The 72,089-nt window shown below is 38.3% G+C and overlaps 1 long non-coding RNA gene across 2 annotated transcripts; it reads left to right on the top strand.

The window, feature by feature from the left end:
- Window positions 1-23,898: 23,898 nt before the first annotated feature.
- Window positions 23,899-44,693, top strand: LOC145819622 (uncharacterized). 2 transcript variants are annotated; one of them, XR_014360382.1, is made up of 2 exons: window positions 23,899-25,086; window positions 41,684-44,693. It is a non-coding gene; the product is annotated as an uncharacterized LOC145819622 (long non-coding RNA). The 2 variants fall into 2 exon arrangements; XR_014360383.1 differs by lacking the exon at window positions 23,899-25,086 and adding an exon at window positions 25,537-25,584.
- The last annotated feature ends 27,396 nt before the right edge of the window (window positions 44,694-72,089 follow it).

Genomic DNA, 72,089 nt, shown 5'->3' with positions numbered 1-72,089 from the left:
TTTAAAAAATACGTCTAAAAAGTAAACTTAATTACATGTCATTTTTCTTAAAATTACAGGTGTCATTTCACTTTTATCCAATTTTTTACCTGGTGTACTCTCCAATTCTTCTATTATTATTAGATTTTCTTTTCTTTTTTTCCCCACAATTATCATATCTTATTTTTGACTTTTTACAATTTTTAAAAATCATAGGTAGGATCATTTCACTATTATCCAATTTCTAAATTAATACTCTCTGTAGTTATTCAGTTATTAGAGTTATATTAAATTTTATTTTATTTTTCAAGTTTAATCTTAGGAAAAATTAGGGATACATCACCTTACATATTTGTGTAAAAATTTTAGGACACTGAAAATTAGCTTACTAGTTAGGTGGGTTGGGCTTCTCTCATGTTGTGAGAGGCTACCACAAATCTTATTTCGACAATTTAAATTGTTCATTTTGTAAGACGTTCAATGTATATTATTCATGAACAAAATTAATTCAATCTAATAGTCATAACTTTTTCATTTTATTGCATTTGTCTTCGAAAAAAATGGATGCCAAATATATTTTTGAAATATACCATCCATTTTTTAGAGACAAATGCAAAAAAATAAAAAAGTTACGATTATCGGATTAATCTATATTTTTTCATAGATGACATACACTGAGATTCCTACAAAATGAATAATTCGAATCATTGAAACGAGACCCATAGTAGAACATACGGGTCCTTCAAATTCTTGTATGTTGAAATCTCAATATTAGAGAAATCCAACTCTAATTAAATTTCCTAAGATTTTAAATTTTAATAAAATAAAGAGGAAGTTTAACAAAATGGTCGAAACTACTCCAAACCTTAGAATTTGAAATCTTATTCAGTAATTTTGGTCTAGTTACTCCGAGAGCATAGTTACGTGATATTTTATAGTATTATAGTTGGTGAAAAAAGTAGAGTATCATGATTTTGTATTGGATGATTGAAAAATATGAGGGGATATGTTAAATGATAATTGGTGAAGAAGTATGGATACATTGTATTCCATGAGTACCTAATAATTTTCCTGGTTGGATAGGTAAAGAGCTTACTTATTGCCATAATTTAGCAATGAATATTGTTAAAATGTTTGACTTCAGCAATCTTGCTCTAATAGTATAATATATTTTTTTTTTCAAGTTTTCTCACTAAATATTAAATCAAAATACCATATGTGAATCCCTAGAGGAGAGATAGATGCAGAGTTTTTAGCTATAGGTAAACCTTATGCTATATTTGACACAAAGGGTTCGTTTGGGAAGTGGATTGTCTTTTTAGCTTTTTAGCTCTAAAAAGCCTCGCTTAGAATGAGATTTTTAGTTTTTTGGATTTTTGTAAGAGAAAAAATATAATGATTATGGATTGAATTTTCTTATTGAGTTAAAAAATCTATTTTATTTTTTTGTAATTATTTTAACCAAAAAACCTGAAGCTTTTTCTTCTCAAACGAGCTATGGATAATATATAGCAAGCCAAATGCTTTACCATTGGAGTATAAATTTAAAAACTTTAAGATAAAATATAGCACTAGCATGTAATATAACACACCATTAAAGATGTTCTAAGTTTTCCTGTTAAAGTTTTTGATTATATTGGTTCTATATTTGCTCTTCCTTACTTTTCGTAATTATTAAATTCTCCTGAGTAGTATTTATTCCCCCCCCCCATTTTCATGCAGTATTGTGTTGATTCTTGTGCTGCACATCGTCAATTTTTTAGTTTTTGATATTATCGAAGGTATAAATTTTTCTCTCACACAATTTTTCTTTATCCCATCTCTTTGATTACTCATAATTTTTTTTTTTTCACAAAGCTATTTAGCTTGTTTGATTTGGATTTTCAAGTTTCACTTTCAAAAAATTGAATCTTTTTATTTTTCATATTTTTTTATTTTCACTGAATTTTTTAAATATTCTAAATAATTTTTTATTTTTATTTTTAGATACACCTAACATAAAATACACTTAAAAGTATAATATTTGTGAAAAAAATATTTAGAAAATTCACTAAATATCAAAAGTAAAAAAAAAAAAAAAGAATTCAGTATATTTTTCGTATTTTTGTGTATTTATTAATTTTTTAGAATATTTTTTTTACAAATATTTTATTTTTAGATATATTTAAGTAAGGTGCATCTAAAAAAAAAGTTACTTAAAATTTTAAAAATATTCACTAAAAATAAATTAAAAAAATAAGAAAAACAAAAACTTTAACTTTCAAAAAATTAAATTCAAAAAATTAAAATTAAACACATTGATTATTTTCTTTGATCCGTTAGTTATTTGGTCTTTGGTGAGGGTTGGGTATTCTACTTATGTTTGATGTCTACGTTTTTGGAAGCATTTGATTGTTTATGTGAACATAGAAACACTAATAATAATGTGGAGAAATAAACTCAACTTTAGAAAATTTCAAGGAGTCAATTAATATTTCACAAAGAATAACTTTGACAATATCAAAATTTAGAAAACTTCACGGGGTTAAGGTTTCATTGAGAACTTCTTGATTTACATGGGCAAAGTTTGGATTTAAAACTTTGGTGATATTAAGGCCTCTTTTGAAAAGTAACTTATAAGTCACTTATTGATTTTTTGACTTATTTAAATTATATTATCTTTTTATTTTTTTGTACATCTTTTTTGTAATAAGTAAAAAAGTTAACTTATTTTGCAATTCCCAAAACAACCTTAAGTCTTAGGGAAAGACTATAGTACATACTCTTCAAAAGATGTGTACCATATGCGTTTTATAACTAAAGAAAAAAATGATATAATTTCATATTTTCTAACCACGTTTATTTGGCAGATTAAGTTGGATGAGATTGTTAGTAGGGGTGTAAATCTGGTTCTGCCCGGCTCGGCCCACGTCGAGTCTCGCGGGCTCCTGCTAAAATTCAGGTCATGAGCCAAAAAATTAGGCCTAGGCCCTAGCCTAGGCCCAGGGGTATTTGAGCCTTGGACGGGTTGGCCCGGTGGGCCTAGGCCTGGCCTCAGGCTTAGGTGGGCCTGACCATTTAAAAAAAAAAAAAATTTCTATCAAAATTTTATTATTTTTCACTAAAAAAGATACTGGGCCTCAGGCAGGCCGAGCCTTAATTGGGCCTTAATCAACCTAATGGGCAAGGCCGAACTTTAAAATGATAGCCCAGGCCCAAGGGCTCAGGCTTGTTATAGCGATCCCGGTCGTCCCTTTTACTGTTCTGTTGTATTCCGGACTCGGTTCCGTGAAGTTGGTAGTGGTATCTATCTTGTTGTCGTCCTTTAATTCCACTTGATTAAGTTTTAGGATGTTTTGAACAGGGTTGTTACAGGTTGGTTAGGCCTTGGTTTCAATTCCTTGTTGTTCAGTTTTTAGGCGATCCACTCGAGCGGGTCTTCTTGCGCTCGAGCGGATATTGCACACCTCCAGTATTTCGGGTTCCTGCAAAACTTCTACAGATGTGATTTTTGCGCTCGAGCGGGTTTGTTTACGCTCGAGCGGTGGCGCTCGAGCGGGTTTGTTGGCGCTCGAGCAGGTAGTACTTCCTGGGTATAAGTTCTGGGAAGGGGAAATCTACGCTCGAGCGGACTGGTTTTCGCGCTCGAGCGGATGTGCTTTACTCTTGTGTCTTGGCGCTCGAGCGGGCCTTATTGCGCTCGAGCGTGTCCAGATTTTTGTTCTTGACGCTCGAGCGTTGTGTTTTCCGCTCGAGCGGGAATGTCATATAACAGAGGGCAGCTAGGCATTTTTGAATCACTTTCTACACTTCCTCTCTCTCTCCTACTTTCTAAAAAGATATTTTGAGAGCCTCTCTCTCTAGAAATTCCCTTCTCTCTAGGGTTTGATCTAGTTAGAGTGCCTTCCTTCCCTTTGCCCTTTGTAAAAGTTGTGTTGATCGTCGAGGGCTTCGTTTTGATCCGTGAATCTTGGAGTTTGGAGTATTTTAGTTTTCTACATCTTCTCCTCTTGGGCTCCAAAATTGAGGTAGGGATTCCTACTCACATTTATGGTCTTTAACATAGATTTTTGGTGATTTTGATTAAGTGTTGAAGTTGGGAAATTTTGGGACGTAGGGTTTCAAAATGTCAAAGAGGGTTTTATTATTTTGATTCTAAAATGAGTATTTTGAGTTTCAAAATGGCGGTATTGATGTTGATTGTTGATATATGGACCATTGGGTCAATATTGGAAAATGGGGGAGAAAGCCCTAATTCGTTGTGCAAATTAATTGGTATAATTAAATTGGGAAAAATGTTGATATTTGGAATTGAGTTGGAAATAATGAAGTTGACTCATTATATGGTAGAATAGTGGAGTTGGATTTGTTAATCGCCCACTTTTGAAAACATTGATATTTTATCTGTTGGAGCTTTTATTATCTGTTTAGAAATAACTGCTTGGGCTACCGGTGGAGGGTAGTTTTGATTGTTGTAGACAATGCATGATGATTAGGCAAACTAAAACTAATCAATTGGATATGTCATAGAGTATGACGGTTGATAGAATACATTAATGTTATGTATTGATTGATTGTGTATATGACCTTTGTGTATATATGCATTGTGTGTGTGGGAGGAGATAGGGGATGTACTCCACGGTTTAGGGGAAGATAGGGGATGGACCTCTAAACCGGATGTTGTGTGGGAGGAGATAGGGGATGGACTCCACTGATACAGCTCATATGCTTGTCAGATAATGTGTTGATACAGCTCATATGCTTGTCATTGGAAGTGTTGATACAGCTCATATGCTTGTCATGGGAAGTGTTGATATAGCTAATATGCATATATGTTGAAATGTGGATATAGCTTGTATGCTTATCTGATGAGAAATTGATATAACCTGTGTGTTTATCTATTGTAAAAATGGAAAACGTTTAATATGAGTCTTGGTCTCATATAAGTGGTTGGCCAGGTTCTGAGCCATTGATAGAAATTGTGAAATTGATAAGAAATGGAAATGGATTACAAATTGGTTTATGGAAATTGAACACTTATCAATTGCTAATGTCTTAGTCATTATTCATACTGTGTTTAGCATATCTCTACTGGGCTGTGGCTCACCCTATATAGGAATATCATTTTCAGGTACAGGTAGCATGCCACCTCCAAGGACATAGCTTGGGAGGCTAGAGGCGGACACACTTTTGTTGTCTTATTTCTTTTTGATGTATTACATGTAAATTCAAGCCAAGGGCTTATTGTGTAAATGAGTTAGTACTCTTTTATTGTAACCAAGTGTTAACTTGGAAAGCTGTAAGCCTTTAGGGCATTTGCTTTTGTCGTTAACATGTAATACTTTTTGTAATGGAATTCTGATGAATAGAAGAATGTGGAATTTTTATATATCAATGCATGTCTATGTTGATGGGTTTAATGTTATTATTTTGAGGGCGTTACAGCTTGGTATCAGAGCGTACCGGGTTCGAATACTTTGGATACGTGGGAAGTGATTAGGATCACAATGGGTTTGTCTCGCTTGATAGAGACTTAGATGTAGTGTCATATGCTATGTGCTTAATTGATAACATGCTTATGTGACCATGTGGGTATGGAATGTAGTTTCTAGGGTGTTGATTGGATTCTTGGGTTTCTGGGAGTCTTGTTGGAAAAGCACTTGATCAATGCTGTTTCTAACCGGAACTCTAGTAATGCCTCGGGACTATCATTATCCGGAAATAAAATTCGTAAATGCTTATGTGTTTATGTGCTTACGTGGAGTGAATTACAGTTGTCCATGCATTAGGACGCGAGTGTTATAGCTTCGGCACATTTGTGAATGTGCTAATAGTCTTGGTTACCTTTATTATGATGTCAGGACGAGGGCGTGGTAGGCGTGGCAGGCATGGTAGGCAGGAGGTACCTGTACCGGATGACGTTCCGGCAATGCAGGAGGGTGTTGGTCAGGCCAACGTGGCCGAGCCAGAGGGTCAGCAGGCTATGGGCGCCTTGGCCCGAGAGATAGCGGGAGCTTTAGGTATTCTTAGAGCTGAGAATCAGGTTGCTGATGCAGGGCCTTCTTTCTTGAAGAGGGAATTCTTTCGGTCTAACCCGGACGAGTTTGTTGGGGATCCAAAGGAGCCACTTAAGGCTGACGAGTGGTTGGAACAAATGGAGAAGACGTTCGAGATGCTTCGCATCGAGGACGGGGCTTTGAAGGTGACCTTGGCATCCTTCCAGCTGAAGGGAGATACGGGTCAATGGTGGAAGTATGAGAAGGGCAGTGTTGGGGGTGCATGGGAGGCGTTTGTGAATGCTTTCCAGGAGAAGTTCTTGTCTTCAGCTGCTAGAGAAAAGCTGAGGGAGCAGTTTTGCCAGCTTAGACAGCAAGGCTTGTCTGTGGCCGAGTTTGAGGCTACCTTTACTAGTCTGTCCAGGTTTGCACCTGAATTGGTGGCGTCTGAGGAACGCCATTGCTTTGAGTTTGAGCGGAAGTTAAGGCGGGGCCTCAAGTTGAGGGTTGGTGGATCTTTTATCCGGGAGTATAGACGTTTGGTGGATACGGCAGCTCATATGGAGCTCATGATGCAGGAGGAGGATGAGGGGCAGAGAGGCTCCAAGAGGAGCCAAGATGGTCAGGGTGATGGCAGGAGACAGAGGGGTTCCAACCCTTAGCAGTCTCTGGGTGGTGTGGCTAGATCGACCTTTCCAGTACCGAGTGCGGGCTCAGGGAGAGGTAGTCAGGGAGGCTTGACTTGTTTTGCGTGTGGCTGTAACAAGCCCGCGGGGGCCTCGCTACAGCTCGGACTCGATTTGTAGTCACGGTTCTAAGTCTGAACCAAAGAGTCCAAATCCGGCAAATTGTTTTGAGAAACAGATTTTTTGAAAAAGTAGTGCCAAACATGGACTGCTTTGCCAGATACAGAGTCGCCACCTAAATATTTTATTTTGGGAAATTTAGGAAACCCTGACTCGGTGCCGAAAGGCCACGTGTCCGTCATCACCAAAGTTGCCTCGGCTCGGGAACTTGGGTACGATTGGGGAAGGTCACTTCGTGAGCACCCCCGCTCGCCCGGTCATAGACCGGCCTCTACTAACCATGATATCAATTTTTGAAAACATTGTGAGTTCTTATTCCGGTTATTGGCCTAGGTTACTATGTGGTGCTCACAGCATACAAATATAGACCGGGTCGCCTGATTTGGAACGAAACATTTCATGTTTGTTTTTGAAAATGGTTTGCTACCCGCAGGTAGGTTTGAAACATTTTGATGTTTTATTCCAATTCAGATAACCCAACCTCCACCCACAGGCATTTAGGCAGTTATATCATATAAGCACATAGCCTCATGGTAAGCATGCTATTCATGGCAAAACTCACACGCATGCAAGGATGCTAAAGCATAAAAACTTACCGGGTACTCCAAGCCAAAACAAAAGCTGTATTAGAAATCATGCATGATCCTAAGTATACAGAAATGCCTAATGCAACACATGCAAAATGCGACTATAGCAGGCTCGGCTATTCTAAGATGGTATATGAAATGTTACAACTATCATGTATTCAACTTTGAATTTGAAAGTACAATGCAGTTAGTATGATGCGCCGAGCCCGGTGCATGCAATACAGATGAATGAATGCAAACATGCTGTCATGCTGTATGCTAATTTTAAATATGCCCTAATCTAACCATCAAAAGCGGATAAATAAAAGGGAGAAAGACGTGGGGTTGGAAGACATACATCACACACACGCACACTTATTACGGTTGTGCCCTCGCAGAGAGGGTCCGAATAAATATACAGTCCAAATATTACAGTCCCGAATAAAAGAATATTACAGTCCAAAATATTACAAAATCCTAATTAATTAACAAATTAACTAAGAAAACAAGTAAATTGGCATGTAAGCCAGGGACTGCCTTGCTTCTGGTGGATGATGCATGTCCGGATCGTCTTGCGCGGAAATCCACCGGAATGCCCCAATTAGCCTCTGTTTACACCTGTTCTTGAAATGCGTGCCAAGCCCCAAAAGGTTGCTGATTCTTCATTTTGCTGCAACAGAGAGCAGGAAAGGGGCATAGCAATGTATTTGCACAAATATATGCATGTCTCGATCCTCGTGCCACCAATCACTCATACCGAGGCATGATGGCCGAGGAGTCGAAATGCACAACTCAATATAGGATGAATGCACATGAAACTATAGCTAAAACCTAACTCCATCATGGATAATCCGGAGTGTCAGTGACTGGAGGAATTGAGACACATTCCGTCACTCGGAGTACGAAATGTACCTCGTTTCCCATGCCCGGGCTAACTCCTATTCCGGACAGGATGCAATATGCATGATATGCATGAAATGCAACTAAGATGCAATCCTAACATACACAATGCTATGGAATGACCTGCCTCGAAATGCGTGCACACGGGCACGCAAACCGAGAAAATGACAGAATGCTATGAAAATGAGGTACCTCGAAATACGTGCACACGGGCACGCAAACCGAGACGGTGATATGTGTCTCGAAGTACGTGCACGCGGGCACGCAAACCGAGGCAATGATATGTGTCTCGAAATGCATGCACACGGGCACGCAAACCGAGGCAATGATATGTGTCTCGAAATACGTGCACACGGGCACGCAAACCGAGGCAATAATAAATGCAATGAAAATGAGATGCCTCGAAATGCGTACACACGGGCACGTAAACCGAGGCGATGGTAAATGCAATGAAAATGAGATGATGATATGTGTCTCGAAGTACGTGCACGCGGGCACGCAAACCGAGGCAATGATAAATGTAATGAAAATGAGATGCCTTGAAATGCGTGCACACGGGCACGCAAACCGAGGCGATGCTAAATGTAATGAAAATGAGATGATGATATGTGTCTCGAAGTACGTGCACGCGGGCACGCAAACCGAGGCAATGATAAATGCAATGAAAATGAGATGCCTCGAAATGCGTGCATACGGGCACGCAAACCGAGGTGATGCTAAATGCAATGAAAATGAGATGCCTCGAAATGCGTGCACACGGGCACGCAAATCGAGGCGATGGTAAATGCAATGAAAATGACTAAAACAGCATGGAAAACATAACATGGACTTATACTAACATGAGGGAACCTCAGCTACACTCACATAAGGAGCCGGTTGATGAAAATGAAGTGCTTCGAAATGCGTGCACACGGGCACGCAAACCGAGGCGATGCATACGCAATGCAAATGACATGGAAATGGCATATAGAATGCAATATGGACTTATACTAACATGAGAGAGCCTCAGCCGCACTCACATAAGATGCCGATGGATGAAAATGAGGTGCCTCGAAATGCGTGCACACGGGCACGCAAACCGAGGCGATGCATACGCAATGCAAATGACATGGAAATGACAAATGGGCTTACACCAACATGAGTGAGCCTCAGCCACACTCATATAGGATGCCGATAGATGAAAATGAGGTGCCTCGAAATGCGTGCACACGGGCACGCAAACCGAGGCGATGCATACGCAATGCAAATGACATGGAAATGACAAATGGGCTTACACCAACATGAGTGAGCTTCAGCCACACTCATATAGGATGCCGATGGATGAAAATGAGGTGCCTCGAAATGTGTGCACACGGGCACGCAAACCGAGGCGATGCCAAAATGCAATGAAATATGGCAAAAATGATATGCAAGCATGCTAATGGAATTTCAGCATTAAAATATGGGGGAAAACAGTCCCGAAATGAAGCGAAATGACATGAAATGCAAGGAAATGTCCCGAAATGCAACATTAGGCACCCGAAATGGCCTATAGCTATGCCAAACATGCACAATATGGACATGAAATGCAAAGACAGAAGCTAGACAGTCCCAAAAGATGTACTTTCACAGTTATAAACATGGCCAAACAGCAAGTATAAGTAGGGGAAAAATAGCATGCAAGGATAGGGGCCAAAAGAGGGGTAATGAAGCAAGTGGTATAAGAAAAACTCAAACTGAAAAATTTCCTTCTACAACACTGAAGATGGACCAAAAATATGAACATTTACAGTATATGGCAGACCTCAAATCAGTATAAAAATATGCCAAAAATGTGATGCAAGACAAGGCTCAAAAGGTGCTAAAACATGAAGTATATAAAATAATCACCAAACAGAAAAAAAGTGTGAATGAAACATGAAGTATAGGCCAAAATAAGGCCACGTTTAGTTCGGACCAAGGGCCAAAAACAGAAGCAAAGAGGGCTATCAATTTATGCAAAAATGGGGCCAAATAGGGGATATAACTACAAGTGACACATGGAGACACCAAACAATGTTGAGCCCTTCCTCAATGTTGAAGAGGGGCTCAAAATAAGCCTTATATCAGTTTACTACATGCTCGAAAATAAATTGCTCATGGGTCAAAAACAGCATGCAAAACTATGACATACAAGATGATCAATGAAGCAAGTGTATTATGGAGGGCTCAAACAGGGTTGAGCCCTTAATGAGAAGTGAATATGAGCTCAAAAGATGGCCCTTTTCAGTTAGGGCCGGAGCTTGAAACCAAAAAGAAGTGGGGTTTAGAAATAGGTCAAGAAAAAGGTTCAAAAGGGTAAAAGTGTTACTTACCCTTGAAGATTCAAACTTTTGTTGCTTTTTGGATGGATTTGCAGCTTCTCTAGCCTTCAAGAATCCTTCCTTGTTGCTGGAAATGAGATGGTGGTGGTAGAGCTTGGTGGTGTAGAAGGAATGATGATTAGGGAGTTTGGGTTTTTTGAAGAATTGAGAAGGAAGAAGATGGAGTTGGCTATGGAAGCTTGAAGAGTAAATTTTCTAACCCCAACAAAGAACAAGGTTTGCTTGCTAAATAGGCCAAAGAAGGGGTGTAAAGGTGGGGGAAAAGGAGAGTAAAACTCCCCCACAAAATATCCCCCGGATACAGAAAATATCTGGGGGATATTGCCCCACAGCTGTAAAGTGCACAGTGCGAGGAACACGGCCGGCCTCTCACTTTTGCTGGAGGTGGCCGGCCGGCCACACCCCCTAGCCGGTCGGCTAGGGGTCAAAAGGGTCAATGTGATTTTCTGGCCGGCAAGCTACTGGGGAGGTAGTCCTATGTGTGTACAACACAACCATGTGGTTAAAATTCCAAGAAAGTGGGTCTAAGGGGTTCAACATTGGCTCGGAAAGAGGGGGTCAAAAGGGTCAGGTTGAATTACTGGCCGGCCATGAACTTTTAGGGGCCTCACAGATGTGTAGATCACAGATATGTGGTTGAAAGTTCGAGAAAAAGGTCCAAGGGGTTCAACATTAGCCCGGAAGGAAGGGGTCAAAAGGGTCAGGTGACCTTAATGGCCGGCCACCAACTTTTAGGGGCCTCTCAGATGTGTAGATGACAGATATGTGGTTGAAAGTTGGCAACACTAGCTCCAAGGTATTCAACATTAGCCCGGAAGTGCGAAAAACGGGCGCCGGGAGGCTCTGGAAGAGAGATAACTGGTTGTTGCAACAATTGCTGGCCTCTCACCCTTCAGTGACCTTCCTAGTGATAAAACAGAGGTACCTGCCAAAAATGAACGAAAACCGTTGCAAAACGAATGTTCCGGGGCCAAAACACGCAGTTCGGGGTCCCGAAAATGGGCTGTTAAGCACCGAAAATGGTATTCGACCTCGAAGTGGGTTTCTTAGCCCCCAGTGTCCCTCAAAAGGGATGAAATAAGATGTATGCCAAAAATCAGAGCAATAGGAGATGGTTAAGCGGTCCCGAACCGAGGCACACGGCCTGACGGCTCCGAAAACCGGGAACCGGACTCCGAAATGGGCAAAATGGCCTACGGCCACCAAATGTAGCCTACGGACATTTGAGAGACGGTCTACGGGACCTCTCCCTTCCCTCGGAAAAAGAAACAGAGAAAACCGAGTCTGGTTCGCAAACCGAGACAAGGCACAGAAGAGGGTTCGGAAGTCCGGAGGCAGGGCTCACGGCCGCGACTTTGAAACTTCTGAACAAGCACATTATGCAACATCACCAAGCGCTCAATCGGTGACGTCTGAGTCTTAAAGTCGGTCAAAAATGGGGTGTCTACAGTGGCCAGCTGGGTCACAAGTCTTCAGTTTGCCCACAAAAAGGAGGGGGTCAGCGAGCTGCTTCTTCTTCAGCTAGACCTCAGGGCCAGAGTCAGGGCAGGGGCCGGCCTTTGTCTTGCTATCAGTGTGGTCAGCCTGGGCACCTGAAGAGGTATTGCCCACAGTTGAGTGCTACTTCGGGAGCGTCTGGTTCTAGGCAGACGCAGAGTTATCAGCCAGCTCAGTCTGTGTAGGCCTCGAGGGCCAATCCGAGAGCTTCGTCATCCCAGTCTGTGCAGCAGTCATTTGCTCCTAGAGGTGAGCAGGTAGATCAGGGGCCTACAGGGCGCGTGTATGCTGTTACCGCGCAGGACCTAGTACCGGCTCCATCAGTAGTGAGAGGTACTTTTCTATTTTGCAACTCGGTTGCTAGTGTGTTGATTGACACGGGAGCATCTCATTCTTTTGTATCTGCTGCATTTGCATCTGTTTTGGAATTGAAGTTAGCACAGTTAGCATCTCCTATTTGTGTAGTATCGCCTATTGGTGGTGAGTTGATCTTGAAACAAGGTGTTAGAGGTTGTGATATAGAGGTCGCCGACCATAGACTTCCTTTTCCATTTGCTGTCATGCCCATGAAGGGTTTTGATGTTATTTTGGGTATGGATTGGCTATCGTCATACCGGGCTGTTATCGACTGCTACCGCCAGAGGGTCACGTTATGTACCTTGAGCGGGGAGTGGTTCCATTTCTTGGGAGACCGGGTTGGTAGTGTTTTGCCACCGGGGTATGATTCGCGAGGGCGGAGTGAGCTTAGTGGTCTACTTGCTAGCTTTGAGAGCGGTGAGTGTGATGAGACCCATGTTGTCTTGCCGAGGGTGGTTTGTGAGTATTCGGATGTCTTTCCCGAGGACCTTGTTAGTTTGCCACCTCATCGAGAGATAGATTTCTCTATTGATTTAGTGCCCGGCACCGTGCTGATTTCTATGGCACCCTATCATTTTGCCCCAGCCGAGTTGAGTGAGTTGAAGATTCAGCTCCAAGAATTACTAGATAAGGGTTTTGTTCGCCCTAGTGTTTCACCGTGGGGAGCACCGGCCCTCTTTGCTAAAAAGAAAGATGGTGCCTTGAGATTGTGTATAGACTACCGGAAGTTGAATCGGGCTACGGTCAAGAATAAGTACCCTATGCCCCGTATAGATGATCTGTTTGACCAGTTGAAGGGTTCCCGTTGTTTCTCTAAGATAGACTTGAGACCGGGTTACCACCAGTTGAGGGTCAGGGAGGAAGATATTCCTAAAACGGCATTCCGTACGCGGTATGGCCATTATGAATTTCTGGTGATGCCGTTTGGGCTCACCAATGCACCGACAGTCTTTATGGACTTGATGAACCGGATCTTCCAGGAATTCTTGGATCGTTTTGTAGTCGTTTTCGTGGACGACATCCTGATTTATTCGCCTTCAGAAGAGGAGCACGAGGCACACTTGAGAGTGGTGCTTGAGTTACTTAGAGCCCATAGGTTGTATGCCAAGTTTGGAAAGTGTGAGTTCTGGCTAGGAGAGGTGAAATTCTTAGGCCATGTAGTATCCGGAGAAGAGGTGTCTGTTGACACATCCAAGGTTGAGGCAGTGCAAGACTGGGCACAGCCTAAGAGTGTGTTTGAGATCCGCAGTTTTCTGGGATTAGCTGGGTATTACCGTCGGTTTGTGAAAGATTTCTCCAGGCTAGCTTCGCCGTTAACTAGATTGACATGGAAAGGGGTTAAGTTTGTGTGGAGTGAGACTTGCGAAAAGTCGTTCAAAGAGTTGAAGGTTAGATTGACCACCGCTCCGGTTTTGATTATTAAGGAGAGAGGGTTGGGTTATGCGGTTTATTGTGATGCCTCATGAGAGGGTTTGGGTTGTGTGTTAATGCAAGAGGGGAAAGTGGTAGCTTATGGCTCGCGTTAGTTGAAAATTCACGAGAAGAATTACCCTACACACGACCTAGAGTTAGCAGCCGCGATCTTTGCCTTGAAAATTTGGAGGCACTACCTGTATGGTGAGAGGTTTGAGGTGTTCTCGGACCACAAGAGTTTGAAGTACCTGTTTACCCAGAGGGACTTGAATTTGAGGCAGAGGAGATGGATGGAGTTCATTGAGGACTACGATTTTGAGTTGCACTATCATCCGGGAAAGGCCAATGTTGTGGCCGATGCCCTTAGTAGAAAATCCATTAGTGATGTAGCTTGTATAGCCATCCGGGAATGGGAGATGTTGGGTACACTTGGCGAGTTTGATTTGCATCTGGGCGAATCTGTTGAGGTTGCGGCCTTGTTTTCTGTTGTTGCACAGCCTACACTTGTGACTAGAGTGTTAGAGGCACAGAGAGGTGACCTTGAGGTAGAATCCCTCCGAGAGAAGATCTCAAGTGGGAAGGTGGAGAAGGGTTTGACGGTGTATCCCGACCAGAGTGTGAGATACCGAGACCGTTTGTTTGCGACTGAGTCTTGCCGGGAGGAAGTACTCCGAGAGTTCCATCATTCGCGCCTTGCGATGCATCCGGGAGGCACTAAGATGTATCGTGATTTGGGTCGCCAATTTTGGTGGCGGCGTATGAAGAGAGATGTGGTGGTTTTCCTATCGAAGTGCCTTACTTGCCAGCAAGTGAAGGCCGAGCATCAGAGGCCAGCGGGTTTGTTGCAACCCTTGCCTATTGCCGAGTGGAAGTGGGAGCATGTCACTATGGACTTCGTTGTAGGTCTTCCGAGGACTCAGCGGGGTAGTGATGCCATTTGGGTGGTTGTAGACCGGTTGACTAAGTCGGCGCACTTCATTCCTATGCGCGTGAGAGATTCAGTAGATCATCTTGCCGACTTGTATATTCGGGACATAGTGAGATTGCACGGGGTCCCAGTGACGATCGTCTTAGATAGAGATCCTCGTTTTACTGTTAGGTTGTGGCAGAGTTTGCAGAGTGCCTTGGGCACTAAGTTGACCTTTAGTTCGGCTTATCATCCTCAGACTGACGGGCAGTCCGAGCGTACTATTCAGATCCTTGAGGATATGCTTCGGGGTTGTGTCCTTGACTTTAGTGGGACGTGGGAGAGGCACTTGCCATTGGTGGAGTTTGCCTACAACAACAGTTTCCAGTCTAGCATCGGTATTGCACCGTTTGAGGCCTTGTATGGCCGACCGTATAGGTCTCCAGTTTGTTGGGCCGAGGTGGGTGATGCACCTTTGTTGGCTCCAGAGTTGGTTAGGGAGACGACGGAGAAAGTTGAGCTTATCCGTAGGAGGCTTGTTACAGCCCAGAGTCACCAAAAGAGTTATGCCGACCGTAGGAGGAGGCCTTTGGCGTTTGAGGTAGGTGATCATGTTTTCTTGAAAATATCACCTAGGCGAGGTTTGATGAGGTTCGGGAAGAGCGGGAAGTTATCCCCTCGGTTTATTGGCCCTTTTGAGATCCTTGAGAGGATTGGCGAGGTTGCTTATCGTTTAGCGTTACTGCCATAATTGTCCGGAGTTCATGACGTGTTTCATGTGAGTATGCTTCGGAAGTATGAGCCGGATCCATCGCATGTGTTAGATTGGACCGACTTAGAGGTAGATGAGGATGCCTCGTATGAGGAGAGATCGGTTCGGGTCTTGGATAGGCGGGATCAAGTCCTACGTGGCAAGACCATCCCTTTGGTAAAGGTTTTGTGGAAACATCACGGAGTGGAGGAAGCCACTTGGGAACGTGAGTTGGAGATCCGCAAGAAATATCCGGACTTGTTTGTTGATGAGTAATCTGATATTTAGATTATGTAATGTTGTTGGACTTAAAAGCTTTATATATGTCTTAAGTTGTAAAACATTGGTAATGTTTTGGTTTAATGAAAGTATATTGTAGAACTTACCTTGATATGGGAGTTGATTATGATATTGCATATGTTGGCTATTATTGTAGAATTGGAGTTGTATCATGTATATTGATTATGGTATGAACTGTGAACCATGCATGTTGGAAATGGTTGGAAATGGAAGAAAACTGCATGTTGATAATGCACTTGTAATAGTTGTTGTGAAATGCCTCTTGAAAAGAGATGGAATTGACCGGTAATGGGTCGGGTTGTTTAATATTTTGTTGAAATATTATTGAGAATGGAGAGAACCTGTTTTGGAAAAACTTGTGTTTAATTTCAGGGACGAAATTCTTTAAGGGGGGGAGGTTATAGCGATCCCGCTCGTCCTTTTTACTGTTCTGTTGTATTCCGGACTCGGTTCCGTGAAGTTGGTAGTGGTATCTATCTTGTTGTCGTCCTTTAATTCCACTTGATTGAGTTTTAGGATGTTTTGAACAGGGTTGTTACAGGTTGGTTAAGCCTTGGTTTTAATTCCTTGTTGTTCAGTTTTTAGGCGATCCGCTCGAGCGGGTCTTCTTGCGCTCGAGCGGGTATTGCACACCTCCAGTATTTCGGGTTCCTGCAAAACTTCTGCAAATGTGATTTTTGCGCTCGAGCGGGTTTGTTTACGCTCAAGCGGTGGCGCTCGAGCGGGTTTGTTGGCGCTCGAGCGGGTAGTACTTCCTGGGTATAAGTTCTGGGAAGGGGAAATCTACGCTCGAGCGGACTGGTTTTCGCGCTCGAGCGGATGTGCTTTACTCTTGTGTCTTGGCGCTCGAGTGGGCCTTATTGCGCTCGAGCGTGTCCAGATTTTTGTTCTTGACGCTCGAGCGTTGTGTTTTCTGCTCGAGCGGGAATGTCGTATAACAGAGGGCAGCTAGGCATTTTTGAATCACTTTCTACACTTCCTCTCTCTCTCCTACTTTCTAAAAAGATATTTTGAGAGCCTCTCTCTCTAGAAATTCCCTTCTCTCTAGGGTTTGATCTAGTTAGAGTGCCTTCCTTCCCTTTGCTTTTTGTAAAAGTTGTGTTGATCGTCGAGGGCTTCGTTTTGATTCGTGAATCTTGGAGTTTGGAGTATTTTAGTTTTCTACATCTTCTCCTCTTGGGCTCCAAAATTGAGGTAGGGATTCCTACTCACATTTATGGTCTTTAACATAGATTTTTGGTGATTTTGATTAAGTGTTGAAGTTGGGAAATTTTGGGACTTAGGGTTTCAAAATGTCAAAGAGGGTTTTATTATTTTGATTCTAAAATGAGTATTTTGAGTTTCAAAATGGCGGTATTGATGTTGATTGTTGATATATGGACCATTGGGTCAATATTGGAAAATGGGGGAGAAAGCCCTAATTCGTTGTGTAAAATAATCGGTATAATTAAATTGGGAAAAATGTTGATATTTGGAATTGAGTTGGAAATAATGAAGTTGACTCATTATATGGTAGAATAGTGGAGTTGGATTTGCTAATCGCCCACTTTTGAAAACATTGATATTTTATCTGTTGGAGCTTTTATTATCTGTTTAGAAATAACTGCTTGGGCTACCGGTGGAGGGTAGTTTTGATTGTTGTAGACAATGCATGATGATTAGGCAAACTAAAACTAATCAATTGGATATGTCATAGAGTATGACGGTTGATAGAATACATTAATGTTATGTATTGATTGATTGTGTATATGGCCTTTGTGTATATATGCATTGTGTGTGTGAGAGGAGATAGGGGATGTACTCCACGGTTTAGGGGAAGATAGTGGATGGACCTCTAAACCGGATGTTGTGTGGGAGGAGATAGGGGATGGACCCCACTGATACAGCTCATATGCTTGTCAGATAATGTGTTGATACAGCTCATATGCTTGTCATTGGAAGTGTTGATACAACTCATATGCTTGTCATGGGAAGTGTTGATATAGCTAATATGCATATCTGTTGAAATGTGGATATAACTTGTATGCTTATCTGTTGAGATATTGATATAACCTGTGTGTTTATCTATTGTAAAAATGGAAAACGTTTAATATGAGTCTTGGTCTCATATATGTGGTTGGCCAGGTTCTGAGCCATTGATGGAAATTGTGAAATTGATAAGAAATGGAAATGGATTACGAATTGGTTTATGGAAATTGAACACTTATCAATTGCTAATGTCTTAGTCATTGCTCATACTGTGTTTAGCATATCTCTACTGGGCTGTGGCTCACCCTATATGAGAATATCATTTTTAGGTACAGGTAGCATGCCACCTCCAAGGACATAGCTTGGGAGGCTAGAGGCGGACACACTTTTGTTGTCTTATTTCTTTTTGATGTATTACATGTAAATTCAAGCCAAGGGCTTATTGTGTAAATGAGTTAGTACTCTTTTATTGTAACCAAGTGTTAACTTGGAAAGCTGTAAGCCTTTAGGGCATTTGCTTTTGTCGTTAACATGTAATACTTTTTGTAATGGAATTCTGATGAATAGAAGAATGTGGAGTTTTTATATATCAATGCATGTCTATGTTGATGGGTTTAATGCTATTATTTTGAGGGCGTTACAGCTCAGGCTTGGCTCAGGCCCAAACGGGCCGGGCCCATCTCGGACCGCAGGCGGGCTTTGGGCCGTCCACTGGCCGCGAGCCATTTTTACACTCCTAATTATTAGTCAGAGGATGGTTAGTGAAGAGATTGTTAATGTAAGGGTTGTTAATAATGACGTTAAGTAAAAATGTGTTTGTTTTGATGATAATATGGGATATAGATAGTGATAGAATTGTTAAATTATTTTTATATAAAATAAGTTAATTAATTATTTTTATATTAAAAAAACTAAAAAAAAATATTAAAACAAACAAGTGCACCTGGTAAAAAAAAAAAATAAAAAAAATAGAATTTTTATATAAAATAGATTCAATCATTTCATTATTTTTTTAATTTCATCCAAAATCCAGCCAAACTAATTCCCTTACTGAAGAGGATTACTAAGCCCCTTGAACTATTAATCCGGCCTCCCATTCCACTACCAAACATGCTGTAGGTGAGACCAACAACCATGGTAATCAAATCCGATAACTCAAGGTGTGAAACGAACATGACCTCTAAGTCATAACTAAAATAAATAAATAAATAAATAAATTATAACCAAGCACGGCATGAGGCATAATCAAACATCTCATGAGTGATAACTAAAATAATAATATAACTAAAGAAAAAAATGACATAATTAAAAATACATAATCTTTTACATTTCTTATAATTTTTCCCACAGTGCTCTTCTAAAATATTTATTATTCCTTCAAATATAATAATAGACTAAACTTTGATCAATTATATTAACTTAATATTATCATCCTTCAAATAAAAAAATATATGTTATTATTATAGTTTTTTAATGAAAAAAATAGAACTAATTATTTTATATAGATTATCTATTATTTATAATTTAATTATTTTATAAAGTAAAACTTTGTTGAGTGTTTAATGTTAAAACTTTCAGTAATTTTTTTTCTCATAATTTTAACATTAAAATCTTATCAATTATTTCCCATATTTTTGTCTACTAACTAGGCTTTTGGGATTAACTTTTTTAGTAATTTTTTCCCTACTTTTTTTCATCTTTAGTGAACTATTTTTTTTATAAAAATTTCAAAATTTTTTAAATGTTTAGGCTATACTTGACTAGGCAAACCAAAAAATGAAAAAAAAAAAATCGGTTGAAGACGAAAAAATAAAAAAAAAGAAGTAAAAATCATTTGACTTTTTTTAACTTTATTTTTAGTGAACTTTTTTTAAATTTTTTATTTTTACGTTTTAATTCTTATACACTACACTAACCGGAAAAATATAAAAATTATTAAAAAGATTATATTAAAGACAAAAGAGCTAAAAAGAAAATGATACTTTTTTTAATTGGATACCAAACAAAGATTAAGGCCTATTTGGAAAAGTTGATATTTTAGCCAAAAAAAGGCAAAAATTTATTAAAAAAAAAGCCTTTTTCTCACTACTTATTTACACATTTTTTTCATAAAAAGTCAAAAAATTACTTAAAAGATCAATTCTCAAAAGTTTATTTTAAGTTTTCGTTAAAAATTGGCGTCTTAAAATATTATTTTAAAACATAAAATTATGTGAATTAGACAATCGTTCTTCAGTGGTAAAATAAATTTTATGAAAAGTTGCATTTTTTAATAATTAAGAATAGAATTTGATCACTAATTAATAGATATGACCCAAAAAAAAACTAACTTAACTGATCACCGATTTTATTGGGATTTGATTGGAATAAGGTTTAGATGTTCATACCTACCATGCTATTGTCTCTAATCACAAAATTCTTAATCACATTTTTTTTTAATTATCTAAATGAGTAGATATACACAAATACTTTAGTACAATTTTCTTTATATTACAATTAAAAAATTCTAAAATAAACATAAATCAATTTTTCTAAACCACATTTTAAATTTTTATTTTTTATTTTTTATTTTTTATTTTAAGTTTCATTGTATGCACAAGTTCAATGTGAGGGTTTTATATTATTAACAACAAAAATCAGAATGCTTGGATTGTAGCAATTCCTACTCAAGCTCTGACTAAATTTAATTCGAGCAAGAAAATTTTTCTCTTAGTCCTCGCCAAATTTAAAATAATCTTAAGGCCATAAAATTTTATGAACTTAAATTACTTAAAGCTCAAAAATTTTACAAATTTAAATTACTTAAATTGGGCCAACCCAAGTTGCACCTCGGCTAGATCATAGGGTAAAATAGGGGGTTTTTTTTTTAAGGTCCTTGATCTTATGATTTTATAGCATAAAGGACATCAAATATTTCTATGATGTCTAAAGTCCATCAACAATATTTTCATAATGTCTAAGGTCCCTCAACCTTGATCCAGAGAAATTTCAGTCCAGAGAAAATTGGTCCAGAGAAATTTCAGTCCAGAGAAAATTGGTCCAGAGAAATTTCAGTCCAGAGAAAATTAGTGTAGAGAAAATTGGTCCAGAGAAATTTCAGTCCAAATTTCTCTGGAAAATCTAATTATTCTCAGAATTTTATGCAGAGGGAGCCACACATACACCATGCATATTTTTGGTGAATGTTTGTGCACTGATAATCAAGAAATGTCTTTTTTATCTTGAAGAAGTTTACGAATGATTTTTTTTTTCCCCTTCCCTTTTATCACTTGATGCAAGTTCTTCCCAATTCCTAAGAAAAAACAATGTATTGGTTGTAAATTCAAAATTCTTTCTACCATTGTGTTTCGTATACAATTCGTGGCCTTTATATTTCCGCTTCAGTCTTCCATTAATGAGAGAGTTCTGCAACTTCTTCAGCGCCGAATCATGACCATTGTCATCATCTCACGTCACAGAGAAAATTGGTCCAGAGAAATTCTGGAAAGAATTTCTCTGGACCAACCCTGATAAAATTTAGTTAAAAAATCAGAGAATTTCTCTGGTTGCAACCTAGAGAAAATTCAATTCAAAAACCAGAGAATTTCTCTGGTTTCAACTTCAAATGAAAAAAAAAAAAATTCAATTCACAATTTGGAACCTGGAATGCTTAATTTGAAACCCAGAGAATTTCTCTGGACTAGCATTGCTATTGCTTGTGGTGAACCCAACACAACTGCAATTGTTCCAGCACTTTTCCATACAATCGCTAATGCTTAAGCCCGAATTATCGTCACGGTCACTGGATTCGGCCGAGTTGGAAGTGAAGGCTCGGAGCAATAATGAGATGAAAAGGACTTTTACTTGACTACTTTGCCTCTTGTAGAACACAGAGATGCTGAGGTTTTGAACTCTAGGTTTATCTTCTTGTTCGACATCTTCATCAACCTCTATATCAGTAACTAAACAGCACAAATGCTGCACAAACTTTATTACCAAGAAACAACAACAATACCAAAAGCACACATGTACAAGAACACATCATTTGTGTAGTTGACAGATATAATACAAGCTATAGAAGGGGAAATTGAATCACTTAGACTCAACTAGTCAGAGAAAATTCGATCTAGAGACTCTAGACGAATTTTCTCTGGACTTCACAGAGAAATTCTAGTTTACAGAGATTTTCTCTGGTCCAATTTTCTCTGAACTTCACATTTCACAGAGAATTTCTCTGGTCCAATTTTCTCTGAACTTCACATTTCACAGAGAATTTCTCTGGTCGAATTTTCTCTGGACTTCACAGAGAAATTCCTCTTCCATTTCTTGTTCTTTTGCATCTTGCTTCCCAGATTGATCATCACACTTGTTCATTGTAAGGTGCAAATCTAAAGCATTAGGGACAGAAGAGTAGGGAAAGTGTATGAAATAGACTGTAAAAGCTTGACGGAATAGTAGGGAAAACAGGGGATGATGAATTAAAATGAAATTGAAGGGGTTCAAGAACTTGAAACCCTAGAATGAGAAAGTGTATGAAAGAGGAGGAGGAAGAGGAACCTCGTTGATTATCGCCCTACATGTCCACAATTCCACTTCTTGGAGACCAATTAAGCATTCGACGAACGATGAGAGTGATGATTCATCGCCGATTGCATAGCAGCTTCGCAATTGGAGTTTCTTGAGCTGTTTACAACTCCTCCAGAGCCAACTGAGGCCGTAATCGCAGTGTTGAATCCCGGACAAACCTAGGGTTTCTAATTGAAGTTTGGTTTCGGAGTTTCCGATCATTGAATCGGTCAAATTGAGTTTGCGTAAATCGAATTGTCCAGTGTTGAAGACGATCGAGAGGTCTTTCAGTGAGTGGAAAGAGATGAGCCAGTGAAACTTTCATCTGATATATGTTTAGGGACCTTAGACATCAAAAAATAATTTTGTGGATCTCTTCCATTACGAAAAGTGGAAGAGGGGCCCTAGACCGATTTTCCCGTAAAATAGATGGGGCTCTAAATTTTAAGATTTAAAAATTCATGCAGTGTTAATAAATATTTTTATCATATATCTCAAAATTCAAAAATAAAAATAAATTTATAATCTAAAAATTCATAAAATATGAATATATATAATTATCATATATTTAGCCATGCATAGGGCGGGTCGAATACTAATATATACATATAGATATACATGTACTTTTGTATGAATATACAATTACATTAATTTTTCATTATGTCAAAAATGCTGCGACATGTTTACTATTAGGTCATTTATACTTTTATGCAATAATTGAAAGCACATTTTATGAAATGGAATTCGTGACACTACTGGCAAAATACTAACAGTTAAAGAGTCATTATCGACTCTTTTAGAATGTTTCAGGCCATTAACTACATATGTTGAATAATTTAGAAAACTTTGGAAAGATTTAAAAAACTCTGTAAAGACCTAGAGAAGATTTAAAGATTCTAGAATATCGTACAAGGTTTCGGAACATTAGAGAAATTTGTAGAAATTTAGAGAAATCTAAAAAGTTTTGAAAGGTTCTAAAATATTTTAAAGAAGTATAGAAAGTCCTACTATATACTAGAATAGTTTAGAGAGTTTTAGAGTATAATGAAAGTATGAGTGTATGATAGAATATTCTATAGGCTTAATAATAGCCCTTAGATCAAAATGATCCTACCCATTCATTTGAGGAGTTGGATGGCTATATAAAGGGAAGTGATCTCATTTGGAAAGAATAACAATAAGATGGAGTCAAGGCCACGTTTGTTTGGCTCCATAAGATGGAGGAGGTTGAGTACGGTGAGATTGAGTAAGGAGATCATTAATATTATGGAATTAGGTTGGAAAAGTGTTTGTTTGTATGCCATTGGATTAGTAATATTATAAATAATATTTAAAAAATTAATATATTTTTATTTTTAGTATTTTTTTAATATTATAATTTTTTTGTACTTTTTAAATCCACTAAATTTAGAGACACTTAAAAAAATATAAATTTTGAGTAAAAATCATTTAAAAATTTCTCTAAATATAAAAAAAAATCGTATTTTTTCAGTATTTATTAAATTTTTTAAATATTTTTTTTCACAAATAAATTATTTGAAAAAAATAATATTAAAAATATTTTAATTCATCTTATTTAATAAACTAAACAATGCAACTTTTGAAAAAAAAACAAAAATAAAATAAAACTTTATGAAATATCAATAATACCATTCTTATACATTCTTATTTGATGTAGGACAAGGAATATATTTAGGGATGACCATTTTAGTCCGATTCGCGGGGGCTTGCCCATATCCACCCGAATGGGGCAGATTTTACCCGTCCCAATACTTATGTGGGCCGAGAGTAGATTATGTTTTGGTCACCCACAACGGGGGCGGGGAATGGCAAACCAATTCCAAACCCGCCCTGTGGCCATCCCTAGGTATATTGGTCTTTTAACCATTAATCATCTCATTCAATTTCTAATCCCAACCCTCTGATGGTTGTTAGTCCTATCAATGGGACCAGAGCGATAATTAATCCCCTCATTCATGTTCCTAACCAAACACTCTTTTATGTGGTTCTCACGGACTATTAGTACGATTCCCTCCCCAAAAAGGCAAACAAATATGGCACTTGGGAAGTAAATTTATTGATGGGTCAACTGTATTGGACTCTAGGGATAACTTTGATTCTTTTCCAGCTCCTTCAAATCCTGAAAATCCTTATGAGAAGGTAATGAAGTAACTTTTGTACTAAAGGAGTAGAAGGATTGTTCATAAAAAATTTTAACTAACTTTTTTAAATGTAGGCAAATAACAAAAAAATGAAAGCACAAATTGCTGTTGTGAACTATCAGAAGTATGAAATGCAAGTAGAGATTTATTGGGTAAGATGTTCAAATTTTATGTTGGTGGTTAAGTTATTACTATTTTGACAGTCTTTCAATTTTAATATTCACTTGTAGAAAGATTTGAGACATGTAGGAGGAAAAAGAGACAAGACTTAAGAAGTTAAAAAAAAAAAGAAGCAAAAGATGGACAAGATGAAATCGAGTTATTAGGGATGGCAATAGGAAACCTACCCTATGGGTACCCATGGAGACTTGACCCAAATACATGAAATTTTTCATTTTTTTTTTCTTACCTGTTGGGTCGATTAAGTGGTGTTCTTTAAATATCCATCGGGATGGGTACCCGCTTATTTTCTCCATATGTTTTCACTACCCTGTTTAGAACTAGGGTTCTCATTCTCACTCTCTCTCATCCTCTTACTCCAGCATCAGCGATTTAGGATGGCGATGATCTAGCGGTAGCAATCTCCGTTGTCGCTTATCACGGTGGTTCTTCGGTGTGGTGAGTTTCTGTCTCTCGTGCTCTCTTTCTCTCTTGTTCTCTTTCTTTCTTTTGCTTCCTGAAATTAAAGACTGATTTCATTGATTTGTTGCTGAATTGTACTGTCTCAATCACAAAAGACTGATAAATTGTCATGATTATACATGAAATCCCTCAACAATTCAACAATTTTTACATATTTCATACCCTTACCTTAACAACATGTATACGTCTTATGTATTTATATATATATATATATATATGTATATGTGGTGCACTGAAATCACCTCAATAATATGTTCATGTTTTCTCATTGAAGATCTCAGCTGTTTGACAAAAAACTCAAATGGGTGTTTTTTTTTTTTAATTGAAAACTTTGAAATGCTGTTTTGTTTCATTGAAGATCTTAACTGTTTGACTAAATGCCTAAATGGGTTTTTTTCTCTTCTTCTTATGTTTCTTTTTGTAGGTTTGAACTCAAATACTTTGATCCTTTCCTTGTGTTGGATGAATTCTCTAGTAGGCCTCTCTGTTTTCCTCTCTCTCTCTCTCTCTCTCTCTCTCTCTCTCTCTCTCTCTTGATAATGAGGACTCTGAGTTTGTTCCAACTAGTTTTCAAAAAATCTTGTAACCCATTCCACGCATATCGGGTAATTATTGGGCATAATCATAAGTGGCTAGGAGTGAATTATGTGTTTTATGGGATTTGAACTCTAAATATGTTCCAACAAGTTTTCGGTAAATCCAGCATCTTATTCTACACAAATCAAGTAATTATTGGATACAGAGTGGCTTGGAGAGAATAATTTTTTTTTATGAGATTGGACATATGCTTCTCATTACAACTTACAACTAAGCTTTCCACTCCACTAAACTCTTTGGTTCTTTTTATGATGTTTATCTTATATTTGTTTCATGTTTAATAAATCTTTGAATGTTTGTTTGGTGATATTGCAATTTCTGCACCTACTGGGTTTCCTGATCATCCACATAGAGGTTTTATTATTGCCCTTTTTTCAAAAAAAAAAAAAAAAAAAAAATCTCCAAAAATGTTAGATACCCTGCAAAAATATCACAAATAGTACCAAGAAAATGAAATGTTTGATTCTGATTTTAGTTCACCATACATTTTATTTTCTGGTAAGCAGTAATTAGAGGTTGACAAGTTCTTAGGTTCCCCAATAAAATGTAAGATGGCTCTGGTCAGGTTGAGAGTATTGGGGATAATTACTAAGATAACTATTGGCGACTATAGATAAATGATTTAATTTTTGAAGGATTTGATCTTCACTGAGACCATCAATATTCCATTCGTATAATCTTTTAGCAGAAACAGAAAATTGATTACTAATATTAGTGTCTTCAAATTGGAGGTCGACAGGAGTAGGTTTAGAATACCAGTTTTTGGTAGTTTGAGGATTAACTTTGGGATAATGAATTTTATTAAGAGTAGAAGGTGGAAACTGTTGAGCTAATTGATTTATATCATTATCAGTAGTGTCAGTTTCAGATTGATCAGACACAGTAGTAGTATTAGGTTGTTGGTTCAAAACAGTAAGACCTTTATCTTTAGATGGAGAAGTATCATTAGGGGTTAATTTAGTAAATAATTGTTCAATAGCTTTGACAGTAGATTGATCATTAGTAACGAGGCTAGTTCGTTTAGAACGATGACTAGGTAGATTAAGTAATGGTTGATCTAAAGATTTAGTTGATTTGGCAGGTTGGTCATCTAAAGTAGTTTCTAATTTATCTAATTGTTTACCAATTGTTTTTAAACATTGATTAGTGTAATTATTTTGTTCAATAACTTTTTTGATTTCAGCATCATTACCAGGTAATTTAAAAGGAGAGGCTGGAACTTCAGAACCTTGGTGATCAATAATTATATTTTCTAATGGAGGATGATTAGAACTGACAGAAGTATTTGGAGAAGTTTTCCATTTATGTTTTGTGATTGTATTAATCTTTTTGTAATATTGATCCATATAATCAAAGAAAGATAATTCAAAACCATATTGAACCATAAAATTATACCATTCTCTAGTTATTTTGGATTGCTGAGCAGAATTAAATTTAGCACGATAATCATGTCTTTTAGACCTATTTGCTTTGGATCGAAATTCAATAAGTAGTTTATCTAAATCAGGAGTAAAATCTTTTTTGATTGTCATTAGTTGGGGATTCACAGGTTGTATAAATTCTTCGAAATCAGTTTGAGTTGGGGAATTATTTGAAGCAATGTCTTCTTCGGGTAACTGTGTATTAGTAGTGTAAACAGGTTTACTAATTTGGGAAGTGGTAGAATTATCAATTCCTTTTAATTTATTTTTGGAAGTTGGATTAGTTGGACCAAGATGGATTTGACTATTTTTTCTAAATAAAGGAGTGTTAAATATTTCATCTTCAGTTGATATTTCTGAAGGGACACTAGATGTACTATGTCGAGAAGATTGACTTCGATTAAATTTAATGTTAACTGATCCATCATTGTTTTGCTGGATATGTTGAATGTCTTGGATTGAAGATTGTTGTTGATTATGTTTGTAATTTTCATTGACAGTAACCCATTGATCAGGTAAATTAATATCTTTCCATTCAATCATGTGAGGAATATTAATGTTTGATTCATTAGTACTACTGCTTTGGATTAATAAAGTTTTATCTTTGGGGCTTTTATGTAAAGCATGAACATTTAAATTAGTTTGCATACATTTATAATGAACACGGTAAATCAAAGCAATATTATGAGAAGAATCTAACATTTCAGTATATTCACCATGTAATTGAATGTTTAATGTTAATGCCTTAAGAATATGTGGATCTCTTAAACTTAATGTAAAATCAGGAAAACAGTTAAAATGTACTGGACCTTTATTAAGACCAGTTTCCATCATTCCCATTAAACTAGCATTATAATTAAGAAAACGAGCATCTCTTAAACAAAGTAAAACAGAAGTATTTTGTCCTATCATGGTTAATGGATTGACACCAATTTGAATTAAACCAATATGCATGAAATTGTAGCCACGATCTAAATGTCGTTTGATTAATTTTTTTATCAAATAACTGACAGGTTTCTCTTGGTTTTTCTAAAGCATAAACTTGTTCAATAGTTTTAACATGGAGAGTAACTTTAAAAACATCTTGTATAAAAGAAGTTTTATAAATTTCTTTAATAGGTAGTTTTGGAATATTCCATCCAGAATTAATTTGATCATTTTGTATTTCAACATCTTCTTCATTAATTATGATGCCTGGATTAGGTATAGAAGGCACGGTAGTTGACCTAGAACTTACTGATGAGTTACTTCTAAATAATCGATTCATTGTTTTGTGTTAATTAACCAGTTTTACAGATATCTTAATACATACCCTATTCTTGTCAATTTTATCACAGACCTAGTGTACATACATACCCTATCTTTAAACCCCAAAGTCTGACTCTGCCTAAAACGAAGGACTTACAGAAGACTGGGAAGAAGTGGGTGACTTAAACTAGGTGGATAGAACAGACTGATCTTGTGGGTGATTAAGATGAACTGAAAACAGGATTAATTAAGCAAACAACAAAGACGATTGAACAGAAGTAGCTAAACAGTTAGAAACAGGATACAACATCACTTGGCTCTGATACCAAAAGGCGGAAGCAGCACATATATGAAGGAGATGGATTATGAAATCAAAACATATAATTTAAACATAAAATTTAAACCATAATTTAAAACATTTTTATTACAGAAAATAACTTACAATTACAATTGTAGCAACTGCAAGGATCTTTAATTGGGTACAACGGGAAGGCTTGTAAGGCTCTCAAAACACTCTGTTTTTCTTTCAACAATGATGGAGAAGAAAATTGAAGAATGCCTGGATGCTTACAATTGATTACAATATAAAGAAATAAAAATAAAACAGTAAACATGTGACTTCTGATAGCAGCTGGCCGAGCATGTGAAAAGTAGATGCTGTCGGTTGCTTTCGGTTGATTGATTGAATAGTTGAGCAGCTTTAAACAAAAGTTGATTGGGCGAATAGTGATAGTGAACAGTAAAAGTGTGAACAGTAAAAGTGAACAGTAACGTTTACTATTCATCACTTTCGGTGGACCATGTGAATAATGGAATCAATAAATACAAATTGGCAGCTTTTCTCAAAAGAGTATTGATTGAAGCTAATTTGTATCTATATGGAATCCAAGGTTGATTTAAACAAATGGGTCCTGAGCATCTTGAAACTCGGGTCCTGAATACTGATTGGTTGATTCTTCAGAGGAATGGATCTGGACTAAATCGTCTGAATCATCTGAATCGGTAGATTGGGCTTTAGCTTGATTCAACAGTTGATGGGCTAACTGGATCATGTCTGCTTTGGATGATTGGGCTTTTCCTTTGGACTTGCTTGTGGGCTGAACAGGAGGTGGAATGAGCTTTGCCTTGACTTTGGATTTTGACTTGGGCTTTGATTGGGCTGGCTGAGCAACAATGGCTTTGGTCTTTGATTTGGATGATTTGGGCTTGGAGCCACTAGATGAGGGGCTTCCAAGATTGACTGGAGGAAGACTGGGCTGACTTCCTTGAGTAAATGCAGCAGTTGGGTTCTGCTGGGCTTGAGCAAGAGCAGGAGTTGGAGCACATTGATCAGGTGGAAATTCTTCTTGAACAATTTCAAGAATTCTGGGAACATTGAACTTAACCCACCATTTAACTCTGTGTTGGCGGATGATGATATTATCATCAATCCCATAATGCCATTTGAATATCCATGGAATCTTGTATTTGGCAATGAATATGAGTAATAAGGGAAATTGCTTCTGGTGAGCAGAAAATGGGTAAACAGAGTTGAAATAATGAATTATATTTTTGAGATCATCAGGAAGGATAGCTGAAATGGCGCCATAGTGAGACCACCATCTCAGAAACCAAGTTGGTAACTCAGATTTGAATTTTTGATCAAATGAGATGAACCAGGAATGACTAAAAGTTTCATTTTGGTACAAGAAAATCTTGAACCAAGCATCAACGTAATCATGATAATTATAAGGAATAGAATGGCCAGGTAGATCACGAAGTTGATTAGGATTACCCCATTCAGCCATGGAAACAATGTGGTGAATATAAAGTGAATGGTAGAGGACCTTATAGGCATAGGTGCGATCCTGAATTGGCTTGATTAAGATGGAATGATGGTTGATTAAAATATCCTTGTAATAGGCTAGGGTTTTCTCTGGATGGGAAAGGGTGAAATGGCATCCAGAGCCAAAATGGAATTTAGCAATGTCATTGATGGTTTGATTTCTTGGGTGACTGGGTTCTTTATAGAACAGGTTGGTAACATGTGAATTGGTATATTCAGACCGAGATGATTTAATAGGGTTAACTGGGAATGGAGTAACTGAAACTGATTGGCTAGATACAAAAGGATCGGAGACCAATGCAGATGAATAATCAGGGCGTTGAATAGTACCAAGGGTCTGGTAACGGTTAATGAGGTCAAGTGAATAAGAGGGGGAAACTGACTCCAAAGGAGGAGGGACAATGAGTTGATTTGGTTTAGTGGAAGAGGAGGCCAAAGCCTTGGAAGGAGGCCTTGGACGAGACATCTGTGAAATAATAAACAGTAATTAGCAACCAGAAAGGAGATCAAGATAATCTTGATGACGATGTAAACAATTGTAGTTGTGAGCAAGTAAATTGCGGCGAGCTAGAATTTGGTGGTAATTGATGTATTGGGCTCTTTTGGTAGTGGGTTTAGCTGATTTGAGGCGGTGAATGCGATGGGTAAGCTGTTTAATAAGGGTTTTGAAATAGGTAATGCAGGATTTATGGTAAGCAGTAAATGGTGTAGTCATCTCTTACCCCCCTGTAAAAATTCCCAGGTAAGAAAATCAGGTAGGGAATTTTGACAACCAGGTATATAGGTAATATCAAAATCAAAAATACTTAAAATAGCTTGCCAACGGGCAAAAATTTGCTTACTAGCAAGATTTTGAACATCTTTTTCTAAAATAAATTTGGCAGATTTGCAATCAACACGAAGTAAGAATTTTTGATTTAAAACATCATCTTGAAATTTTTGAATGCATAAAACAGTAGATAAAATTTCTTTTTTAATAGTACTATAATTAAATTGTGCTTTATTCCAGACACCAGAATGATAACGAACAATTTGTTCAGATGATTGAGGAGTAAGTTGCTGAAGGAGAATGCCACCATAACCAATATCGGAGGCATCAGTTTGAATAATTTTGAATGAATTTTCAGTGGGAATACCAAGACAAGGAAGAGACTTAACATATTGTTTGACCTGTTTAACAATAGAAGTATGAACAGAAGACCAAGGAGGAGGATTATCTTTTAACCTATCAAATAGAGGTTGACAAGTTTTCCTAAGGTCTTTATAAAACTCAGCAATGTAATTGAGGGAACCTAAGAACCTTTGTAATTGAGTTTTATCAATGATTTCATCAGGGAATTTGGAAGCAAATTCAATGGATCGACTAATGGGTAGGATAGTGTTATGATGAATATCATATCCTAAAAACCTGACTTTGGTTTGAAATAATTTAATTTTAGGAGCAGAAATGACGAGACCATGACTTTTGATGGTGTAATAGAAGGCATTTAAATGCTTCCAATGTTCACTAAGTGATTTTGAAAAAATTAAGATGTCATCAATGTAAACAATGGAAAATTGACTAAATGGGTTAAATATGTCATTCATGATATGTTGAAATTCACTAGGAGCATTTTTTAAACCAAATGGCATAACATTCCATTCATATTGACCAAAGGGTGTATTAAATGCAGTTTTATATCTATCTTTGGGATGAATTTGAATTTGCCAAAAACCACTTTTTAAGTCGAATTTACTGAAGATAACGGCTTGACTAAGTCGTTTAATTAAATCTTTTTTATTAGGAATAGGATACCGAATCCATTCTAAAACAGAATTTAATGGTTTGTAATTAATAACAAGTCGAGGGACACCACGTTCTAACTCAGCATTTTTATTAACATAGAAAGCAGGACAGGACCAAGGTGATTTACTTGGGCTAATGATGCGATTTCTTAATAATTCTTTAATTTCTTTTTTACACATTTCAAGTAATTCATAGTTCATTTGAATAGGTCGAGATTTAGTAGGAATTTGGGATTCATTAAAATTCTTAATATAGGGTAAGGTAACTACATGTTTTTTCCTATGCCAAAATGCAGTAGGTAAAGTGGAGCAAACAGTTGATTCAAGTTTTAATTTGAAATCATTAATTTGGGAAACAATAACGGGATTAGTTAATTGTTGATCAATGCGTTTGTGGTTGATTTCGTCTTTGAGAAATTTTAAATGCCGAGTGAGGCGGTTAATTTGATGAGAAATAGAACAATCTTTTAATTGATTTAAGTGTAATAATTCAGGAGGAGATAAAAATTTGAATGTAACAGGTTGTCCTAAAACATGTGTAGTGATGCCTGTACTAGATGTAGTAAAGGGATATAATAAATAAATAAATGGGGAACCTAAAATGATTTTATCAGTCATGTTAGTGACTAAAACAAAAGAGGTTTTGAAACATACATTATCTTGGCAAACATGTACTTTAGGTAATTTATATTTGATATGCATTTTAGTACCATTAGCAGAAGTTAACTTTTCTTGACATTTTTCATAATATGTAGTGGGAAGTAATCCTTCTTGGATACAATTTAAATCAGCACCAGTATCAATTAAGGCAATTAATTCTAATTCAAAATCATTAACAATTATTTTGATTTTAGAGTACCATTTTTGTATGTAAAGTTTATTGATTAGACTTAATCGTTTTTCTTCAGGATTATTGGATTGAGATTGGTGTGATCGGTTATCAAATATTAAATTAGCCGGATCAGATTCATGTTCAGATTCATGTGGGGATTCATGTTCATTGGTTTGGAAATTGTCTAAACTTTTATCAAGTTTTAAAGTACTAATTTCATCTTCTAATTTTTTATCTTTATGTTGTAATTCTTTGATTGTTTGTTTAATCTGATTAATTTCTTGTTGTAAATCTTGTAATGTGACTTCTTTTTGTTTATTTTTAAATCGTTCTAAAGTTTTGGATAGACTAATTATAGGTTTATCAAATTTAGGTTTGGAATCTGAATGGATTAATAGAGATTTTAATTTATCAGTATATTTTTGTTTTAACTTGGGATCATCTAATTTACTAATTAGGTCAATCAAAGCAGATTCTTCTTGAGTAGTTTTGGTGAGGACAGTAATTTGTTTAACTGGTTTACAACAAACGTCATTACAACCTATTGTAATATCATTATCAGAATTATCACTAGGTGAATGGTAGTCGGATGAAGTATTAGAATGATCAGAAGAAGAAGTACTGCTGATAGTTTGATTTAATTGAAAGATTTCATATAATTGATTTTTGGAGGTATCATCAATTTGAAGTTGATTAACCTTGTCTTTTAATTTTTGTTTTTCTTTACATTTATTAGAATAATGACCTTTTTGACCACAGTTATAACAAGTAACATCTTTGGTAGATTTAGATTTTGGATGTGATTTAGATTTATAATAGTTCTTTTTAGGTTTGGTATAAAATTTATCATTGGATTTGGAAGGTGAATAATTCTTCTTATATTTATATTTATTGGAATGTTTGTATGATGATTTATGTTTGGAGTATTTATGTGATTTCCTACGAGAGGGTGCAACAGGAGGTAGACCATATTGTTCACAGAAATTGCCTAATTCATATTTAGCTTTATGTTTATCTTTATTAGCTTTTTGTGTAAGTTTGAGGTCAATACACATTTTTAAACCTTCTTTTTGAATAGTACTAATTATATCACCATATGTGAGATTATCGTATTCAATAACACCAGTGGGTTTACTAAGAACTTCTCTAATTTTATGTTTAAATTATATGTTTTGATTTCATAATCCATCTCCTTCATATATGTGCTGCTTCCGCCTGTTCTATAAAGAACCCAGTCACCCAAGAAATCAAACCATCAATGACATTGCTAAATTCCATTTTGGCTCTGGATGCCATTTCACCCTTTCCCATCCAGAGAAAACCCTAGCCTATTACAAGGATATTTTAATCAACCATCATTCCATCTTAATCAAGCCAATTCAGGATCGCACCTATGCCTATAAGGTCCTCTACCATTCACTTTATATTCACCACATTGTTTCCATGGCTGAATGGGGTAATCCTAATCAACTTCGTGATCTACCTGGCCATTCTATTCCTTATAATTATCATGATTACGTTGATGCTTGGTTCAAGATTTTCTTGTACCAAAATGAAACTTTTAGTCATTCCTGGTTCATCTCATTTGATCAAAAATTCAAATCTGAGTTACCAACTTGGTTTCTGAGATGGTGGTCTCACTATGGCGCCATTTCAGCTATCCTTCCTGATGATCTCAAAAATATAATTCATTATTTCAACTCTGTTTACCCATTTTCTGCTCACCAGAAGCAATTTCCCTTATTACTCATATTCATTGCCAAATACAAGATTCCATGGATATTCAAATGGCATTATGGGATTGATGATAATATCATCATCCGCCAACACAGAGTTAAATGGTGGGTTAAGTTCAATGTTCCCAGAATTCTTGAAATTGTTCAAGAAGAATTTCCACCTGATCAATGTGCTCCAACTCCTGCTCTTGCTCAAGCCCAGCAGAACCCAACTGCTGCATTTACTCAAGGAAGTCAGCCCAGTCTTCCTCCAGTCAATCTTGGAAGCCCCTCATCTAGTGGCTCCAAGCCCAAATCATCCAAATCAAAGACCAAAGCCATTGTTGCTCAGCCAGCCCAATCAAAGCCCAAGTCAAAATCCAAAGTCAAGGCAAAGCTCATTCCACCTCCTGTTCAACCCACAAGCAAGTCCAAAGGAAAAGCCCAATCATCCAAAGCAGACATGATCCAGTTAGCCCATCAACTGTTGAATCAAGCTAAAGTCCAATCTACCGATTTAGATGATTCAGACGATTTAGTCCAGATCCATTCCTCTGAAGAATCAACCAATCAGTATTCAGGACCCGAGTTTCAAGATGCTCAGGACCCATTTGTTTAAATCAACCTTGGATTCCATATAGATACAAATTAGCTTCAATCAATACTCTTTTGAGAAAAGCTGCCAATTTGTATTTATTGATTCCATTATTCACATGGTCCACCGAAAGTGATGAATAGTAAACGTTACTGTTCACTTTTACAGTTCACACTTTTACTGTTCACTATCACTATTCGCCCAATCAACTTTTGTTTAAAGCTGCTCAACTATTCAATCAATCAACCGAAAGCAACCGACAGCATCTACTTTTCACATGCTCGGCCAGCTGCTATCAGAAGTCACATGTTTACTGTTTTACTTTTATTTCTTTATATTGTAATCAATTGTAAGCGTCCAGGCATTCTTCAATTTTCTTCTCCATCATTGTTGAAAGAAAAACAGAGTGTTTTGAGAGCCTTACAAGCCTTCCCGTTGTACCCAATTAAAGATCCTTGCAGTTGCTACAATTGTAATTGTAAGTTATTTTCTGTAATAAAAATGTTTTAAATTATGGTTTAAATTTTATGTTTAAATTATATGTTTTGATTTCATAATCCATCTCCTTCATATATGTGCTGCTTCCGCCCTTTTGGTATCAGAGCCAAGTGATGTTGTATCCTGTTTCTAACTGTTTAGCTACTTCTGTTCAATCGTCTTTGTTGTTTGCTTAATTAATCCTGTTTTCAGTTCATCTTAATCACCCACAAGATCAGTCTGTTCTATCCACCTAGTTTAAGTCACCCACTTCTTCCCAGTCTTCTGTAAGTCCTTCGTTTTAGGCAGAGTCAGACTTTGGGGTTTAAAGATAGGGTATGTATGTACACTAGGTCTGTGATAAAATTGACAAGAATAGGGTATGTATTAAGATATCTGTAAAACTGGTTAATTAACACAAAACAATGAATCGATTATTTAGAAGTAACTCATCAGTAAGTTCTAGGTCAACTACCTTGCCTTCTATACCTAATCCAGGCATCATAATTAATGAAGAAGATGTTGAAATACAAAATGATCAAATTAATTCTGGATGGAATATTCCAAAACTACCTACTAAAGAAATTTATAAAACTTCTTTTATACAAGATGTTTTTAAAGTTACTCTCCATGTTAAAACTATTGAACAAGTTTATGCTTTAGAAAAACCAAGAGAAACCTGTCAGTTATTTGATAAAAAATTAATCAAACGACATTTAGATCGTGGCTACAATTTCATGCATATTGGTTTAATTCAAATTGGTGTCAATCGATTAACCATGATAGGACAAAATACTTCTGTTTTACTTTGTTTAAGAGATGCCCGTTTTCTTAATTATAATGCTAGTTTAATGGGAATGATGGAAACTGGTCTTAATAAAGGTCCAGTACATTTTAACTGTTTTCCTGATTTTACATTAAGTTTAAGAGATCCACATATTCTTAAGGCATTAACATTAAACATTCAAATTAATGATTTCAAATTAAAACTTGAATCAACTGTTTGCTCCACTTTACCTACTGCATTTTGGCATAGGAAAAAACATGTAGTTACCTTACCCTATATTAAGAATTTTAATGAATCCCAAAACTTTAGATGACCAACCTGCCAAATCAACTAAATCTTTAGATCAACCATTACTTAATCTACCTAGTCATCGTTCTAAACGAACTAGCCTCGTTACTAATGATCAATCTACTGTCAAAGCTATTGAACAATTATTTACTAAATTAACCCCTAATGATACTTCTCCATCTAAAGATAAAGGTCTTACTGTTTTGAACCAACAACCTAATACTACTACTGTGTCTGATCAATCTAAAACTGACACTACTGATAATGATATAAATCAATTAGCTCAACAGTTTCCACATTCTACTCTTAATAAAATTCATTATCCCAAAGTTAATCCTCAAACTACCAAAAACTGGTATTCTAAACCTACTCCTGTCGACCTCCAATTTGAAGACACTAATATTAGTAATCAATTTTCTGTTTCTGCTAAAAGATTATACGAATGGAATATTGATGGTCTCAGTGAAGATCAAATCCTTCAAAAATTAAATCATTTATCTATGGTCGCCAATAGTTATCTTAGTAATTATCCCCAATACTCTCAACCTGAAATTGTTTCTTTACTTACTTCTGGTTTTACTGGTATGCTCAAATCTTGGTGGGAAAAATACCTCACTGAAGAACAACGTGACACAATCATATATGCTAATCAAACTGATGAAAATGGTCTCCCTATTTTTGATGAAACTATAGGATGTTGTCACCCTGATGGTATTAACCAACTTATATATACCATAGTCCGACATTTTATTGGTACTCCTACCCATATCTATTCTCGCATACATGATCAACTTAGTAATCTTAACTGTCCAACCTTAAGTGATTTTCGATGGTATAAAGATGTATTTACCTCTCGAGTCATGTTAAGAGAAGACTGTACTAAATCATTTTGGAAAGAAAAATTTATTAATGGATTACCTAGCTTATTTGCGCATAAAATTAGAGAAGTTCTTAGTAAATCCACTGGTGTTATTGAATACGATAATCTCACATATGGTGATATAATTAGTACTATTCAAAAAGAAGGTTTAAAAATGTGTATTGACCTCAAACTTACACAAAAAGCTAATAAAGATAAACATAAAGCTAAATATGAATTAGGCAATTTCTGTGAACAATATGGTCTACCTCCTGTTGCACCCTCTCGTAGGAAATCACATAAATACTCCAAACATAAATCATCATACAAACATTCCAATAAATATAAATATAAGAAGAATTATTCACCTTCCAAATCCAATGATAAATTTTATACCAAACCTAAAAAGAACTATTATAAATCTAAATCACATCCAAAATCTAAATCTACCAAAGATGTTACTTGTTATAACTGTGGTCAAAAAGGTCATTATTCTAATAAATGTAAAGAAAAACAAAAATTAAAAGACAAGGTTAATCAACTTCAAATTGATGATACCTCCAAAAATCAATTATATGAAATCTTTCAATTAAATCAAACTATCAGCAGTACTTCTTCTTCTGATCATTCTAATACTTCATCCGACTACCATTCACCTAGTGATAATTCTGATAATAATATTACAATAGGTTGTAATGACGTTTGTTGTAAACCAGTTAAACAAATTACTGTCCTCACCAAAACTACTCAAGAAGAATCTGCTTTGATTGACCTAATTAGTAAATTAGATGATCCCAAGTTAAAACAAAAATATACTGATAAATTAAAATCTCTATTAATCCATTCAGATTCCAAACCTAAATTTGATAAACCTATAATTAGTCTATCCAAAACTTTAGAACGATTTAAAAATAAACAAAAAGAAGTCACATTACAAGATTTACAACAAGAAATTAATCAGATTAAACAAACAATCAAAGAATTACAACATAAAGATAAAAAATTAGAAGATGAAATTATTACTTTAAAACTTGATAAAAGTTTAGACAATTTCCAAACCAATGAACATGAATCCCCACATGAATCTGAACATGAATATGATCCGGCTAATTTAATATTTGATAACCGATCACACCAATCTCAATCCAATAATCCTGAAGAAAAACGATTAAGTCTAATCAATAAACTTTACATACAAAAATGGTACTCTAAAATCAAAATAATTATTAATGATTTTGAATTAGAATTAATTGCCTTAATTGATACTGGTGCTGATTTAAATTGTATCCAAGAAGGATTACTTCCCACTACATATTATGAAAAATGTCAAGAAAAGTTAACTTCTGCTAATGGTACTAAAATGCATATCAAATATAAATTACCTAAAGTACATGTTTGCCAAGATAATGTATGTTTCAAAACCTCTTTTGTTTTAGTCACTAACATGACTGATAAAATCATTTTAGGTTCCCCATTTATTTATTTATTATATCCCTTTACTACCTCTAGTACAGGCATCACTACACATGTTTTAGGACAACCTGTTACATTCAAATTTTTATCTCCTCCTGAATTATTACACTTAAATCAATTAAAAGATTGTTCTATTTCTCATCAAATTAACCGCCTCACTCGGCGTTTAAAATTTCTCAAAGACGAAATCAACCACAAACGCATTGATCAACAATTAACTAATCCCGTTATTGTTTCCCAAATTAATGATTTCAAATTAAAACTTGAATCAACTGTTTGCTCCACTTTACCTACTGCATTTTGGCATAGGAAAAAACATGTAGTTACCTTACCCTATATTAAGAATTTTAATGAATCCCAAATTCCTACTAAATCTCGACCTATTCAAATGAACTATGAATTACTTGAAATGTGTAAAAAAGAAATTAAAGAATTATTAAGAAATCGCATCATTAGCCCAAGTAAATCACCTTGGTCCTGTCCTGCTTTCTATGTTAATAAAAATGCTGAGTTAGAACGTGGTGTCCCTCGACTTGTTATTAATTACAAACCATTAAATTCTGTTTTAGAATGGATTCGGTATCCTATTCCTAATAAAAAAGATTTAATTAAACGACTTAGTCAAGCCGTTATCTTCAGTAAATTCGACTTAAAAAGTGGTTTTTGGCAAATTCAAATTCATCCCAAAGATAGATATAAAACTGCATTTAATACACCCTTTGGTCAATATGAATGGAATGTTATGCCATTTGGTTTAAAAAATGCTCCTAGTGAATTTCAACATATCATGAATGACATATTTAACCCATTTAGTCAATTTTCCATTGTTTACATTGATGACATCTTAATTTTTTCAAAATCACTTAGTGAACATTGGAAGCATTCAAATGCCTTCTATTACACCATCAAAAGTCATGGTCTCGTCATTTCTGCTCCTAAAATTAAATTATTTCAAACCAAAGTCAGGTTTTTAGGATATGATATTCATCATAACACTATCCTACCCATTAGTCGATCCATTGAATTTGCTTCCAAATTCCCTGATGAAATCATTGATAAAACTCAATTACAAAGGTTCTTAGGTTCCCTCAATTACATTGCTGAGTTTTATAAAGACCTTAGGAAAACTTGTCAACCTCTATTTGATAGGTTAAAAGATAATCCTCCTCCTTGGTCTTCTGTTCATACTTCTATTGTTAAACAGGTCAAACAATATGTTAAGTCTCTTCCTTGTCTTGGTATTCCCACTGAAAATTCATTCAAAATTATTCAAACTGATGCCTCCGATATTGGTTATGGTGGCATTCTCCTTCAGCAACTTACTCCTCAATCATCTGAACAAATTGTTCGTTATCATTCTGGTGTCTGGAATAAAGCACAATTTAATTATAGTACTATTAAAAAAGAAATTTTATCTACTGTTTTATGCATTCAAAAATTTCAAGATGATGTTTTAAATCAAAAATTCTTACTACGTGTTGATTGCAAATCTGCCAAATTTATTTTAGAAAAAGATGTTCAAAATCTTGCTAGTAAGCAAATTTTTGCCCGTTGGCAAGCTATTTTAAGTATTTTTGATTTTGATATTACCTATATACCTGGTTGTCAAAATTCCCTACCTGATTTTCTTACCCGGGAATTTTTACAGGGGGGTAAGAGATGACTACACCATTTACTGCTTACCATAAATCCTGCATTACCTATTTCAAAACCCTTATTAAACAGCTTACCCATCGCATTCACCGCCTCAAATCAGCTAAACCCACTACCAAAAGAGCCCAATACATCAATTACCACCAAATTCTAGCTCGCCGCAATTTACTTGCTCACAACTACAATTGTTTACATCGTCATCAAGATTATCTTGATCTCCTTTCTGGTTGCTAATTACTGTTTATTATTTCACAGATGTCTCGTCCAAGGCCTCATTCCAAGGCTTTGGCCTCCTCTTCCACTAAACCAAATCAACTCATTGTCCCTCCTCCTTTGGAGTCAGTTTCCCCCTCTTATTCACTTGACCTCATTAACCGTTACCAGACCCTTGGTACTATTCAACGCCCTGATTATTCATCTGCATTGGCCTCCGATCCTTTTGTATCTAGCCAATCAGTTTCAGTTACTCCATTCCCAGTTAACCCTATTAAATCATCTCGGTCTGAATATACCAATTCACATGTTACCAACCTGTTCTATAAAGAACCCAGTCACCCAAGAAATCAAACCATCAATGACATTGCTAAATTCCATTTTGGCTCTGGATGCCATTTCACCCTTTCCCATCCAGAGAAAACCCTAGCCTATTACAAGGATATTTTAATCAACCATCATTCCATCTTAATCAAAGAACCCAGTCACCCAAGGGCGGAAGGTTGATTGTCACCCTGGATGCCATTCCTAGTCATCTTAATCAAATGAAATGTTTGATTCTGATTTTAGTTCACCATACATTTTATTTTCTGAGCACATTTTGGGAAACTACGAAAATTATTAAAAAGGTGGAGCCAAAATTGAAAATGATTATTCGTTTTAAATTTTCGTAGGCATCTGAATCAAGCTTGACTCATTGCAACTTGCGATTGCTTAGAAGAAAGATTCTTGTAATAGTTCAATATTACGGAGTATTTGTATATAACTAATTTATGTTTCTTTTAATTGGCTTTATGTTCTCCAGGATTTTTAAGAATTGAAAATGTCTGAAGGTGGAGCAAACTCTCAAGCAAACCCTCAATCTAACTCCCAATTACTTGTTGATGGTTTATAACCATCAATATCGGTTGAGAGTGAGACCTCTCTACCATCACAGCCTCCCCTCCCAAATCAAAATGTCCTTGATGTAGATGATTCTGATTCTAGTTTAGCTATTAGAAAAAAAAACCCAAGTTTTGTATGGTAACACTTTAACTAGCAACTTTAACAAGGAGAACCCGAAAGTTTCTTATACTTTTGAAGAAGACATTGCTAGGAGAGATCTTTCAAATGCCATAATCTTGCATGAATACCCTTTGTCTATTGTGGATCATATTGGGGTTAAAAGATATTCGATAGCACTTTAACCATTGTTTAAAGTACCTTATCAAAACACAATAACATGTGATATTTTAAAGATTTATGACAATGAGAATGAGAAGATAATGAGATTGGTATAGAACAATCAAAAGTGGCAATCACAACTGATATGTGGACTTCTAGTAATCAAAATAAAGGGTTCATGGCAGTCACGACACACTTTATTGACGATTGGTCATTGCAAAGCCGTATTTTGAGGTATATTTTTGCATATAAATTAATCTATGCTTTATTATAGATTGTTGTTGAATCATTTATCATATGCATTCTACCGAAAACATTTCTTGATATGCTTTTGGTGTTGAACAGTTACAATGGAAGCTATTCATAATATTTTGTTGATCGAAATTTTGTTTTAATTAGTCTTTTTTTTTTTTTTTTTTTTTTTTTTTTTGGTGGTTAAATTGTCTGATATGTATCTTTTGAAATTGTTGGAAATGGTGTTTGGTCTAGGATTATAGTGCAAATTATGGATGGGATCTAGTGAGTAATAATTTTGATTATTATTCCTATAATATGTTTCTTATGGAGATTATGGATCTGTTGTTATGCCTAGTCCATGGGCTTGGTTGTTTGTTATATGTAGGATATCATTGGTGTGGTGTCTAAGTCCTTCATGATTTTAATCTGATAACTTTATTTATTTATATTATGGTTTATTATTTTAGGTTCATTTATGTTACAGGTCTACACACAAAAGAAGTTCTTTGTGATACTTTTCTCAATTGTTTGATGGATTGGGATCTTGATAGAAAAGTATTTGCTATCATTGTTGATAATTGTTCCACCAATGATGTGATGACTAACATTTTGTTGGATAAATTGGATAGTAGTTCTCTTCTGTTGGGTGGGACTTTGTTTCATATGCATTGTTGCATACATATTCTCAATTTGATTGTCAAAGATGGATTGAATGTGATAAGAATAGGTGTAGAGAAAATTTGGGATAGTGTAGCTTATTGGACAACAACTCCTAAAAGAGTAGAAAAATTTGAAGAAACAACTTGTCAAGTAAAAAATTTGAATACTAAAAAGATATGACTTGATTGTGCAACTAGGTGGAATTCAACATACTTGATGCTTCAAACTGCCTTGTTGTATAAAGATGCATTTTATCGCGTGAAATATAAAGAGACCCAATATACAACATTGCCAAGTGAGGTGGAGGGGCAATTTGCTACAGAAATTTGTGGGAGGTTCAAGATATTTTATAAAGCAATTGAATTGTTTTTTGGAACTAAATATCTCACGACCAATGTTGCTTTTCCAAATTTATGTGAGATTAGGATAACAATCTCTTAATGACTCTATTATTCAATTGAGGTGGTTTGATCAATGGCATAAAAAATGTTGGAAAAGTTTGATAAATATTGGATTGTTACACATGGTCTTATAGGAGTTGCTGTTGTATTTGATCCTAGGTGCAAACTTAGTGTGTTGGAGTTTTATTTTGATAAACTTTATAGAGATACAACTGAAGAAGTTGTGAAGATTTGCCAACTTTGTAATGATTTGTTGCAAGAGTATCAAAGAAAACTTAGTTTGGGGATTGGTGCTAATGTTGAATCTTTTATGAGTTCAAAATTTGGGGATTCAGAGGTAGTTTTAGATTATGATTTATTTATTAGTAGAAAGAGAAGAAAAAACGTTAACAATGTAATATCAGAGTTGGGCCATTATTTAGAAGAGGATGTTGTGACAAGAACCCCCAATTTTGATGTGTTGACTTGGTAAAAATCAAATGCATCAAAGTATCCAACCTTACAAGAAATAGCTAGAGATTTTTTTAGCTATTCCGGTATCCACTCTTGCTTCTGAGTTTGCATTTAGCACTAATGATAGGTTGGTGAGCCCGTATTGGAGTAGACGTTATCCAGATACTTTGAAAGCATTGATGTCTGCACAAAGTTGGTTGTGGACTGTAGAGATGCGAGGTACTTAAATAAATTAACATATAATTATTTTAAAAATAAATATATTTTATTGAATAGTCTTGATGTATGCCGAAAGGTACCACATTGAGGCCACTTAGGTTACATTTTTTGTCTTTTAATTTTATTTATTTGGTGGAGATGATGTGTTTCGTGCACTTGTACAGATTTGACAGGAAATATGAAAATTCAATCAAAAGGGGGCGCGAAATCAGATTCTCCGAGCGAGACGTGAAAAATCCGAGTCCACCAGCCCACCGCACGTGCGGCCAAGTTTCACCGCACGTGCGGCCCACCACCGCACGAGCTGCCCAAACCACCACACGAGCGACCCACCTAGGGACGCGTGCACGGACTTTTTGGTCTATTTTGCTCCGAATAAAAGACAGAAAATCAGTCACAGTTAGGGTTCGAAAATTGAATACAAAAAAGAGGGAGGCTAGGGTTCCAAAGGGGGAGACACTACCAAAGCTTGGAAAACACTTCCATGGGGGCTTCTTCTTCATCTTCTTTCTCTTTCCACTCCTCCATGAGTGGCTAGTCGTCTTTTCTAGGGTTTTGATGAAACCCTAGCCATGTAATGGAATTTTTCACGAGCTTTCATTGTAACTTGGTTTGAATGAATGTATGGTTGTTTTAGAAGTTTATAAATAATTGTTTCGTTCTTCACTTCAAGCATTTTTACTCTCTGTGATTGTTTAATGTTTTCCATACATTAGTATTCTTTGTGTTTGTATTCAAAGTACGAGACGCGTCATACTATGAGAGACGGGTCGTTTTGCTAACATAGTTTAGAGCAAACGACTCGTACTACTCGGGATGATTCGTGCCTGTACATTGAATGCAACAAACCTCTTGATCAATATTTCAAACTTGTAGTTTTGAAATATTTGATAATTCAAACCGAATTGCGATTGATGGTTGATGTTAAGTCTCATTCATGTGGTTAGTGGTGAATTCTCTACCCTAGGATTTTTCTCGAAAATTAATATCTCAAACCCTAGATTTTAATTGTTAATATAATTCTTCAATTTTATTTAATTGCTGTTTAGGTATAGAATCAATCTTATCTTTTTAATCAAAATTAATTTAGGAATTTTGCGATTGAATTAATTTAATTTCACAATAGTCCCTGTGGATCGATACCTGGACTTGCCATTATTCTGATTGAATTTGGTATAGTTTAGTATTTAATTTTGGTGTGTTCAACGACCCACCAAATTTTGGCGCCGTTGCCGGGGACTTCTGGTGAAATTAGTTAATTTAAAGTTACATTCTTACTTAAATTTTTTGGTTTAGGATTTTATGCTTTTGGTGTTGCTAAGTGTGCAGAGTGTTTGAAATTGGAGCTATCATTGAAGTGCAAGCGGAGCGCAGCTGAGCTTAAATAAAAACCGCAGCACTAAAGTGAGTAAACAAAAGCAAACACTCACAAGCAAAGCACCAAAGTGCTAAAACGAAAGTCAAAGCTCAAACAGCGGTTGGAAACAACGTCTACACGTCAAGCATCCGCAAGACGAGTAAAGCGTTTTCGTTAAACCGTTGTGAGTTTTTATTCCTTTGGTATTTTGCTTTCATACTTAGTGCACAGAGTTGGAACTTGTTGTGTGTGTTTGGGTAGTGTATGCACGGGCGTCGTTCTTGTCGCCCTGAATTGTGGAGTTTGGACCTTGAACTAGAAAGGACCTTTAGGAGACTTAGGACCTCTGCCCGTATTCCTAGGCTTGAATATTCATACATTGAGCCATTAGAGATGGCAAATCCTAATGTCTCGAATGTGCCCAACCAGACACTTAAGGATTATTTTACACCCACTGCATATACATCACCATCATGCATCCAATTACCCAATACCACTGCTGCTCATTATGAGATTAAGTCCAGCACCATACAAATGCTCCCATCATTCCATGGACTAACTCATGATGATCCTTATAAGCATTTGCATGAATTTCTGAAAATTTGCTCGACAGTGAGGATCTAGAATTTCACAAATGAAGCCTTAATGTTGTGATTGTTTCCATTCTCGTTAAAGGATAAAGCCAAACACTGGCTAAATTCTTTACCTGCTAACTCAATCACAACTTGGGAACAATTACAGCAACGATTTTTGGAGAAGTACTTTCCCATAGATAAAACCAACCAACTTAGGCGAGCCATCACAAACTTTGCTCAAATGGATGGCGAGCAATTCCATGAGACGTGGGAAAGACTTAGAGACCTTCTCCAACAGTGTCCCCACCACCAAGTGCCTGATTGGCAACTTGTTCAAACATTTTATTATGGCTTAACTGAGCCACACTGCCAAATGGTGGATTCGTCTTATGGTGGGACATTTATGTCTAAAAATGATGTCGAGGCATAGCAATTGTTTGAGAACTTAAGTGATAATTCCATTCACTATGCCTCCGCAGCCCGGCAAGTCCGGCAACCCGTAGTTCGAGCCCCGAAAAGAGGGGGCATTTATGAGGTCGGGCAAAACCTAGAGTTAGCCCAACAAGTAGAGGCACTGTCCCGCAAGATAGACCAATTATTAGCTACGGGACATGCCCTTACCCAACAAGATCAGCCTCAATTTCACGAGGCATGTGTTATTTGTGCGAGCCCTGCTCATGACTTGAGTAAGTGCCCTTCGGCATCACAATTTCCGGAGTTAGTCCAAGAGCATGTAAATGCAGCTCAAGGATTCTCCAACCCGGGTAATGATCCATACTCCAACACATACAATCCGGAATAGAGGAATCACCCTAACTTCTCATGAAGACCCCCTTCACAAGGCACTTCTTACAATCCTCCACCACCAAGGTAGAATTTCAATAATTTTGCCAACCAATCATCTTACTGACCACCGCAACCTTATAGACCCCCACAACCATACCGGTAACCTCAACCACAACCCCCGCCTGTTCCTCAGGGCAACTCTGCCTTTGAGACTCAGGTGTTGGAAGTTCTTTCAGAACTTAAGGGGTTAGCACCAATAGTTCACTCCCACACTCACTCTATTGCCAAGATAGAGACCCAATTGGGTCAAATGGCTATCAACATGAATCGGAGAGAGGAGGGAAAATTACCAAGCCAAACTGTGGCCAACCCTAAGGGACAATACGGGGTAGAGAGTTCAGGTGGGAATGGTAAGCAACATGAGCAAGTGCAGGCGGTGGTTGCTTTGAGAAGTGGTAGGGAGTTAGAGCCTCAGTCAGTTGCGTCTGATGCAACTAGAGTTAGGAAGGGTGACCACAATGGTTCACCTAGTGAGAGTAAGGGTGAGGGGGAAACACATAAGAGGGATGACTTAGTCCCTAGCACTTCATTTGAGCCCAAGGCACCATATGTGCCTAAGGCACCCTTTCCCCAGTGCCTTGATACACCGTCCCCTTTTAATAAGAAGGCGGCATCTATGGAGGCAATGATGAAGGTCTTTAAACAGGTAAAAATCAACCCCCCTGTTGGAGGCGATTAAGCAAGTACCATCATATGCCAAAATTTTGAAGGACCTTTGTACACAAAAGCGTAAATCTAGGACACATGTGTCCCAAAAGGTCTAACTCACGGAGCAAGTAAGCTCCATCTTGTTGAATGACACACCTCCTAAGCTTAAGGACCCAGGTGCCCCAACCATTGCATGCATTATAGGGGACCACTTCATTGATAGGGCCTTATTGGATTTAGGGGCTAGTGTTAATTTGTTGTTGTACTCTGTGTACGAGGAATTTGGGCTTGGTGAGTTGAAGCCCACTACTGTTACTCTTCAGTTGGCTGACCGGTCCCTCAAAGTGGCACGAGGCATGATTGAGGATGTGTTAGTTAAGGTTGATAGGTTCTACTTCCCTGTTGACTTTTTGGTTTTAGATATGGAACCGGTAGCCAGTTCGAGGAAACAAATCCCAGTGATTTTGGGTCGACCTTTCTTGGCTATGGCCAATGCATGCATTAATTGTTGGACCAGAGTTATGGAAGTTTCATTTGGTAACATGCAAGTGAAACTTAATGTTTTCCAAGCATCACAACAACCTCATGAGAGAGAGGAGTGCTTATTAGTGGATGTTGTGGATGAGATTGTTGAGGAGGCTTTGCCCTCCATTCTTGTAGAGGACCCTTTAGAGGCTTGTCTAGCTCATTTTGGGTTTGAAAATTTTGATATAGATGGGTCAGTTGAGGAGGTGAATGTCTTGCCTAATTCTTCTTTTACACCAGATTTTCCTCCATGGAAAGCTCGGTTTGAGTCACTTCCTCCTCTGTCGAGAGAGCCTGCCGCACCATCTTTGGTCACACCACCTACACTTGAGTTGAAGCCACTTCCGGCCACACTCAAGTATGCATTTTTAGGGCCCCAGGAGACTTTACCTGTTATCATTGCATCTGACTTGACTGTGGAGCAGGAGAGTCAGTTAATGAGTGTTCTCGTGGCACATCGGAGTGCTATAGAGTGGTCAGTGGCTGATTTGAAAGGGATAGATCCCTCTGTGTGCATGCATTATATACACCTAGAGGAGGACACCAAACCTTCTCGTGAAATGCAACAAAGACTGAATCCTAACATGAAAGAGGTGGTGAAGAAGGAGGTTTTGAAATTGTTGGATGCGGATATCATATACCCCATCTCAAATAGCAAGTGGGTGAGTCCCATACAAGTGGTGCCCAAGAAATCGGGCATCACTGTTGTTGAGAATGAGGGAGGAGAGTTAGTCCCCACCCGAACCACTATTGGGTGGCGAGTGTGCATTGATTATAGGAGACTAAATTCCTCGACTAGGAAGGATCATTTTCCCTTACCTTTCATTGACCAAATCCTAGAGCGATTAGCGGGGCAGGAGTTCTATTGTTTTCTTGATGGTTACTCGGGGTATAATCAAGTCCTGGTGTACCCCGCTGACCAGGAAAAGACCACATTTACATGCCCTTTTGGCACTTTTGCTTACAGGCGCATGCCCTTCGGGCTATGTAATGCACTGGCGACCTTTCAACGGTGTATGATGGCCATTTTCTCCGACATGGTGGAGAAATTCTTAGAGGTTTTTATGGATGACTTTTCGGTGTTTGGACCGTCTTTTGAGGAATGCCTTAGGAACTTGACTAGAGCATTAGAACGATGTACTGAGGCAAACCTAATCTTGAGTTGGGAAAAGAGCCATTTTGTGGTTCGTGAGGGTATAGTGTTGGGACACATTGTGTCCCCTCGAGGTATAGAGGTTGACAAGGATAAGGTTGACCTCATTGCAGGCCTTCCTCCACCCAATTCCATGCGTCAAATTAGGTCTTTCTTAGGGCATGCAGGTTTTTACCATAAGTTCATCAAAGACTTTAGTAAGATATCACGTCCTTTGTGTAGTCTACTGGTTAAGGACGCACCTTTTATCTTTGATGAGGCATGCTTAAAGGCATTTGAAACACTAAGAATGGCCTTGACCACCGCCCCAATCATGAAATCACCAGATTGGTCGCTTCCCTTTGAAATCATGTGTGATGCCTCTGATTATGCTGTCGGGGCTGTGTTGGGCCAAAGGGTTAATAAGGCACCATTTGCTATATACTATGCTAGTCGCACTCTCTCGGATGCACAATTGAATTACACTACCACCGAGAAAGAGTTGCTAGTTGTGGTCTTCGCCTTAGACAAGTTCTGGTCATATCTCCTAGGTTCCAAGGTCATAGTCTTCACCGATCACACCGCTTTGCGGTATTTATTATCAAAGAAAGAGACCAAACCTAGATTGATTAGATGGATTTTGTTGCTTCAAGAATTTGACTTAGAGATCCGTGATAAGAAAGGATCCGAGAATGTGGTGGCAGATCATCTCTCCCGAATCCTTGTTAAGTATAATAGTGACCCTCTTATTTTGCATGATTCGTTTCTGAACGAACAACTCTTTGAGCTGTCACAAGCGAGCCCCCCGTGGTTTGCACATATTGTGAATTACTTGGCCATTGGGAAAATTCCACAGAATTGGTCTAAGCAAGACAAAGACCGATTCTTTTCGCAGGTTAGGTATTACTTTTGGGAGGATCCGGAGTTGTTTAACTATTGCTCCGACCAAGTGATCCGACAGTGTGTGCCGGAGAGTGAGGTGCATAGCATTCTTACATTTTGTCATTCTTCTGCATGTGGCGATCATTTTAGTGGGCATAAAACGGCCGCCAAGATTTTACAGAGTGGGTTTTATTGGCCCACAATTTTTAAAGATGCCCATCAATTTTGTAGAACTTGTTTGCACTGTCAGCAACTGGGTTCGATGTCTCGGCGTGATATGATGCCAATGTCCCCTATTCTTGTGGTAGAAATATTTGATGTTTGGGGGATTAATTTTATGGGCCCTTTCCCGTCATCATTCGGGTTTGAGTACATTCTTTTGGCAGTAGATTATGTGTCTAAATGGGTGGAGGCAATAGCTACCTGAACAAACGATGATAGAGTGGTAATCAAATTTTTGCATGAAAACATCTTTAGTCGTTTTGGGTTTCCTAGAGCCATAATAAGTGATCAGGGTATACATTTTTGTAACCGGTTCTTTGAGTCAGTAGTTAAGAAATATTCTATCACTCATAAAGTTGGCACTCTATACCACCCTCAAACTAGTGGCCAAGTGGAAGTCTCAAATAGGGAGGTAAAGCACATAATTGAGAAAACTGTGAGACCGGATAGGAAAGATTGGTCATAACGGTTAATTGATGCATTATGGGCGTACCGTACTGCTTATAAGACACCCATTGGGATGTCACCATAAAGAGCGGTGTTCGGCAAAGCTTGCCATCTCCCGGTTGAACTTGAGCACCGAGCATTGTGGGCCATAAAGAAGTTTAACTCCGATATGGCCGCGGCTGGGCTCAACCATAAATTGCAACTCAATGAGTTGGAGGAAATCCGGAATGATGCATATGAGAGTTCGAGAGTTTTTAAAGCTCGGACTAAAGAATTCCATGACAAGCATATCAATAGGAAATCTTTTGAACCCGACCAAAAAGTGTGGCTTTTTAATTCAAAATTGAGACTCTTTCTGGGTAAGTTAAGATCAAGATGGGATGGCCCCTTTGTAGTTGTTGAGGCATTTATTCATGGCGTCGTTGAGGTGCGAGATCCAAAGACTGGCCACACTTTCAAAGTGAATGGCCAAAGATTGAAACCATATATAGAGGGGATTGGGAATGGAGATATGATTGAGTCCATTGCTTTGATGGACCCATTTTACTACGATTGATAGATTAATTTATTGTTCTCTTTTCTTTTCCTTCTTTGCTATTTTGTTTTTCTTTGTTCTCGTCATGCTATATTGCGTCTAGGAGACTTTAAATCCTCTAAAGGTGTAATTCCTTTGGTGTTTGCGATGCCCGAACGGTATCTGACGGTCTGGTATAGCCACATAACCGTGTTTGTAGTGAGTTCCTAGGAGACCAACTGAGACGGTGGAAACTAGAGTTCGAATGACAAAGCCTAGAACACAAAGGTTTGGGATTTCCGAGACTAGAGTCTGGTTTAAATATCCAGGGGTGTGGAGATTGCTTCAAAACTACCTCAGCTTGAACTCTGTATGGCAGCCCCATAGGTTGAGGTAGCTTTAGGCGCCTCGATTCTGGATACCGAATCAACCTAGTCTGTCACCCTGTTGGAGAATAGGGAAAGTTACAAACACAGTTAGGGAGAAAAGTAGTACCCGTGGTTTTCGCGTGAAGATTATACCTTTAGTGGGCATTCCGTTATCTTCTTATGTGCTATATTTATTTTGGATGTCAATTGAAGGTAGAAATGGTTAAGTAAACTTTGGGTTGTACTAGCCCGAAGGTTATAAACTACGCTGGGTTTTATTACCTGGGGGATTCTGAAGTGGCAACTTTATGCCATAACTTTGGTGCCTTTTGTTAGGTGTTGAGAGTTAGTTTTCCATTTTCTTGAAGCATGTACACTTGCGAGTGCTTCTTGTTTTTGTTAAACTATGCTGTTGCAATGTAGCAGAAAAAGGTTATTGCATGCGTGTGGGTGGAAGGGACCCTCCGTAGCCTGCGTAAGGCATTGATGTGTGTTTTTATTTTTAGTTTGTGGCACATCTCTTATTAACTAATTTCTGAGATGCTTAGCTTTTTGTGGTCTCAGTCATATTTAAGAGCAATTTTAGATGATTAGAAGCATGTTTTTTGACAAAAAAAAAAAAAACGGAGCCCAGACCGCTCGCGCAGTTGGGATCGCCGCACGAGCGGCCTAGCTCAATTTGCATACTGCTTATCGCCGTACGAGCGGCCCAAAATCACCGCACGAGCGGCCCACTCGGCACACGAGCGGCCCAGGTCCAAGCCAAGCCAAGCCAAAAAAAAAAAAAAATGATCAACCCAGACCGCTCGAGCGGTTGGGCTCACCGCACGAGCGGCCTAGCTCGAGATGGCTACTGTCTAACGCCGCACGAGCGGCCCAAATGCGCCACACGAGCGGCCCAAAATAAAATTAAAAAAAAGGAGTAAAATTATTTCTTTCTTCAATTTATTTTATTTCTTTTATTCTATTTATTTTGTTTTATTTTTCATAAAAAAAAAAAACCCAAAAGGTGTCCTTATCTATACACCAAGTTACACTCCCTCTCAATCTCAGATTCGTTGACTCACCCACTTTCCCAACTCTCTCTATCTTCCTCATCTTCATTCTTCTTCTTCTTCTTCTTTTCTCTCTCTCTCTCTCTCTCTCTCTCTCTCTCTCTCACACAACCCCACACAAGCCCACTATCTTCTACCTTTTTCTTCTTCTTTCTTCTTCCTCCCCACCACCATCTCACCGCCGGCGTCCTATAACCCTCTCTATCCGTCGAATCTCCGGCGACCACCGTTTTTTCTGGCGAATCACCACTCTTTTTCTTTTTTTCCCCACTTTTCAAGGTAATTTTTATGTGGCGTCTTTGATGTTGTTTTTTTTGTTTATGTTTTTTTTAAGATCTATTGTTCATTTAAAAAAAAAAAAAAATTTCTTGGCCATGTTTGTTGCAAGTTGATCTTTCTTTCTTTTATTTTATTTTTATTTTTTATTTTTTATTTTATTTTATTTTATTTTATTTAGCCATGTTTATTTCCACGTAATAGTATAGTAACTTAGCCATGTTTAACTAGTTTGATTAAATTTTTTTAAAAAAATAATTTGCAAATCTGGGCAAGAACACCATCGCCGCACGTGCGGCCCCCACTCGGCGCACGTGCGGCCCATGCCAGAATAAAAAAAAAAAAATCAGAAATAAAGTTAATAATACTAATTTAGTTTATTTTTATTTCCTCCATTTGCTTAGTTTAAATAATTTAATTAGTGATTCTGGTTAGTTTAATTAGTTAGTGGATTATTTTTATTTTTATTGTGTTTGTTTAGTTAGTGATTTCATTTTTTTTAAATTTTTTACTCTATGATGTATTTGTTCATTTAATTATTAAGTAGTTTAGTTTTTTTTTAAATTTTATTTCATGAATTTTTCTTTCATTTTATTTGGTTTTCTTAAAAAAAAAAAACAAAAAAAAAATTAATGTTTAGTTTAGGTTATTTTATTCTATACTTTAGCCGCTTCTGTAATTTAGCTAGTTTATAGCTTAGTTTATTTTATTTTATTTTATAGTTTGGTTACTTTAATTTAATGTCATTTTTATTCATTTATTTAATTATTTTCGTTTTTATCTTTTTTTTAAAAAAAAAAAAAATTGGTGGTGTGAGGATGATCCGGTTTTGAATGATTTATGCCTACATGCTATTTCTGATGAATGTTCATATAATGGTTCCACATTTTTGGTTGTGTTGGTTGAACTATTTTGTGCAGATATGGCTTCATCATCCCGCCAAGCACCCAAACAGCCTCGCACTACCAACATTGCATTCAAGGATACGCCAACAGATGCTTGGGCCACCAAACCGGTGGTAGGTGATACATCCTTTGATATGGACTTCTTTCGTCGGCATCAAACCACTACATGGAGTATTCAACAACTTGAAGATCGGGGCATCCTGGGCATCTATACTGTCACTGAACCGGCATACCCGTGCATTGTGCGCCTCTTTTATCAGCATATGTATGTCAACGATGAGGCCCCGGGAGCTCTTTGCTCCATTGTTGATGGAGTGGAGTTAGTGGTCACTCCAACTTCAATTGCTGAGGTGTTCCACTGTTCCATGGACCCTATTAATGCAGAACAGTTCCTGGTATTCACTCGGGAACTCACCATCCCGGAATTGGTGACTGAGTTTTATGAGGGGCGTCAGGAGGATGATAACTGTACGAGCATCAGGCGGGCTAATTTACCACGTCGCCTTCTCTTCCTCAATGTGGTCTTGAAAAAGAATGTCATTCCTATTGGCTACAAGGAAGAGCGGAGAGGGGAATTCCTCCTTGCCTTGCATCGATTTGACCTCGGGTTTTGGATTGACATCCCTACCTTGATCTACAATCAGATGTATAGAATCCTAAATGAAGTCAAAATCCGCAATACATGGGGTAGTTCTACATGGGCCCTCTCTTTTGCCAACCTCATTATAGCACTCATAAAAGCCCAAGGGACATACCCACTGCAGGCCATTGAGGTTCAGCTTCTGCCACCCCTATTTTATGGTAGAACTCACTGGCGTCAAACCACTGCTCGCCTGCCGTCTCCACTAGTTCTTCCCGAGACCCCGACAAATCCTAATGATGCCTCAGTTGAGCCTGCAGCAGCACCAGCGCTGGCACGACCGCCATTCCGTATGACGAGGGCGCAATATCAGGCTATTATGGATAATCAAATCGCCCTTCAGCAATCTATGGTTGATCTCCGGAACGACTACTAGGCTGACCGGGATTATTCACGGGTGGCATTTGATGGGTATGAGCAGTCAGTTGCCTCTTTGCACACTGACTTCTATACATACCGGGATTCGAGTGGGCAACGGTTTGATCAGTTTGATCAGCGGTTTGATCAGTTTGATCAGCGGTTTGATTAGCATGGAACTAGGGTTCATGATGAGGCGTTCGAGACTCGGACACTGATGCATGCCCTATTTGAGCAGCATTTCCCACCACCACCACCAGATCCACATCAGTGATTTCTATATATTTCCTTTATTTTCTTTCATTTCATTTTGTTTATTTTCTTTTCCTTTCTCTTTTATATGTACTTAAATAAAAAAAAACAAAAAAAAAAATATCGAAAACTGTGTTTGGGTGTCCTTGCCTCGCTGGATGTGAGCCCATGATGTCTGGTAAGATCCTCTCTCTCATTTTACTATCTCATGTTTACTTGCTTACATTGAGAACAATGTTATATTCCAGTTGGGGGGTGAGGGTATTTGTAATAAGTATTCAAGATCTATACTTGCTGCACTTGATTTGCACCACTTCACTTAATGTTTACTTTGTGCCAGTATGGTAATGATATGAACATATATTAATTGGGGAACATAGTGGGCTTGTATAAAAAGGGTTTATTGGGTAAATACTCACATGTGATGTTTGCACTAGGATAGTTGTTTGTGTTTGTGGTATTAGTACACTTGTCATGAGTATGCCTTAATTCACATGAACACATTATCATAGCAGTGACCTTTTTATTATAATCTCTGGTGTACATCATTGATAATGGTTGAGGTTGCAGAAAAGAATAAATGAGTAGCCAAGATTCTCTCTAAAAAAAAAAAAAAAAAAAAACAAAACAAAAACAAAACAAACTTGACTTGTTTGGATTCGTAGCCTTTTCAGCTCGAGTTATTAAGCCCGTAGGGGTGTCTCTACACCTAGTGCCCTAAAACCGTCTGGTTTGGAAGTCATTGGCCCAATGCTTGTTACATGGGCTGAATAGAAAGCTTAATGGATCAGGACATTGCACAGTCTTTCATAAAATTAAAAAAAAAAAAAATTGAAAAGCTTGGTTGCAACAGTTTAGTTCTTCTGTATATGTTGAGTGTTATTATGAGTTACACTGGGCTATTATAGTGGACAGTTAACTAGTATGGTGATTGCACTTTACACCGAGGGTACTAATGATGTGTCTACTAGCATTCACAAGTACAGGGGACTCTACTTTTGTATTAACTGAATTGTGGTTTAAGCTCAATAGATTCCTTCATACTTGTCCACTATGCCTTTAATGAATCATCATGTTTTTAATATCACACTGTAGTGGGACATAAGTTGGTTGTTGTGTGGAGTAGTGTGGTTAATTGTTGTTGAGCGGATTTGAATATGTTGATGTTTGTGGGTATCATTTCTGAAACCCTCACGAGACTATGCTCGTCCACTTAGGGTAACCTTGTGGTTTAAAGGCTTGCTGCATATGCTAAATGCAATCGTGTTCCCTACGAAAGTGATTGGGAGTATTTTACTTTTCTTATTTCTTTTGTTTTTCTTGACGACTAGCAAAATGTAAGTTGGGGGGTGTGATGTATGCCGACAGGTACCACATTGAGGCCACTTAGGTTACATTTTTTGTCTTTTAATTTTATTTATTTGGTGGAGATGATGTGTTTCGAGCACTTGTACAGATTTGACAGGAAATATGAAAATTCAATCAAAAGGGGGCGCGAAATTAGATTCTCCGAGCGAGACGTGAAAAATCCGAGTCCACCAGCCCACCGAATGTGCAGCCAAGTTTCATCGCATGCGCGGCCCACCACCGCACGAGCGGCCCAAACCACCGCACGAGCGGCCCACCTAGGGACGCGTGCACGGACTTTTTGGTCTATTTTGCTCCGAATAAAAGACAGAAAATCAGTCACAGTTAGGGTTCGAAAATTTAATACAAAAAAGAGGGAGGCTAGGGTTCCAAAGGGGGAGACACTACCAAAGCTTGGAAAACACTTCCATGGGGGCTTTTTCTTCATCTTCTTCCTCTTTCCACTCCTCCGTGAGTGGCTAGTCGTCTTTTCTAGGGTTTTGATGAAACCCTAGCCATGTAATGGAATTTTTCACGAGCTTTCATTGTAACTTGGTTTGAATGAATGTATGGATGTTTTAGAAGTTTATAAATAATTGTTTCGTTCTTCACTTCAAGCATTTTTACTCTCTGTGATTGTTTAATATTTTCCATACATTAGTATTCTTTGTGTTTGTATTCAAAGTACGAGACGAGTCATACTATGAGAGACGGGTCGTTTTGCTTACATAGTTTAGAGCAAACGATTCGTACTACTCGGGATGATTCGTGCCTGTACATTAAATGCAACAACCCTCTTGATCAATATTTCAAACTTGTAGTTTTGAAATATTGGATAATTCAAACCGAATTGCGATTGATGGTTGATGTTAAGTCTCATTCATGTGGTTAGTGGTGAATTCTCTACCCTAGGATTTTTCCCGAAAATTAATATCTCAAACCCTAGATTTTAATTGTTAATATAATTCTTCAATTTTATTTAATTGCTGTTTAGGTATAGAATCAATCTTATCTTTTTAATCAAAATTAATTTAGGAATTTTGCGATTGCATTAATTTAATTTCACAATAGTCCCTGTGGATCGATACCTGGACTTGCCATTATTCTGATTGAATTTGGTATAGTTTAGTATTTAATTTTGGTGTGTTCAACGACCCACCAAGTCTCAATACTTAATTTCTTTTCTTATTTTTCAGGAAATTCAACATGCTTAATTTCTTTTCTTATTTTTCAGGAAATTCAACATTGGAATCAATTGGTTACGCCACTATATATGATGATAGGGATGTGAATCACAGTTAATGTTTCTTTTGCATTTCTCTTACTTGCTGGACGGCTCAAACTTTCATGGTAGGATCTTTTTACATATTATACATTGTCTTGCAACTAAAAAAATCATATTTACCACTATGTTTGTTTGTCCTTGTATATTTGTATATTTGAATAGATGCTTCTAATGCCGTGCATTGTAGGTTTATACATCTTTCTTATTGAACTCATTTGGGTAATCGAGGATTGACAATATTTGCATTTAGAAAGTTTTGGCTCGACTCAAATGGTATTTGTAGATGTCCCCGAACGTCCCGGGAGGGAAATCCCGTCTTGTTCATATGGGCTCACTACAGTTCGGGACTCAAATGTCACGGTCCTGTATCTAATCTCGCAGAGTGCAATGCAAGATCGATGAATCATCAAAGAGTCCAAATCTGGCAAATCGTTTTTGAAAACAGATTTTTTTTTAAAGAAGTGCCAAACATGGACTACTTTGCCAGATACAGAGTCGCCACCTAAATATTTTATTTTGGGGAATTTAGGAAACCCTGACTCGTTTGCCTAAGGCCACGTGTCTGTCATCACCAAGGTTGTCTCGGCTCGGGAACTTGGGTACGATTGGGGAAGGTCACTTCGTGAGCACCCCCGCTCGCCTGATCAAAGATTGGCCTCTACTAACCATGATATCGAGTTTTGAAAACATTATGTGCTCTTATTCCGGTTATCAGCCTAGAATTACTATATGATGCGCACAGCATACAAGTATAGACTGGGTCGCCTGAATTGGAACAAAACGTCACATGTTCGTTTTGAAAAACGGTTTGAAGGTGCTACTCGCAAGTAGGCTAAGACGTGGATTTTGCCACCCTCGGGTGGGCTTAGAAAACATGATTTTGCCACTCTCAAGTGGGCTTAAAACTCTCATTCAATGCATTGTTCCAATTTAAATAACCCAACCTCTACCCACAGGCATTCAGGCAGTTATATCACATAAGCACATAGCCTTATGGTAAGCATGCTATCATGGCAGTCACTCACACGCATGCAAGGATGCTAAAGCATAAACAGTTACCGAGTACTCCGAGCCAAAGAAAGAAGCTAATTAGAAAACATGCATGAATCCTAACTATGCTGAAATGCCTAATGCAACACATGCAAGAGTGCAACTAGAAATAGGCTCGGCTATCCTAAAAATGGCATATGAGATGCTACAGCTAACACGTATTCAAATTGGAATTGAAATACAATGTAGTTAGTATGATGCGTCGAGTCCGGTGCATGCAATACAGATGAATGAATGCAAACATGCGAACATATAGATGCTAATTGAAACATCCCCTAATCTAACCATCACAAGCTGGTAAATAAAAGGGAGAAAGACGTGGGGTTGGAAGACATACATCACACACAAGCACACTTATTACAATTGTGCCCTCGCTCGGAGGGTCCGAATAAATAGTACAAACTATCTAGCTAATCTAAGCTAAATAACAAATTACAACTAATTATTACACAACATTAATTAATCAATAAATTAACTAAGTAAGCAATAAACTAGCATGCAAACTAAATACAATGGACTGCCTCAGCTCTGTTTCGGATGGCGAAGGATGTATGCATGCTCGAGTCGCCTTGTCGGTAAATTCCATCGCGATGCCTCGCCTCACCTTTGTTTGCAATTGATCTCAGAAACTTGCACAAAGCTCCAGAAGGCTGAAACTCCATCTTGGGAAGGCTGTCGACTAGATATTGGCTTGGGAAACACCTGCCGACCACCCTTTGTGGTGGAAACCAAAAAAGGTGGTCGGCCTGCCAGAAAACCTGGTCAGCCGACCACTTTCTGCCCCTGGATTCTGGTTTTTCTGCAACAAAGGCAAGAGGGAGAGAAAGCAAGGTATTTTCAACATATGTGTGCAAGACCACTCTCTCCGTCCTTGCACAAGCTCAAGGGAGTGTAGACCTCGATCCTCGTACCACCAATCACGCATCTCGATGCATGATGGCTGAGGAGTCGAATTGCACGACTTAATGGAATGAATGCAAGTATGAACACATGAAGCCAACAATTCTATCATGGGTAATCAAGAATGCCGACGACCGGGGATCGAGGCACATTTCATCACTTGGAGTACGAAACGTCCCTCGTTTCCCGTGTTTGGACTAACTCTTACTCCAAACACAATGCAATATGCATGACATGCACAAATGCAACTAGCATGCAATCCTAATGCAATGCGACCTAACCATGCAAATATGCAAGGATGAGACGCAAACATGCTACTAGCATACACAATGCTATAAACTATATGGCATACACAATGCAACTAACAACCTAGCATACGCAATGCACACACGAAAATGGACATACACAAAGGCATAATCAAAGCATACACAATGCGATGGTCAAACATGCAACAACATGAACCAAATGGCATACACAAGGCAAGGTGGACTTAAACCAATATGAGTGGACCTCAGCCACACTCAAATCAGTGGCCATATGATGAAAATGAGACAACCGAAATACATGCAAACATGCACGAATGCAATGGACCGGTCCTAAGGCATCAAATGCCACTCTACCAAAGCATGGCAAAGGATGAAGCATGGCATAGAATGGCACATGATACAGCTCTGAAATGGCATAAAAGATGGTCCCGAATCATGCAAATATGTCACACAATGCATGCTAGGGGGCCCGGGTACCGAAACTAGTGAAGTGCGTTACACTAGAGGTACCCAAAGCAATGCACTAATGGAAAAACCAACCCCAAACAGACCCTAGGCAGGTCTGAAACAGTGGGGAAATGGGCTAAAATGATGGCTCGGAATGCAAAGAAATGGAGCTCATTCAATGGTCCGAAAACAAGGCATACAAGCCCGACTCTCAAACGCATTTAAAGAGTATGAAACATGGGAACATGACATTCACATAAGCTTTGAAATATGATGTATAATGGCCCCAAAACAAGAAAATGCCTCAGTATATACATGTAATGGACCTCGAAACTCAAAGCTAGGCAAGTGTATTGAACTACAAGCATGCAAAACAAACATCATTCGACCATGAGACCCAAAAAAAAAGCTAGGGAAGTCCAAAATATGCACAAAATCAGTTTAAGGCAAGGCCAAAAAGATGTAAAATTAAGGGTCAACAAAGCATGCGAAGTAAGCTAGTGAACCATGATTTGCACTACAGCTATATGAAGCACATGAGAGCTCACCAAACCAGCCAAAAATAGAAGTATGCCATGCCAAATAATGCCCTAAAACCCACTGAAACTCAGTCAATGCATGCAAGAATGATGTGCTCCTTTAGAAGGCCCTGCAAGGGGTTGTTCCACACATATAAGATAGACATATAAAATGGCAAAACCACCTCTGGAAAGAGGTTATGAGGACCCTAAAACTCACCAAAAATGTCCTGAAATTAGTCTAGGAAGCATGCAAGTGAAAGCCCCTTTGAAAGGCCTTGAATAGGATTGCTCTACACATGCATAATAGACACTTTATATGGAAAAATGGGCTCTGGACAGAGTTCATGCAGAGCTTAAAAATCACCAAATAAGGCCTGAAACATGGCTTCAAGACATGCAAAGTGGAGCTCCTTTGTAAGGCCAAAAGGGCCAACAAACAGGCAATGAGAGAGGGGGTCACCCCTCTTTGATTTTGGCTCTCAAAATAGTATGCTAGCCACTGAAAATCCACTGGATTTCAGTGGCTAGAAGGCCAAACAAAGCACAAAACCAAGGCCTAAATGCAAGGCTCAAAATAAGATGCAAACAAGCATGCAAGGGGGTAGATGACCCCCAACAGAAAAATAAACTTAAACAATCTTCAAGAGGAGCTCAAAATAAGACTTTTTTCAGTTTATGTCAAGGCTCGAAAATGCTTGCAAGTAAGGTTAAGATATGAAGTAAAATAAGCCTTAAAAGAGGGATGGAGCATACAAGGGGGTAGATGACCTCTAACAGAAAAATGTCCTTAAACAAACTTCAAGAGGGACTCAAAATAAGACTCTTTTCAGTTTATGTCAAATCTCAAAAATGCTTGCAAGTATAGCTAAAAGATGGATCAAAATAATGCTCAAAAGGGGGAAAAATGGTTACCCTTGAAGACCAGCAGAAACCAGCAGCCTCTGGACCCAAAAACCCAACCTTGAACCTCTGAAAATACCCTCCAAGGACCTTAGGTTGATGATGGAAGTGTTAGGCTATGAGAGGTGGTGCAAAGGGGCCAAGAACCAAGCAATTTAGAGCTCAAAAGAGAGATATATTGTTTAGCCCTAGCAATTTTCTGAACCCTTTCAAGTGAGGGATATGGTTTCTCTTATAGAAAAAAAGGTCTAAAGCTTCTCAAAGAAGCTTCAAAACAACGGCCAATGTGTATGGAGGATGCAACAAATGCCTCCCAACTGGCACAGCTGGAACACACTCACTGAGACAAACAGGATGGAAGCTGGCTGACCAGTTCAAGTGGTCGGCCGACCACTTGACTTGGTCGGCCGACCAGGTCAAAAGGGTCAAGGTGGTCAGCCACTTCCTAGGATGAATCCCCAGAAGTTAGCTTTCCAATGGCATAAACCTTGCATTAAAATTCCATCTGTGTAAAAAGTTATGCCTGTTTTGGTGAAGCCGCGCAGATTCGGTCCAACCTGATTGATGCCCTACTTCAACCAACCATATCTTCCCCATCTGGACATGGCTTTAGGAGATTCTTGAATTAAAAATGAATCCCCAGAAGTAAGATTTCCAATGGTGCCAACCTTGCATCAAAATTCCTCATGTGCAAAGAGTTATGCCCGTTTCAGTGAAGCCGCGCAGTTTCGATCCTACTCGGATTCATGGCGAACTTCTCCCAAACTAGTTTTCTTCTCTCTTCTCCTCTTTTCTTCAACTCCAAACCCCTAAACAAGGTGTTTTGAAAGATTTTTAAAAATATTTCATCTCTCTTTCATTCATTTCCACTCTGTCCTAACTCGGTTTACCGAAAAGCGCAACATTTAACAAAAATGTGAGCCTTGGAACATTGTAAAAACTTTAATTCAAAAATGTTTTGAAAGAGAGGGTTTTAAGGTCTAAAAACCATTCAAAATAGCTTTGGTCCAAAATAGGGTATGAAGTTGAGATTTGACTCTCCCCTTGCCGAAGAAACTGAACTTTTTCCCTGCACACCTTTCTCCACCAAATGAAACATCAGTAGTGCCCAATTCTTAAGGGCGGTCAAAAATGGGGTGTCTACAGTATTGTATAGTCAACATAGACAATTGTAGACACCCCATTTTTGACTACCCTTAAGACTTGGGCACCTTAGTTTGATCACCCAATGATGAATTTATACGTGAGACAAATGCTCAATTTTCTCAGCAGGAAGCCTCAGTTTTGAGTCTCAGAAGCCTACAAACCTTGCACCACTTTTGAACCAAAGCTGTATTTTTTTTCCAAGCCTGACCACTTAGAGGCCTGCAGGTCAACTAGTGGCCGGCAGGCTAGAATGAGTGTACGACCATCCTCTTTGGTGGCCGGCCGGCCAGTGATGCCGATAGAATAGATATTTTCTACCAGCTGTGCCAGCTGTCTCCACAGATGCATACACTGCACCAGCTATCTTTATACTAATATTTCTGAGATAGTATCATATTTTTCTATATATACTTGACCACCCCTCTAGAATTTAGGTTAGAAAAATTTTGGTAAAGCAAATTCTTGGAAAATATTTTTCTTTCTACCTTGCAACCTATGTATACCTTACCTAGACTCCCTACACCAAATTTTAAGGACTCTTTGCTGAGCTTATTGAACTTGAATTTCAGCTCTTAAGGGTGGGAAATTGTTGGTTTATAACTCAAAGGATTACTCCTCTTCAAGAGGTATAATTCCTTACTTCTTTCCTATCTTTATTTGCGGTTTTTTAGATTGTTTTTCAACTATTTTCTATGGGCTGAAGCTTGTGGTTTAAGGCTATTAAAGGTAGATGGGTTAATCACCTTTGTCTCCTAAGCCTTTGCACTTATGTTTCTCATCTCTTCCTTAACTTTTTCCAACTTTTTATCACTGATTTTTAGAGGTTTTCAGTGGCTAAAAATGTTGTTTTGAAGTCCCAAAAATGGAGGGGTTAGCCACCCCTTCTTATGCTTGTTTACTAACTTCATTTCCTCATTATTTTAGCTAACTTTTTCAATCTTTTTCATGTTATTTCCAACATTGTGTTGAGCTATTTCAGAACTATTTTAGTGTGTTTATTTCATTTGTGCTTTGTATAGCATGCTTTTAGTGTAGACCTTAGCCACCAACCTATTTGAGTTGATAGCATTTATTTCATGCGTTTCCTACTTGTGTTCACTCAAAATCATCTCTTCATGCTCCCCATTTTCTTGGCTTTTTATTTCTTTGAGAATTATTTGAACCGAGTGTTGTTTAAGCTTAAGAAAGGTACCATACAATGTTAAATGGTTCAATCTCTTTAGAGGTAATTACCAGGGCATTACCTTTCTCTCATGCCCAAAACAACTTATTGTTTGACACTCTTCTCCATTTAGTGGACTTCATTATCATTTTTGGACTAAAATGACTAAGGAATGGAAAGGTAATTGAAAGAGGTAATAAAATTGGAGTAAAAACGGTAACCAGAGAATAAAATCAAGTTTAGTCATTTCATACTCTTAGTGTTGAAAATGGTTCAAGATTCAAGGTCTACCACTTCCAATGACCAATCCTATGATAGGGAGGAGGTTTGTGAGTCTCTCATTATCATTTATTGAGATTGTGTCCCTTAATCTATAGGTCATCACACAATGAATTTGTGTCGATTGATAGTTGGCGAATCAAGCCTACCCGTCATTTGATTTGTTTGATGATAAGGGAAGGCAGGGTGGACAAATACCTCCTGAAAATGCTCTGTTTCTTTTTCAGTTGCAGCAGGAGATAACCCAAAATTAGTGGCCGGCCAGCCACCTCTTTGTATCGAAGACCACTTTTACTGGCCGGCCGACCTCCTTTTTTCAACCAAGCAGTGTCTTTTTCCTTGCAAAACAGAGCAGAGACTGAGGCAAAAACTGTTCAATTTTCTGACTGTGCAAGAGAAGCATTTTGGCTGCAGAACAGAAAGCATTTTTGGGTGGAAATCCGCGTTCATGCATGAGTTATTCCTCACTTCTTGGGGCCCATTACAATTATGTTTAGTAGTATGTCGTGCTTAAAGTAGTGGACTTGTAACTAATTAGTTAGTCTGTAATTAATTAATTAGAATAGTTAGTTAATTTGTGGTGTTGTAATAATTAGTTAGTGTCGCTAGTTAATTCGGACATTTATTCGGGCCCTCTTGTGCGAGGGCAAATTGTAATAATGTGTATGTCTTCCAATCCATATTTCTTTCTCCCTTTTATTTACTTGCTTATGATGGATAGCGTAGAGCATCATGTTTCTTTTAGCATTTTCCATGATTTGCAACTTAGTCCATACTTGTGTGCATCGCATAGTGAAATTAGCCTAATAAGCGGAACAAGAGCATAAAATGTAAATAAGAATCACATCATGATTAGTAGAGGCCGATCTTTGATCGAGTGAGTGGGATGCTCAATTCATGACCTTCCCCTCTCATACCTAAGTTCCCAAGCCGAGACACTTTGGTGATACCAAGTGGCCTTTGGCACAAGTCACGAGTTTCCTAAATTTCTCAAAAATATTTAGGTGGCGACTTTGAAATCTGGCAATGCAGTCTATTTTTGGAATTTTTGATTCAAAATTGATTTTCCATAAGATTTGTCGAATTTGGACTTATTTGTGTTTATTTATTTCGCATTGCACTTGTGAAATCATATTCAGAACCACGGGAGTCTGAACTGTAAGGCTAATCGTATATGAAAGAAGTACGAAAAGCAAGCTATAGTTTCTGGCGACTTTGCTGGGGAAATTAGAGAGCTTGACTTGAACTTCGTGATGTGATGTTTTATTTATAGATATTTGTTCTTTGCATTGCATCTGCATTGTTACTATAAGTCATTGTGTTTTCCATCTACTATTCCTGGATGGTTTGCCGGAGGCTTGCCCAAAAAGCTTGCCAAAAGGCTGATCGGTCTGGGCTTTGCCATGTTGGAAACACAACCCTTGGATTAGGATTACCGCTATATCGCTTGATCCTTCTTTCACTTCTCAATGTTAAGGGTGAGAGGTATATTAGGTAGTCTTGTTGAGGTACCCCTCTTTGACCATTTGGCTTAGCTGCATGTAGTAAGCCATAGTGACTATTTCAAACTTGGACAACATGCTCACCCGTGTATAGGATTGCATGAAACCGCTTGATTGAAATAGTGAAAACACTAGTTCATGAAGAAAAAAAAAAAAAACTATGACAGGGTAACCCTACCCCTTCATAGGGGTGTTTTGGCTCTTTCTTAATTGGTATGTGCTTTACAGTGAAACTGTACAGGAATGTTCATATCAGTAGCAGAGTTGGTATATGTTTTGGGGGCATAATTCAGGCTGGAGTACAGTCCTACAGCTTTGATCATGTCTATTTTAATAACATCTTAGCTGAAGTGCTATACGGTTTCTGATTTCTGTTCTCTTTGTTTATTTCTTTTGCTAGGTAGTTTAAAACCTAGCTTTAGAAGGTTCTGATATCCCCCAAGTACTCTAGACCCGTGTCAGAAGACTTTGCAAGGGGGGAGATCTTGTTTGGGGACAGCCTGTGTTTGCCTTGCTGTCACCAGTTGCAAGGCGAAGGAGAATCAGACAGAATTCAGTAGTCCAGTTCTTACAGTAGTCTCCTCTCATCTCACTTGTATTCAGTCAGGTTCAAGAGCAGTCATCTACTTCCAGGCCAGCTCAAGAACAGTCACCTATTCCAATGACACAGTATCACCCGGCAAATATGGAGGATTTAATAATCCAACTACAACAAACAGTTGAGACACTACAGCACGATGTGGCCTGTTGGGTCGAGGTTATAACTAGGTTACAATAATAACATCAGTAGCCAGCTGCGACCTTTGCATCACATGTACCCGCCGCGACTATTTCAATGCCCCGGCGCCACTACTAATACTGCCATTGTTCAAGATCCACAAACAAAGGGTATTCCGGTTTTCCCAGTCCAAGCAGAACCCATCCCAGCACAAACTTCCAAAGCCCTAATTTATCAAACCGAGGCACTGTTTGAATTCGAGGTTAATCCAACTGCGCTTAAAGTCAACAAATTGGAGAAGCTATTCAAAAAAGAGCAAGGGGTCAATTCCATTCTAGACATAGAGGATGGATACACCAAATTTGCAGTTACATTACCAAAGTAGTTTAAGATGCCATACATTGATTGCTTTGATGGTTCTGAGGAATCGATGGTTCATTTACGGTTGTTTTCAGATATCTTGTGGCCGATGGTTTAACTCAGTTGTAAAAACTATCCCTCTTCGGTCGCACTATGTCGGGCATAGTTGCTATTTGGTATGCCAAGTTGGATGATTCAGTAAAGCAGAATTGAGAGGAATTAGCCAAGTCCTCAGTACTCTTACAATGCGTAAATCGAGGTCATAACTCGTGATCTTGAGGCGACAAGTCAAGAGCCAAATGAAGGTTTCTCTGAGTTTGTAACAAGATAGAAGGCTAAAGCATCCATGATAACCACTTGACCTTCAGAAAAGGACCAGATCAGGATGGTTGTCCAAAATCTGCATGGTAAGTTGCTGGAGAAAATGATTGTTCTCCCCTGTTTACCTTCAAAGAACTTCATGAGATGGGGGTTCAAATTGAGGATGCCATGAAATAAGGGATTATTACTGATGATAAGGAACTGGCTAAGAGGCCGTTTGTTTGTAGTTCCAATGCTGCTAGTGGAAGCACAACTGCAAGGCCATCGGACATAAATGTTGTCATCACAACTAAAACTATTGACCCCTTCGCAAACATAGGACCATAAACACCGTCCAACCCTACCCAACCCCCGGGTAGAGTTTTCCATTCACTATACATGACCCTATCCAAAGCCATGCAGGTGCTGATCAAGAAAGGGGACTTGAAACCCTTAGAACCTCGCCTACTTCTTGACCCTCTTCCACCCAAGAAAAACCCCACAAAATACTATGCTTTTCACCAGCAGCACGATCATGACACGGACCAGTGCTTCTGTTTGCTTTATGAGATTCAGGATCTCATTGACAACAAGGTCATCACTCCACCACAAAAACCAAATGTAACCACCAACCCACTCCCTACTCATAACCAAGTTCCCCCGCCTTGAAGTCTTCACTTTATCCATACACTATCCACCTCCTATGACCCCAGCGTATATATTACCCCTTCCTACCTACCGATGTTGTTCATTCTTAAGGGCACAAACTTGTGCATGATGGACACATCTAAACCACAATCTGAACCTTGTAATGTGGTGACAATACCTATGGTAAAGGAGGTTTTGACCTAGAATAAGGTACTGATCTGTCGTCGGAGTGTCTTAGATATCTATTTGAAAGAGTATATGACCTGAGTTGCTATATTGTGCCAACCATTCAAACTAGGCCTGAAGTGGTGCTACCAACCTCGGTAGGTATTAATGTGGTCAGGGAGGATGGCCTGAGCCAAGGGTTGGATGACCTTGTAGATCTTGAAGAAGATCTTGACAACCTGTAGTTCTTCGATGAGCATGATCAAGAAGATGTACAGATCGGGTGGTTTGACTTGAATGGATCAACCGATAATACCAGATGGCTGAGTGATGAGCCAGACAAGGAAGAAGAAATTGGGATGAAACCTGAGGGAAAGGAAGTAGAGGTAGCTGCAGTGGCCGGGAAGGCTAATGAGAAAGGAAAATTACCGAAGGGCACATGTGTGGAAAAACCAATCTTAGAAGTGGGTGTTGTGACCACAAATACTAAACATGAAGCTGTGCTAGGGGCAGTTTGAAAGAGAAAGAGTTGAAGACAGCCAGAAAACCGCAATAACGTGTCGCCCTATGGGGGACACTTGTACTATAAAGATGATTTAAGTAGAGCCGAACAACTATTTATCAGCTACTAATGGCAAGTGGTGGGATGGCAATGATTTGCATTTGGCCCATATTGACGAAGGCTGGGGGGATTGCATCCCAGACAATACATGGTATTCTGAAGAGATAAGCCATCTTACAAGAAGTGGACGGTATTTTAAGCTTCCACACCTAGATTAAGCAGAGCCATCAGGAAAGGATTGGGAGGTCGAGAAAAAGAAGGTGAAACAGTTAGAGGAGGAGCTAGTTCTGAAGCAGCTCAAGAAGATCCAAGCTGATATCTATTTGGGAACTCCTCATGGCTTCACGGGTACACCGATAAGCAGTATTGTTGGCAATGGACAAAGCCAAATTGTCCATTGATACAACACCCGAGCAACTTGTGGGCCTAGTCTTTCCAAGTGGACCCAAGCCAATGCTCACGTTTTCTGACAAAGAGCTGTCATCGAAAGGGTCGGCTCACAAGAAGCCGTTATATATATCTATGGAATGTAGAAAGAAATTGGTGCCAGTGGTGTTGGTAGACACTGGTTCTACCATTAATATATGTCCTTTCTGCACTACCTATGCGATAGGCCTCAAACCAGCAGACTTCATCCCTACGGCCCGAGTGATACGGGCGTATGACAATACAAGAAGAGAGGTCATGGGGACAGTGAAAGTGCGAGCTTGGGTGGGCCTATCCGAACAAGAGATCGAGTTCTACGTACTGGATGTGCCGGCTACCTTTAACTTATTATTAGGGAGGCCTTGGTTACATTACGTGAAAGCTGTGCCCTCCATCCTCCATCAAACGTTAAAATATCCTCGTGAGGGAGGAGTAGCAATAGTTTTTGGGAACTTATCCACATAGCCACCACCAGAGATGATTACACCGTTGCTAGAGATCAATCATGAGGATGAGGATGTATTCTTGGTGGAAGTCCGAGTAGATCACTCTCACAAATCGCAGATCTAAAATCGAACAACAAAGTTGATCTAATCTGATCGAAATCCAAACTTGATTTGATCTGATCTCTCTTACATTTTGTTAGATCTGCTCTCGCTCTAGCTGTTCTTTATTGAACTTGAACTCGATCTCTCTTGCAAATCATAGATCCGAAATCAAACAAGAAAGTTGATCTATTTTGATTGAAATCCAAACTTGATTTGATCTGATTTGTTCTCTCTTGCTTTTTATTAGAATTGCTGATGAACAAGGTTTCAAGCAAGTCATTTTTATTTTGTTTTTCATTAAGAAGTGTTAATCGGCGTATGAGTTTGAACTATTAGATATACTTTCTCATTCTCAAATTAGATCTGTTGATTAATTATCTATTTTTCATTCTCAGATTAGATCAGATCAATTGCATACACTAGGTCAATCTCTCTTGCTCTTCATCAGGTACATTTTTCAGATCTGTGGGAGCCGGATTTTAGAATAATCAGAAACGTACTCTAGAAGACGGACTTTACACGGCTCTACCCTGCACGATAAGGATGCCGAATATAATAGATAGGCTGAATAGATATTGAGCTACGGAACCGAGTAAAAAAAAGGGTAATGAGTGACAAGTGGGCCTGGCCACGAGGCCCAGGAAACAAGTATAAATAAAGGAACAACAGACTAAGAAAGTAGGTGAGAATTATTGTGCTTAACTTAGAATACAAGCATTCTTGAGTGTGGATTCTGACTTGTCCGTCGGAGTGCTAATTCCGGCACCCCCGACTAGAGTGTTTATTCTTTTTCAGGTCACCAGAAGAGGATCACGAGTGTTCTCCAAGATCAGAAGAGTATTTCCAAACCACTTCTCTACAATTGGCTCCGTCTGTGGGAATACTCAAGCACATCCATGGCGAGCGTGACAGAAGATCATCTGACAGTCACTGTCGACCCTATACCACAAAATGAAACCACTCCAACAAACTTGCTTGGAACAGAGACTATCGCCGCAAGACGTGCCTTCAATTTCGCCTTACCCTCGACTTCGGAGCATGAGACAATACAGGCGATCATGGAACAAGCAAAGCAAAATGAACAGAGGTTGGAGAACATGATCACTGAAAATGAATAACTTCGTGAAGATTTGGCCCTGGAAATGGCGAAATCCAAGCAAGTCGTGTGCCTAAATTCGGAACGATCTCCGAAGGCAGGTGGGCGACAACCTCGAGCACGACAAGACACTAATAGCGATTCCGACTCATTATCCCCGGAGCCCAGGAAGAAGGTACGACATGAAACCACCAGTTCTTCTGAAGAAAGTGCCCGTACAATGCACAAACGAAGAAGGAACAGTTCGGACGAAGACCAACATGATCTCTTCGTCCGACAGATTGCAAAGGCTGTGCTACCCAAGAAATTCAAAGCACCGTCGTTCACCTTGTATGACGGCAAATCAGACCCCACCGACCACATCTGCCACTACAAGCAGGCCATGACATTGCATGTAGACGACGAGGCCCTCATATGCTGGATATTTCCCAGCAGTTTGGGACCATTGGCGGTAATGTGGTATTATAAACTGGAGCCAGCTTCGATTAAAACCTTCCACCAACTACAGAAATCATTCAAGGCCAGATTCATCACCAACGAAGTCCAGCCAAAGCAAGCCGACTCTCTCTGGGCAATGCAAATCCTGCCAGGAGAAACACTAAGAGCATATTCGGCGCGATATTGGGAATGCTTTATTCTTATTGATGACGCTTGCAACGACTCCATAGCCATCACTGCCTTCAAAATGGGATTACACCCAGATAGTGCCCTCCGCAGTTCCTTGACTAGAAGACCCCCCAAAACAGTTTGGGGGTTGATGAAGTAGAGGAATACTGTAAAGTGGAAGATGACGCCTTGCGGGTTAAAGCCGGACACGTGGCCAACAAAACGGCCCCTCTCGAAATCGCTCAGCCAATAAGTTCCGCACCACTTCAGAGCCCTGAACCACGATAGCGGGCTAAACAAGACAAGAGACGGGATTCTCACTGATCCAGCGATCAATGCTCACACCAAGCAAATGAGCAACTGTAGGTCGATAACAAGAGCACAAAGCGCGCCGACAAGAAATATATGGAGCTGTCAGAGCCAATCAGCTCGATTATGTCCAAAATCCAACATCTTCCATTCTTCAAATGGCCGTCCAAGACGGTGGGGCCTCCTGACACGAGAAGGCGGGACAGGCGTTGTGAATATCACAAAGATCACGGTCATGACACGGACAGTTGCTATGCCTTGAAAGACCACCTTGAGGAATTGGTGCAAGATGGTCAGCTCCAGCAACACGTCCGGAAGGGCACAATCAAAACTGTCGCCCTTCGGCAGGAGTCACCTTCCCTCGGCGTTATTCATATGATATACAGCCTTCCAACGCCACGAACCATACACGCAATTCATTCAGCCCGCCAGACGCAATGCACACAAACGAAACAGCCCCACGAAGCTCCGAGTATTACCTTCGACGATTCCGATCTTGTTGGCATAACGATCCTCCATATTGATCCATTGGT

The sequence above is a fragment of the Camellia sinensis genome, chromosome 2 (assembly GCF_055761805.1).
Source record: "Camellia sinensis isolate YWXY chromosome 2, ASM5576180v1, whole genome shotgun sequence".
Lineage (NCBI taxonomy): Eukaryota > Viridiplantae > Streptophyta > Magnoliopsida > Ericales > Theaceae > Camellia > Camellia sinensis.
Note: the sequence above shows the minus strand (reverse complement) of the source record. Positions and strands in the feature narration are given on the sequence as shown.